The sequence below is a fragment of the Nicotiana tomentosiformis genome, chromosome 12 (assembly GCF_000390325.3).
Source record: "Nicotiana tomentosiformis chromosome 12, ASM39032v3, whole genome shotgun sequence".
NCBI lineage: Eukaryota > Viridiplantae > Streptophyta > Magnoliopsida > Solanales > Solanaceae > Nicotiana > Nicotiana tomentosiformis.
In genome coordinates, this window is record NC_090823.1 from 97,369,041 (window position 1) to 97,441,129 (window position 72,089).

The following is a 72,089-nucleotide window of genomic DNA, read 5'->3' on the forward strand; positions in this document are numbered from 1 at the left end:
AAAGTGACAGACTTCAAGGATGGGAACCATGATTTGCCTTATGGGTTCTTGCTCACTAGAGTGTTTGAATTCTTCAAAGTCCCTTTGGGAAGAGCAGCAGTGGAAACTCGAAAGCAAACTTTCTCAAAGACAACCTAAGAAGGGGGGTGTTGGTATCAATTCAACTAGTTCTCAGTTAATTGATGCTCAGAATGCTGCTAACAAGGAAATAAGGAGGCTGAAGGCCAGGAATGCCATTCTTGAGGGATAGCTCAGTCAAGCCAATGAGGAAACTAGTTCTAGCAGTGCAAAAGGCGCAGAGGTTACTCGCTTGACTACTAAAAATGCAGACCTGAGAAAACAGGTTGAGGACTTGAAAGAGCAGCTGATAAATAAGCTGTGGTCTGCAAATGCTCGAGTGGATATTCTTCTCAAAGCCCTTACCTCCTCATCCTTCCCTCCCTCTTCTAGTGCCCCTTAAACAGTTCCCTTCTCAATGTCTAGTTTAAACAATGTTTGTCTTAACCTAGTGTCTCTTTTGGCTTGTTGTTGTTATGACTAGTATTTTAAGTTTGTTTTTATGTGGATGTTTGTCACAATGGTAATACTGCCTCTGTTTTCTTCTCTTATTATTTAATGAGCATCTCATTCTTTTGTTATGCATGTTATACTCTTGTGCTCTATTTTTAGCTATGTTGTGTGCACACATGTGGCATGAGTTAACTTTGTTGGACTTCTTTTTGCGTTTACTTGCATATATTCTTTTTATGATGCCAAAAGGAGGAAAAAAATTGAAGGGAGGACAAACAGGGGAACATGTTCTCAGGGGGAATAAAGTTATTCTACAGGTAAATTGTATGGAGATATGGTTCTCAGAGGAAACTTGAATTATAAGTTTGTCATCATCAAAAAAGGGGAAATTGATAAATTATGTGCATTTTGTATTTTGATGATTTAACAAGCTTCATATGAGAACTAGATAGGGAACCTGTTACATAGCCTCAAAATGCTCAGAACAACAAGTCACATGTCTGGTATAAGTTCCGGTGACAGTAGAAGTCAACTCCCTACAGTTGTTAAAGTCGCTGCACTATTTCTCTGTGGAGCAACAGTGCTTCATAAAGCATGTCTTGTACTGGATATTTGCATACATCATCCCAATGACCTCACTTATATATTACCAACTTGAGGAAAGGGAAAACCAACACTTGTAAACCCTAAATCGTTAAGTCTCTCTCAAGTGTGTTGCCGCCTTCATTGACTCCAAGTCTTGAAGAACAAAGGACCAGATCCCAACACTGAGTTTATTATATGTCCTTAGTATTGTTGTATTGTTTTAGTGTTATTTACTTGTAATTCCTACTCAGCTTAGTTAGAAGCATTCTGTAAGACATCATCTGTCAAACAATAAACCTTGTGTTTGTGTTTGGCTAGAGTTAGTCAAAGTGGTGAGCTTTGTAATAGAGTTATTACAAAGACGCTTGCAATAGAGTTATTGCAAGTAGGTGAGGCATTAAGAGGTTAATTCCTAGATTATAATATGTTGTAATCTAAAGTTTGCTCGGGTAGTGAATTTGAAATCTTACGAGTGTAAGTCGTGATTTTTAATCCCGTGAACTGGAGTTTTTCACGTAAAATACTGTTGTGTGTGTGTTCTATGGGAACTGATAGAGAACAGTTTGATGGACTCTTTGTTTACATCAGATTATGTTGCGAGTGCTGTGGAAATTTCACGTCGGGTACTTATCTGTCTCTACTGCTCGCTATATCAACTATTGAGCTTTACTGTTACTTGAACTTGCTTCTTTTTTGGATATTTCTATTTGCTCTTTGTTCGATTCTTGTCTCTTTTATGTTGAATGTCCCTTGTTTCTTGTATTCAGTAGAGTAATAACTAGTAGAAAGCTTTTAGAGAACGCCTTTCAGGTATGTTTTTCATGGAGACAGCTATTTTTAGGCATATTTCAAACAGAAAAACAGTTACTTGAGAAAGCATCCCAAGTTTTGAATTTCCCCCTTCTTGATATAGTTTGTTGGATTTTCCTTAAACCTGACGGTTAGCACAATCCAGATGCTTGAGTTATCTACACTGATTGGTAGCTTGAATCTGCTGAGGTCTTATTCGTATACTGGTGTTGAAGCTACCTCGGTTCGCTAGTGTGCAGAACATGTTAATCTTAACTCTTAAATATTGGCTCAAGATCCTTGGATAGGGCCTGAGGCATAGCATGCTTGAAGAGCAGGGATTAGCTTATTTTAGATTTTGTTGGTATTCGCTTTCCTTTTTTAGCTGAGTAAGCAGTTTGGGGTTCAGCAAAAAAGTATGGAAGGGGGAAGTCACTTAGGTCGTTGAGTAGATTATTCTCTGATTAAATTCAGCATGATTGTTGGTAATCTGGTCATCTCAAGTCAATCTGACTTGCAAATGTGAAAACGTGTTTATCTCTATAAGAAAGTACGTTCCAAAGGTGTGAAGTGGGAGAGAAGGGATGTCACAACTGGAGTTTTGAATAAAACGACCTTTCGACTTTTCATTTTAGTTAGGAGAATATTCGAGAGACGTTTTCCTAAAGACTAGCCCATTTATGTATTTTTGCATATTTTCACAGTGCTTTATATTAGTTTATTTTGTAGAGTTCAGATTTAATCGAGAGAGGAATCTTGACCTTACGTTTAAACTAATCATCGAGTGAATTCGTGAGAATCATTAGAACATTAGAAGTGAATTTAAACAGAGTTAAATCCCGAATAACAATCTTGCACCTATACAGTCATGGTCCTTATTTCTCATATTGATTACAATTCGTTTTAGTTCAACTCTCACTCTCTATGATCAATTTCAATTAGTTGTAATCTTAATTTAGTAGTTAATTAGAAAACTTGAAGAATTATTCTTGATATTGAATTCTAATTGCTGTTGAAGATGGAGTACAACCAACCTAAGAAAAAAGTTGAGGAGTTAGCAGCTAAACATTATCACAAGTCTGCAATTTGTTTTAAATGTAGTGAAAATTATCTATGGGTTGACTGTAAAGCAGGTAAGTATTCTTCTTATGGTTCATCTTTTGAACAGTCTCACTCTGTTTCTAGTCCTTACAGATATGAGGTTTCATATGGCCACAATCTTAACTCTGGATGGAACGAATACTCTGATTATGATTGGAACGAAAGTGAAGTGAAACAAACACCTCAAGAGAAGAATGGTAATTTAGAAGAGCTTATGCATAAGTTCATGAATAGTGTGGAAGAGAGACTTGCACAAGATGATGAAGCCATTAACAATCTAACAATGCAAGTGAATCAAATAGTAAGTATATTTTCAGAAAGCTCATTGCATTGTGATTGTTAATATATGGAGGAGATACCATGTGAGAATGAGCCTACACAAGAGGATGAGCATCTACAGAGAGAACTTTTCACTCTGCAAGAGGACTCTGATTTAACTGAGATGATTGAATATAAGGTGTTGGTTGAGTGTGAAGCAATTGAAGAAGAGTTCAAACCCCCATCCACCTTTCCACATTTACAACCTTTGGTGGAAGCAAATGAGAGACAAATGGTCTTGGACATACCAGAAGAATACTCACACGACATTTCTTCTTTGTTTTCTTATTCTAACATTGATTGTGGATTTTATTTTTAGGGATTTACAGGAAGATGCATGGATTGATCCTGTGAAAAAATGTAGGAACAAGTTGAGGATGAACCAACAACAACAATTCACCGCTCAAAAAGAGACCAAGCAAGAAAGAAAAAAGTGGGTCTTGCAGATATTCTCAGAAGACTTGGGCTTAATGAGCTCGATAAATAATCCCGAGCAAAAATGAGGAAGGAATTCAGAATTAGGGGTGGAGTTCATAAGTTCTCGGAAACGGAAAAAAATACAGGGAAGTTTCCTTTACCTTTTGCTTTTTATTTGTGTGTCATGGGGACAAGCGACAACTTAAAGTGTGGGGTGGGGGATGTAAATATGTATATGTGTGTTTGTTTTCTTTTCTTTTGAATGGATTTTGTTTTTTGACTTTTTCCGACGATGGATTTCCTCGACCGTCTTCTTAAGGGATAAAAGTCGAAGAAAAAAAAAGTTTTATTTTCTTAAGTAGTGTAACAATTTCCTCTTGGTTTTTCTTTGTACCGCGATTCTTTTTCAGGGGTTTTGCTTGAACTGGGTGTAGTTAGTTTTTCTTTTGTTAAGAATAGGGAATTCTTGTGCTGTGTTGTTAAATGGAGATAGTTGTTCTTGACTTTTTTATGCCTTGAGATTAGTGAGTGCCTTAGTTGTGACGCCTAGGCTCAGTTCTTGACTCATGTATAAGTGCCTATTTTGATGTTGCTTAACTGCTTTGACTAGAGAGTCGGGATAGATCCGATCCTAAGTGAGTTATGTGCCATGGTGTGAGTAAGGTTTGTAGATATTCTCCGCATGTCAGTTGATGTCTAGAACTTGCCCCGTGTATTTGCAAAGCAAAATAGCAGTCATGTTTTGTCTAGGAAGTGATATAAGCATTTTTTTGTTGAGCCAGATATATATTTTTACCCACCTAATTATGATGTATCTTAGTTAGCTCCGTTGAGCTTGTAATCCTATTTCTTTGGCAACCACACTGCAAGCCTGACCTTTGTTTGAATTAACTATCTGTTTGAACCTTCTACCTCTTTTGAGCACTTGAATTTGTTATGAGCTTGGAAAAGCTACGTTGAGGTATGGTCGGGTTTTTGAGTGGAACTACTGAAAAGGGAGAAAGCTGCATTGTTTGAAAAGTTGTGAGAGCCACTTGTAGGGAATTGAAAGAAAAAAAGTGAGTTTGCTTGGAAAACAAATCAGAACTTAGAAAAGAAAAAAATATTGATTCCTTGCTAGCTGTAGTTCTCATCTCGGTTGTGCTTAAAGATATTGGGAGCTTGAGGTTATTATGTTGTGAAGGTTGGGGTTTGGTTCAATAGAAGGGTGGGGTTTAAATTGTTAATGTATATGTATTAAAGTGCTTAGGGAGGTGTAGTCACTATATCCAAATGTATCCTACCCATCCTGCAGCCTACATTACAACCTAAATAAAGTCCTACTTGATCTTTGACTGAATGAGCTCAATTAATAGAGTATTACACTATGGGCAAGCCTATGGTACGTCTTCTGTGACACATGAATTTTGATTCTGAGAGTTGATTCTTAGATTTTGATATTGTTTTACGCATTCCGAGAGTTTGAGCGAGTCCGTTTTATGATTTCAAACTTGTTGGTATGTTCGGGCGGGGTCCCGGGGGCCCCGAGTGTCAATCGGACGAGGCTCGGACCAAGTTGGAAGTTGGGAGCCAAAACTGAAACTCCCAACTACTGTCAGAATCGCATCTGCGCTTGGCCAGTCGTAGGTACGACATTCACAGATGCGACAGAAGCTCGCAGCTGCGACACTCGCAGATGCGAGATTTCTTCGCAGAAGCGAAAAAGGAATGGGAGGCCTGCAACCGCAGGTGCGGAATATTGGGCGCACCTGCGAACGCGAAGGTGCGAGGCTAGACGCGCAGATGCGAGAATTGGCCAGTCGAGTGGAACTCGCACCTGCAAGGCTTAAAAGAACGGGAATCCACTACTTTTGCCCGTTTTCTCTCCATTTCCGGGCGATTTCAGAGCTTTTGAGAAGGGGGTTTCAACTAGCAATTTAAAGGTAAGTTAATTCCATACCCCTTGAGTCAAATACATAGATTATAAGTAGATTATAACTAGTAAATCTTAGAAATCAAAGATTTAGATGAAAAAACTATATTTTTATAAAAGTGAGATTCTAACCACGAAAATAGTTATGGAATTGGGTAGAAATTATATATTTAAGTTCTTGAGATTATGGGTAATATTTTTATCCGAAAATTTCCAGAATCTAAGCACGTGGGCCCTGGGTGAATTTTAGAAATTTTACCATTTTGGATAAGGTAATTTATTTAATAGATAAATTTTGAATCATTTAGCATATATTAATTATTGTGTATAATATTTGGATAGTTTCGGATCTTTCGGCATCGAATCAAGAATTCAATGCGACGTGGTAATCGAAAAGTGGACTTTGAGATGAGGTAAGTCTCTTGTCTAATCTTGTGAGGGAAAAATTACCCCATAGGGATTAAATTGAATAATTATTGCTAATTGCGGGGGTTACGTAGGCACGAGGAGTTGGTGTGCTCTATTTAATCCGGAGTTGTATTGGTTTTTGGTACGATACTTTTGTATACATATATGAGTATCATGGGGCCCAGTACCGTCATTTATGCAATTGTATTAGAGGTTTTTGCATATATATATATATATATATATATATATATATATATATATATATATATATATGCGCCTTTTGAGCATGTTTTCTCACGTATGTTATTCACATGATTCAGTAGTTTATTGCCAGACGTTATGCATGACCTACATTTATTTCATGTTTATATCTTAGACGTATGCTTAGGGGTGTTTGACGGGTAGGACTCGAGCACCCCTCATGGCCTATCATTTTGGGTCGTGACACCATATCCTTCACCAAAATCACCAAAACATAAGGGTATATCAGAAAAACTATGGTTTGTTTTCCCAAACCTTTCAACAACAGAGAAGATATAGTCTGAATAAAATAATGGCAATACAGATATAATAAGATAATGAGAGTGATAATTCATAAGACTTCCGTAATCAACTCATACACAGTACATGAATTTATGCTTGTTTTTGAGTTCAACAATTTAAACTCAATGCTGATAAATGTGCCAAGTACAACTAGCATGAGGAATGTCAAATCTCTATGCCTACATGTCAAATATGCATATCAAATGTAATGCATCACCCTCAATCACTCAGCACTCTCAATCACTCAGCACACTCAGTCACTCAGCACTCTGAATCACTCAGCACTTTACGGTACATATGCTCACTACTGGTATGTCAGACTCCGTAGGCGGATCCAAGCGCTAATATAAAGCCAATATGGCCTACTTTGGCGTGCATCATGATCCATAATAATAAATAAGTGAATAAGGCATGTTGCGGCGTACATCCGAATCCATAATAATAATAATAATAATAATAATAATAATAATAATAATAATAATAATAATAATAATAATAATAATAATAATAATAATAATAATAATAATAATAATAATAAAAATAATAATAATAATAGATAGGTAGATAGATAGATATAAAGCCAATATGGCGTGCTGCGGCGTGCAGTCCGATCCCATAAATAGCCAATAAGGTCTGATGTGGCGTGCAACCCGATCCATAATAGTAATAATAGATATAAAGCAATTACGGCCTACTGTGACGTGCAAATTGATCTAACAAATATCACTCACAATCCGGCTCTCAAATCCCAACTCAGTCATCAATCTCTCAAGTCTCAAGGTCTCACAATCCCGTACTACTCAGTCCAACAATGATAATGTCACGACCCAAAATTCGCATATCGTGATGGCGCCTATCTCAATACTAGGCAAGCCGACAACCTCAATAAACCATAATTTCTCTTAAGTTTGAAAATATTATATTTAAATTCAATATAAAAATCTCACAAATACTGATATAAGTACACTCCAGAAATCCGGTGTCACTAAGTACATGAGCATCTAAATGATAACAAAGCCTGACTGATAAAAACACTGTCTGAAAATATAGAACAATACAATCACTGAAAGAAAATAGAGTCAAGGTCTGCGGACGCCAAGCAACTACCTTGATAGTCTCCAACATATAAAATTTCAAAAATCTAACAGCCGCCGTATCCGGAAGTACCTGGATCTGCACACAAAGTGCAGAGTGTAGTATGAGTGCAACCAACTCAATAGGTAACAAGAGTAACCTTTAGGCTGAAAGTAGTGATGAGCTCAATAGGTGCAATCCAGTATAGTACATAAATATATGCATTGCTTTCAAGTTCAACAGTTGAACTCAGTACAAGAAAAATAGATAAATTCTGCATGATATGAGAATATGACATCTCTATATCTACGTGCCAAAATATATGTTGTGTGTGATGTACCACAATGGAAACCTCATGTGCCCACACTCTCAGAATACTCAATTACTCAGTACTATGTATGGCCAATCCAGCCCACGGAACTCCATCCCAAATATATATATATATATATATATATATATATATATATATATATATATATATATATATATATATATATATATATAATGACAGGCAGTCACTCAGTACTGTACAAAGCCGATCTGCCCCAGGGAACTCCATCCCAAATATAAATAAATAAGGCAACTTCATGCCGAGGGAATTCCATCCCAAATATAAATAAATAAGGAAACTCCATGCCTAGGGAACTCCATCCCAAATATAAAGAAACAAGGAAACTCCATGCCTAGGGAATTTCATTCCAAATACAAATAAAACTACGCTCACTGTGGGGGGACGCAGACTCCGGAGGGACTCCTTCAGCCCAAGCACTGTAATAAGCCATATCCAGACATAAATAAATAAAATATGTTGTAGCGTGCATCTAAATCCCATAAATATCACTCAAAATCTCCAGTCTCTCGGGCTCTCAATGACATGAAAATCAACCCGACATAATGATATGATGTATCAATGAATGACAACAGAGACTGAGATATGATATGCAAAATGATGGATGTGACTGGGTACAAAATTACAATTTAAACAAAAAATTCAACACTAACACGACCCATGCGGGTTCCAAAATATCGGCACGTAGCCTAAACATAATCTTTAATATGAGTCTCAGCTCAAATTCTCTAACACATGGAGAATATGTGGATAATGACATTTAATTGCTAGTTGTATAAGACCTGCCATGCATGTTCTCTCTGTGCGTGTGTGTGTGTGTGTGTGGATGACTTGTAGAAGTAGCAGTGAATTCCTGCTTCCCTCTGTATTTTCCGTCTTCTTTTTTTGTTCTTATCATCAATGTAACTTTAGGTTGCGCATAACTTTAATAAGATGTGTCTTCTTTGACTATTATTTCAACACAGATCTTGTTTCTCTTGGTTCTATTACACCATTTATCTTTTGGATTGCTTATGCAGGTTGGTTGGACTGTCCTGCATTTGGGCAGGAGATCGATCCCATTATTCCTTCAAAGGTTCCTCTCGATGAAACTTTCAACGACTGTGTTTCTTACTGGCAAAAGAAACTCGTTTAGGCAAGTCCTCCACCGACAGAGAGTTCTAAGAAGAGAGGGGAGTTTGTTAACTTGAATATGGGTCCTTATTCATCGCCATAGCGTGGATTCTATCTTGAAAATTCTGATTCCTATACCTTTTTATGAGGAGAAAGTGTATTGCTGAATGAAGCATTTCTTGTGATGTTGTTGGCAGTGCAGTTTTCTGTTATATATCTTGTAGATTCTAGTTTTAATTTAGATAACAAGTGAGGAATTTGTGGTTAATTTAGATAACAATCTGCTGCTAAATAATTGTGGTCTTAGCGATGTTTTATATCTCTGATAAAAGATACGACAGTGGAGATGTTTTATATCAAACACAGGGCGCATATTCTCTTTTGAATTGCCCTTAGTATGATAGGATCACTAGATGCTTTCTTAATTTTGATCCCTTAATTATTTTGGGCTACTTTGACATCAGAGCATCTACATAAACTACAGCTGACTCATTGCATGTTAAAATTTTCAGCTTGGTATGGTGATTGATCTCACAAATACAACTCGATACTATTCATTGTCAAAGTGGAGGAAAGAAGGCATATTCAAAGCATGTAAAGGTTGGTACGTGGTAATAAAGTCATGTAGGTGGATAGGTAGTGCCGGAGTATTTGTCACGACTCAATTTAGGAGGAAACCATGACCAGCACCGGATGCTTTGAACTCACATCGAGCGAACCAAACTAGTTTAAAAATACTACCCATATGCATGAACATGTAAGTCATAAATCAAATGGGGTTTCAAAATAACTTAACATTTGTGCAGAAGCATATATAGTGTGGCCCTTGGCCTCAAATGAAGTATATCAAAATATATATAAGTAATAAGTCATTCAACTATGCCATATAAGTGCACCTGCAGAACACTAATACTACCAACAGTGCCTCTATGCCATACAGGATGAATATATAGCACGAGACAAATACCCTTGGCTCAACAAAAGAATAAAAGTATCAAGCTTTCACTGGACACAAGGTAAGGCTCACCAAAATGATATAAGAAAGGCATAGATCCGAGTCAGTATTATCAAAGGCGCGTGTAAGCGCGGAAGGGAGGCTCAAAAGAAGTTGAGCGCTTCGCTTTGCTTAGCGGGCGCTTCAGTGTTGTCATCAAGGCTCTAACTTTTCCTTGCTAATGAGCGTAATCCTGAAGAGGCGACGCTAAACAATTAATATTTCACTTTGTTGTAAATTTTTTTCAATTTCTTTGTCCATATATTTGGTATTCATGCTTATAGATATTAGTCTTGGACTACACATACATGGTTGTAGTTTTTCTCTCTTTGCGCGTTTCTTTATTAAAGCTCACGCTTTATTTACACTTTTATCTTAAAGCCCCAACAAACCTTAGAGTTTTTTTTCTTTTCGCCTTTGATAACACTGATCCTAGTTCGCACGAACGTGCCTGTCAACACTTGTATCTGTAGATGACAACACAAAAATGAAGTCTGAGTACAACAGGTAGTCAGTATACATTCTGACCTACCTGTATAGGTCGAAATCTACCATGGAACATTTAGGGCGAGGAAGTATTGAGGAAAAATCAGTCGAGGTCGATCAGGAAATGGCGAAACTCGTGGTCAGGATGCCTATGATGGTCGAGGATGACGTCCGCAGAAAGAATCATGACGACTAGTTTTTAGAATAGGATAATAGAAGGGGTATTCTAAAGAATATTTTTTGCACATGTATTATTAGGGTTTACTGGGGATATGTCCCATATAAAGAGGACAAAAGAGAAGGAAAAAAAGGTATGTAATATTCGGGTGATAAGAAAAGATTTTTGAAAAAGATTCCCTCTCTCTAGCAAAGACACAAATATTATATTTTCATCAAGATTCTTATTCGTATTATTCCATACTTTTCCATCAGATACGAGAATAGTTCGAACATTCTAGGATTTATCTGTCACTCATCATTGTCAGGAGGAACAATCATCTAGCTCATTCTTCATTGGGTGAATCACTGCCATTTATTGTTATTTGTTGCTAGTTACTCCTCCATTATTGCTCATACTTTTTGGAATATTTAATGCTTGTTATATTCAATCTCCCACTAGATCTGTCTCACATTATCCACACTTTCCAGATCCGCATTTAGAGATATTATCATTAACTAGGTTTAACCCTTCATTATATAAATACAATAGTTTTAACCGAAAGTTATACTTTTTGGTCAAATAATTTGGCGTCGTCTGTGGGAATTTCCTAGTTAAATTTTTAGTTTCCTCAACATCTATAGCTAACACGGATCACTAGCGTAAAAAAAAGGAACAAGCAAGAACAAGATCCCTTTTCTTTGTATGCACAGATCTAATATGGCAGGTAAAAGAGAAGAAAGAACGAGAATAATGAGTGACCTTCTAACCAACCTCATGAATATCATCAATGGGAGCTCTGAGGCAGTGGACGAGGACGCAACGCCCAATGCCTCCCCTAGGCGAGGTGGGTCACCCCCTCCTCACTATAGCATCACAAAATATCTTGGTAAGGGAGCCTCCACATCCATGGCGGAGGAGACGCCACCAGCAGTAAAAAAGCTCCTTGAGGCTTGGCTAACTGACACACTAACCCGCGTCCTCCAAAAGCTCGTTCGGGACACGGCTAGAGAAAATGCGAGGACTTGCATTATACCACTAGCGGACGAGCAGCATGATCAAATTTTTCCCCCTCCAACAACACATATTACTCACAATGTCGTTAATAGTGCAGGTAACGAGCTCTCGCAGCCATCCTGAAAAGGATGGAGGATGAGAATGAGAACAAAGCAATTCAGGGCCAAATGAGAGAACACCAAGAAAGGGTCGATAAGATACCGGGCGCCCCTAAGCTCTTGCCGAAGAGGGATGCCGGTCGGTTCGTCGAGCAGCCATATATTAAAATGCCGCCCTATCTGAAAATATACGATGGAATAACCGACCACGAAGACCATGTGACTCATTAAACGTTACACAATGCGCTGATCAGAAATGGTTCAAGGGCAACAAAAAAGTTATTAAGTCAGCATATGAAGTACCCCCAACTACTTAGGATGAAATACATAACGCGTATTGTGCCGAGGTTCGAGCAGACGAGGACGACCTCAATGAGCCGACTCATCGACTAACCTCGGTACAAGAAGAATCTAGAAAAGATTGAAGAAATGATATCAAAAGGAACCTCGAAGCTCCGCGACCCAACAAGGAACGACATCTACCATATGTCAGAACCGCCATTGCATCCTCCTCCCACCACGAAGATGGACCACCCCGATCAAGAACAGGGACTCACCGGAATGAGATAGGTATGCCCCCTTTATTATCCGCTCATAATTTTTGTGTGTCACCTATATAAATAGTCTACGCCTTGGAGAAGCTCAGACCAAAGGTGAAGTGGCCGCAAAATATGAGGCCGGACACGAATACTAGAAAGTCAGATGCCCTATGCGAGTTCCACCAAGATCGAGGGCAAAAAACTGAGGATTGCATCACCTTAAGACAGGAGGTCGTAAACATGCTACAACAGGGACACCTCAAAGAGTTGTTGAGTGACCCAGGAAGGGTCAACTTTGCCAGAGGTCGTGAACAACATCAAGGACCGCCAAAACCACCCTCGCCGACCCGCACCACCCACATTATCATCATTAGCGGTGACAATGCTTCCATCAACAGTGTGAAGTTCACCACAACCCACAAGCTCAAACGGTCAATCACCCACGAACGGTATGATGAACTCGTAGAAAGTATCATCTTCGATAAGTCAGATACCAATAGTTTGGTTTTCCCTCACTATGATGCCCTTGCTATCACTTTACGAATTTTAGATATCGATGTGAGATGCATTATGGTAGACGATGGGAGCGACGTGTGCATTATACACCCTCGAGTACTTGCACAATGAAATTTGAGGATAAGATAGTGTCACGCTGCATCACGCTAACAGATTTTAACAATGTAGTGGAGCGAACATCTTGCGAGATCACTCGATGGGAGCGGTGCGTGCATTATCCACCCTTGAGTACTTGCACAAATGAAACTTGAGGATAAGATAGTGCCGCGCTTCATCACTCTAAAAGGTTTTAACAATGCAGTAGAGCGAACATCTGGTGAGATCACACTCCCAGTCTTGGCCGGTGGCGTCACTCTGGAAACCACATTCCATATCATAGACCAAGACACAACATACAATGCCATAATAGGGCAACCATGGATACATACCATAAGAGCAATCCCCTCCAGCTTGTACCAGGTCATCAAATTCCCGACTCCAGGGGGAATATTAAGTATACGAGGGGCACATCCCGGGAATGCTACCGCATCGCTCTAGACTGCACGGTCACTCAACAAATGAAGGACAAAGAAAAAGAGGCATAGCAATCAACAGGGTCGAGATCGATATGCGATGATAGCGAAAATGTCATCAGGGACCCCGGTACAGTCGAAGCCGCGGAATCGACTGTAGAAGACCTCGACCCCATTCAATTACATAGCGACGACCATAACAATAAAGCTTACATCGGCTTCAAGCTTCAAGAACCAGGTAAATTTTGTCAATTCTTAACTGATAACGCGGACTTGTTTGCTTTTAGCCATGCAGATTTTCCAGTTATCCCGAAAGAAATCGCCATGCACAAGATGAATGTCGATCCATTCCATTCCCCAGTGAGACAGGTTAGGTGTAAGTTCAACTCCGCAATTAATGATGCGATACAGAAGAGGTGGAAAAACTATTGGAAAATGGCTCCATCAGGGAGTCGAAATACCACCAATGGGTCGCCAACATAGTCATGGTAAAAAAGAAGAATGGGAAATGGAGGATATGCGTAGACTTTATAGATTTGAACAAAGCATGCCCCAAAGATTCATTTCCGTTACCCCATATTGACCAACTCATAGACGCAACGACCGGGCATGAATTACTGAGCTTTTTGGACGCCTACTCGGGCTATAATCAAATCCTCATGGAATAAGAGGACCAGGAGAAAACCACTTTCATCACCCATCAGGGGGCGTACTGCTACAGGGTCATGCCCTTCGGGTTGAAAAACACAAGAGCAACTTACCAAAGGTTAGTGACGAGGATGTTCAAAGACCAACTCGGCAAAACGATGGAAGTCTATATAGATGACATGCTGGTCAAGTCCAAAAGGAAAAAGGATCACATCGATCACCTAAGAGAAACCTTCGACATACTCAAACGGTATAGAATGAAACTGAATCCCGAAAAGTGTGCATTCGGCGTCGCCTCGGGAAAATTCCTAGGTTTCCTGGTATCGCAGCGAGGGATCGAGGTCAACCCTGATCAAATCAGATCCATCGAAGGAATACCAGAACACCTAACCACCAAAAAATAGGTTCAGAGGTTAACTGGCCATATTGCCGCCCTTTCAAGATTCATTTCGCGATCATCGGATAGGTCACAGATTCTTCGGCGTACTCAAGAAGGATAACGGCCTCCAATGGACTTCTGAGTGCATCCAAGCCCTGAAGGAATTAAAAGCATATTTGTCATCGCCACCATTACTTTCAAAACCTGAGTCGGGGGAACGTCTCCTCAGCTACCTCTCTCTATCCGAAGTAGCTATGAACGCAGTCTTGATCCGAGAAAATAAAGGAACGCAGTCTCCCATCTATTACATTAGCAAAACACTAGTCGACGCCGAGACGCGATATCCTCACCTCGAAAAACCAGCTCTAGCCTTAGTCGTAGCTTCACAAAATCTTAGACCATATTTCCAATGCCACTCCATCTTGGTCGTCTCGACTTTTCCCCTAAGGAGAATTTTGCATAAACCCGAGCTATCGGGCAGGTTGGCCAAATGGGCCATCGAACTGAGCGAGAACGATATCACATATCAGCCGCGAACAACGATAAAGTCACAAGTCCTTGCAAACTCCGTCGCCCACTTCAGCGCAAAAATAATGCTCGAAGTCAAAAAAGAAGCCTCCACGCTTCTCCCCAAACACAAGACCTCTGGGTACTGTACACTAACGGCGCGTCCAACGCGTCAGGGTCCGGACTGGGACTTGTACTCGAAGTCTCAACCGGCGAAGTGATTCGCCAGTCCCTAAGGTGCCCGGACATGACTAACAATGAGGCCGAGTACGAGGTCGTAATTGTAGGGCTGAGACTAGGACTCAAATACGGGGGACGACTAAGACTACGATGTGATTCTCAATTCGTTGTCAATCAATTAATAGGAACTTTCCAAATCTAGGAACACAGGTTGCAAAAGTACAAGACCAAAATTTGCAAGCTATTGCCCGAGTTCGACGAATGTAAACTCGACCAAATTCCCCGAACACAGAATATCGAGGCAGACAGCCTCGCCAAATTAGCCGCATCCACCAAAAACATTGCAACCGGGTACAGAAGTGTAGTCCACCTTCTCAACTCATCGATAGACCTAATCGAGGTAAGAACCATAAACCTGACTTGGCATTGGCGTAACCTTATTGTCACATATTTGTAGGACGGCGTACTCCCAAGTGAAAAAAAAAAACCCAAGAAACTGAGAATGCAAGTAGCCAGGTATAGCATCATCCACAACGACCTGTATAAGAGAACGTATGACGGTCCTCTTGAGAAATGCTTCAGCCCAAATCAAATGCGGCGCGTTCTTAAAGAGGTCCACGAAAGCCATTGCAGAGCTCATTCCAGCAATCGAGCTTTGGTCAGATGCCTCATAGGAGCAGGGTATTATTGGCCCACCATGAAAAAAAAAAGACCGCGGATTTCGTGAAAAAATGTGAGAAATGCCAAAAGTATGCCCCAATGATTCACCAAGCAGGAAAATACCTCCACTCAATCACTTCCCCTTGGCCGTTCATCAAATAGGGAATGGACATCATAGGCCGCCTCCCGGCAAGACGAGGTAACGTACGATTCCTTTTGGTTTTGATTGACTATTTCTCTAAATGGGTAGAAGCAGGAGTATTCGCCCAAATACGCGAACAGGAAGTGATCGCCTTCATATGGGAAAACATCGAATGCCGATTTGGCCTCCCCAAAAAGATCAACCGCGATAGCAGACCCCAATTTATAGGAAAGAATGTCGCTGAATTTTTTGAAAAATGGCATATCAAAAGAATACTCTCAACACTATATCATCCCGCGGGCAACAGACAAGCGAAGTCCTCCAACAAGTTGATACTGAACATCATGAAGAAAAAACTTGAAGATGCCAAAGGGCTGTGACCGGAAATATTACCAGAAGTACTCTGGGCCTACCGAATAACACCGAAGACGAGCATAAGAGAGACACCTTACTCATTAGTCTATGGGACTGATGCAGTAATACCAGTCGAAGTCGGGGAGCCCAGCCTAAGATACTCCCACGAGAGCGGACCAAGGAACGATGAAAGGAGAAGATAGGAGCTCGACGAAGTTAAAGAACGAAGAGATATGGCCTACGTAAGGATGATCGCCCAAAAACAACAAGAAGAACTCTATTATAACAAAAAGGCAAAGGTTAGGCCACTCAAAGTCGGGGACTACGTGCTTAAAGCTAAAACACAAGCAAGCAAAGACCCACGAGAAGGTAAACTGGGAATAAATTAGAACGGCCAGTACAAAATCACGGCAACAGTAAACAAAAGGTCATTCCAACTAGAAACAATGCAAGGAAAGCTACTGCCAAACAACTAGAATATTACCCACCTCAAGTACTTCAACTTTTAAGAGATAAAGCGTCCCCCAAGTCATACTCTTTTTCCCCTCACTTGAGTTTTTTCCTAATTGGATTTTCTCAAGGAGGTTTTTAACGAGTCGACAAAGGGGATACTTCAGGTTAAAGTGCGCACAGACGGAGGCATAGGACGACTAGTTCATTGATCAAACTCTTAAGACTTCTCTATGTCAACCAATGAAGGGACTAGATAGACTGGGACTGGAACGCCAGCCAACGCCCGGGAAAAGATGTAAACTTTTCCAAATGTATGAATAAATCACAAATGCATGAAGTTTATTTCTATTTCTCCGAATATACAACCAAGGAAATGTTGCCTTAAAGTTCACAACGCCGACAAATGCCGCACCTAGAGGCTTATCTTTCTAAACATAGGTTATATTCGACCTTTTTCGAATTAACACCTAACTAGACCTCGACCATAACTAAACATAGGTTACATTCGACCTCGTTCAAATTAACACCTAACTGGCCCATGGCCATAAATAAACATAGGTTACATTCAACCTCATTCGAATTAACACCTAACTGGCCCTCAACCATAACTCAACATAGGTTATATTTGACCTCGCTTTAATTAACACCTAACTGTCCCTTGGCCATAACTCACCATAGGTTATATTCAACCTCGCTCGAATTAACAACTAACTGGACCTCGGATATAACTCAACATAGGTTATATTCGACCTCGTTCGAGTTAACACCTAACTGGCCCTAGTCCATAATTAAATATAGGACATGTTCGACCTCGTTCGAACTAACATCTGCTGGCCCTCAGCCATAATCAAACTTAGGTTTTGGTTCGACCCCGTTCGAACTAACACCTACTGATCCTCGGCCGTAATTAAACTTGGGATAATGTTCAACCTTATTCAAGCTAAATGATTACGGCTAAGAAAATCAAAAAGAATACAAGCACAAACCAGAGAAAAAAAGTCAGGTACGAGTAACAAAGTCGGCATTTCATACTTAGAATATTTTTACAAAGGCTTGTAAAGACGCCTACAAAAAATGCACAAGTCTGCAACAAAATAAATGAAGGAAAAAAAACTATTGGTCTCCATCAGGACCATTAGTGCCATCGGCTTGACCAGCCTCCCCCTCACCATCACAACCTCCCTCAGGGAGCGCGTCCTCGTACCAGGCATCCTCTTCAATCTGATCCACATCCATGTCTCTCTAATCGTCACCGGCCTCCGACATAGCAGGATCATATCCACGAGCAATTCGAGCTTCACGGGCCTTAACATGAACATCTTCAAGGGCGTCCCCAGGAACAGACCCCGCCGCATGCAAATCTCGCAACATGTCCAACTAGGTCTCATCGGGAATCCATTCCTCATATAAGCCCTGGGGAACGTTTGGGAAATCTAAAGTATGAGAAGATGACGGTCGTGCAAGCATTTGATACTTCTCGGCCTCTAAGGCGGCCACCTGGTCCTTAAGGAGGGAGTTGTATTTCTCCAACTCCCCAATCCTCTCATGAAGCCGCTCTTATTTAAGCCTGGCCGTCTTCAAGTCATTTTCTCGCTCAGAGCGAAGAATACAGATCATTACCTCCAAAGCTTTCTCCTTCCTCAGAGCCCCTGACCGAGCAAACTCATCTTTCTCAAGGTCCTCCGCCTTCTCGGCGACCTCACCGCTTAGAGCATCCGCTATGAATTACCACTCCTTAAGTTGGGCGCGCACAGAAACCACCTGGGCTTGGAGGTCGCCGCACTGGGCTTCAACTCCCCTACTAACCTCAAGCTCTTACTCTTTATTTCTTAGCGTCCCCTCGAGGACGCTGCACTTTTCGATGACCCTCACCAGCTCATCATCGTTCTCCTTCAGTTCATCTCGAAGAGCCTGGAAATTTCCGCTCTCACCAAACCGCCTACAAATTTCCCGGTGCTTGCCACGGTACTCGCGGTATTTTCATTGCAACTTCATAAAAATAGCTTTAAGCTGCTCCTCTCTTCGGGCACTTTTAATTTCCAAGATCACGGTCTATAAAAGAAAGAAAAAGGAAATCGACAGAGTAAGAACAAAGCCTAAACATTGAGCATAACGAATAGAAGCTTCGAAAAACTTACCCTGAGAGCGAGGCCAGCTATGCTCTTCGATAAGGTAACATCTTTCAGCTCTTAGAGAGTTCGTCTCTCCACGTCGGAGCAAAGGGGACCGATGGCAGGAACCACATTCTCAGTATCTTTTAATAAATCCCGATCCATGGGGATCTATCTACAGTCTCACCTCCAGCTGGGTAAATCCCTCATCCATTATCCTTATCTCGTCAGCATCGAGATCAGAACCCATCTCGTAGCCATCCTTGGCAACGCCTTTGCCTCTCCCCTCGGCCGGCATATAAGTATCGTTAGCCGGCTGGGAAGTTGATGGCCCCTCCGGCCGCAAATTATTAGAAGTCATAACGGCCGGCCCTTCAGCCCCTACCGCAAAAAAAGGAAGAGGTATATCCTCAATGGCCTCCACCGATATCAGAACATCAGATGCCAATTTGACGGCGTCCCCAAGTATTATGGTCACCGTTTCATGGATGACAAAATCATCCTTGGCCGAATCCACAGCCGAGGTGACCCCATCACTAACATCTATCAATCTTCTCTTACTGGGGACCAAATTCTCGCCGCTCGACGATGACTCCCCCTCCTCATCAACTAGATGGTGTGATATAATATAAGGGTCCACCAAACTCTATAGAGAACCAGGTTCTCTATCAGTTCTACTAGAACACACGCACACTGCAGTAAGTAAATGACAAGCGAATATTTACGTGGAAAATTCCCAGCTCAACGGGATTAAAAACCACGACCTACCCTTGTAGGATTTCAACTTCACTACTGAGAAACTTTTAGATTACAACCTTTTCAACCTAGGAATTAACCTCTTAATCCCTCACTAACTTGTAATACTCTATTACAAGCCACTTTGTAATAACTCTATTACAAAGACTTTACAACTCGACTAACTCTAGCGAAGACTCAAACAAAAAGGTTTAAGGTTTACAAAGGGTTTCCTACATAATACTTCTAAATAAGCTAAGTAGGAATTACAATTGAAGAACTATTATAAAGTTACAACTCAACTAAGGACATACAATGACTTGCTGTGGGGGTTTGGTCTGTAGTAGTGTTGTTCTTTGTTCTTGATGCACTTGAGAATTAATTGCTTGATGATCAATGACTGTGTGGGAGCTTGAATTAATTCTCTAAGTGAACAAGTGATTTGTTTTACCTTTCTTGATGTTAATAATGCATTTGTGGCATCACTAGGATGATATAAGAAAGGTAGGTAAAAGACACTCCCCATAAAGTTGACTGTTGCACTATTTCTGCACTGTAGCGTGTACAGGCAGCAACTTTACAGCTGGGGTAGTTGACTTGTGCAGTTTCCTCGGGAAACGGTAGCTATTTGTTCCCTCTGTTGTTCCTTTGACTCTGAAGAGTTGAACCATATCCCAAGCTAGAACCTTTTGATCTTAAGGTTTTGAGAATGTGTAACAGGTTCCTTATCTGGTTCTTGACAGTAAGTTTGTTAGATCATCAAAATATAATAGAGATATACATATAGCCTATCAATTTTTCCCTTTTTGATGATGACAAACTTATAATTCAAGTTCCCCTTAAGCTGAAAATTCCCCCTGAATCTGTTTCCCATCCTGTTCCCCCTAAATTTTTCCCCCCTTTTGGCATCATAAAAAGATTAGTAACAGGCTTATAGCAGAAAGAAGTCAAGCTTGAGTTAACTCATACCATTTGTGTGCACAAAACATGACTAAAAACAGAGCATAAAGACAAGGCATAATTAGCAAAAAGGGAAAAGCTTGCATTAGCATTAATTTGGATTTTTCAACAAGAACAGAGTCAATGTTACTACCACCATCCACAATTTTGAACAAACAAAAAACAAATACCACAGACTGGACACTGAAGGGACGCTGCTTAGGGAGTGCTGGAGGGAGATGGCTTAGAAAGGGCTTGGAGGACTAAATCCATTCGAGCATTTGCAGACATTTGCTCGTTGAGCAGTCTCTCTTTCAGGTCCTTCGCTTCTTTCCTGAGCTCAACATTCTCTTTTGTTAGACGAGCAACCTCTTCTCCTTGAGAACTACTGGAACCAGGTGCCTCATGCAGCTGACTTAACTGAGTCTCAAGGATAGCTTTCCTTGATTTCAATTGCCTTATCTCCGAGGTAGCACTGTTCTGAGCAATGATCAGCTGAGATATGGTAGAAGTGCTTCCAACCCCTCCAATTTTCTCGATACACTCACATTCTTCAAGAGTAGCTTTGGAGAAAGTTTGCTTCTTTGTGCCCACTTTAGCTTGTCCTAGAGGAACCTTGAAGTGCTTATAGACCTTGGTGAGAAGGAACTCATACGGCAACCCATGATTACGATATTTAAAGTCAGCCACTTTGTTCATGTGCTCTATCATAATCCCAGGCAGATTGATGGTAGTGAAGGTGTCCAGTGCTTCCATGAGGAATAGGTCTGTACGAGAGGTGATAGATCTTCTCTCAGCTCGAGGCAGCAGTACCTTGTTCACCATCTCAAACAGCAGTTGGTATATAGGAATGAGGGCCTTCTTCTGAACCCGTTCCCCCTGCTGAACTGCTATGTCCTTTAATATGGCATTTCTGAAGTTTTGAGAACAGGATCCATGAAAATTACACAACCCTTTAGCAGGCAAACCCAGAATAGATCCCAACAAAGCAGAGTCCATTACCATATCAACTCCATTCACCAGCACGTAGATGTGATCATCCTCAACTGTGAACAGGTCAGTATAGAAACTTTGAACTTCCTCTTCATACACCATTGGGGCGTCATTTGTGAACAAATGTGTCCACTGTTGGAACTCATAGATCTCAACCAGCTGTCTCATACTAGCTTCCTCCAAGATATCAGGAGCAAATGTGCGGCCCCAAAGCACCTTCTGACTTCTCAACCTCTCTTTTCCAGCATTCTTTGGATCACCCACTCTGGCCTTCTTTGAGAAACCATGTTCCTCATCAGTATCAGCTTTTCTCTTAGTAGACTTGCGGACATTCTTCCCCTTTTCAGCAGACTTCACAGACTTTTCACCCAATTCTTCCATCACATCATCACCAGACTCTTTCATAGACTTATCACCAGATTCTTTCACTACATTTTCACTAGACATAAAAATGTCAAACTTGTTCATATTTTTAGCAGACACAGAAGATCCCCCTTTTGGCTTGGGGAGACCATGCTTCTGTGAGAGCTTTCTAGTCAAGGAACCAGGTTCCTCTGCTTCTTCCTCATCCACATTCACCACATGCACTGACTTCTCACTCACTGCTTTCCCATTTTTCACCATCTTTCTTCTCCTTGACTTAGCTTGGCTATTCTTAAGAGTAGACTCAAGAGCCTCCTTCCTTTGCAACCTAGTGTGGGTCGCTTAGGAGTAGACTCTTGAGCAACCATTGATCTACGCTTAGTCAAGCTTCCTATTGGCAAATCATCAGAATCCTCTTCACTATCACCCTTTTCTTCTATGGACACAGATCTTTCCTCAGGCACCACCACATACAAAGGCTCAACATCAAAATGAGGAGAGGGAGCAGGGTCAATACTGACCCGGGGCTCTGGAGAGGACCCTTGAGTTGGATCCTCCTGGGAGGGATCAGGTCCCTCATTTGGTACCCCAGTAGTATTGTCCTGTGCTGATTGTTCAATAGTCACAAGCTCTCTACTCTCTTCCACGGTCTTAGACTCTTCCCCCTGAGTCCCAAAACCATCCTCACCTCCTTCTACAAAAACCCCTTCATTAGCTATGGACAACATGTTCTCTATTGCCTTTTTTTCTTGTACATCCATGGAAAACTCAGTAGAAGTAGGAGTATTACCTGTGGACACAAGATCAGGAGCAGTCTTTGTTGAGTCAAACTTCTCGGAACCATCAATTTGATCTACTTTTGACCCTTTTTCCATAGGCGAACTTGAAATTTCCTGATGTACTTCTTTGTCAGCAGTACTTTGATCATCCCCTTTTTCCGGCGAAGTAGGAGAAAGGCTCTGGGCTATAAATCTTTTGGGAGTCAAGATTTTGCGACTCTTATGAGAACCAGAACTCGAGTGGATAGGAGAGGAGACGGAGTGTGGGGGTGACTCTATCCTAGGGTTTTGGTTAGCAGTGGTGTGGGTGAGGAGTATAATATCGGTGTTTGAATTACTGAGGACTCAATAGGGGTGTCACTGGGGACACTTGAGGTTTCAAAATTTTCAGCCATAGAGAGGAGTGATGAGTTGAGAAGAAGAGATGGGTAGTTCGAAGGAGAGAAATAAGAAGAAAATTTTTAGCGTTTAATGTGAGGAGATTTGACAGTGATGGATGTATTTGAGATTGATGAGGGACCGGTTAGGAAAAGGCGCTAGTTTTGGGAGTCGGGTTGATTTCTAACAGGTGAGGCGTTTGGGTCCAAGAGACGCAAAGAAAATAAACTGACATGCTAATGATGTGGCACTTGTTTTAATCGTTAAAAATTGTGCATGAGAGAATACAGAAACTACTAACCTGTGTCAGGAGAACCAGGTTCCCTGACTAATCTTGCATCTGTAAGCTTTGCCCTTTTTACCAGGGCGTACTGCATCAACTGCCTCTTTGCTCTGTAATCATCATGCATGTCTACCTGTAATGGTATATAGGTGAGTTAGACTTTGCTAGAAAACACTTTTTAGCTAAATTTACCTGAACATTTCTTTTATAGCCAATCATTGAGGGACCAGGTTCTTAATTGGGTTTTATCAACCCTAGTGCCAGGAGATTTTTCTTAAAGTGTTCTCTGCTCAGGGCTTTGGTGAATATATCTCAATTTGATCTTTAGTGTTGCAGAATTTCATGCATATAAGCCCTTTTTTAACATTGTCTCTGAGAAAATGATGACGTACATCAATGTGCTTGGTCCTATTATGTTGAACTGGATTTTTTGCCATATTGAGTGTACTTGTGTTATCACAAAAGAGAGGCACACAATCTGAGAACACTCCAAAGTCTTCCAACTACTGCTTGATCCACAGTAGTTGAGCACAGCAAGAGGTAGCTGCTACATATTCTACTTTTGCAGTTGATAGTGCCACTGAGTTCTGCTTCCGCGTACCCCATGAGATTAGGCAAGAACCTAGGAAATGTGCCATTCCTAACGTGCTTTTCCTGTCTACCAGATATCCTGCATAATCAGCACCAGCATACCCAATAAGATCAAAGTTATCACCTGAGGGATAGTAGAGAATCAGGTCCTGCATTCCCTTGAGATATCTCAATATTCTCATGGCAGCCTTCATATGAGATTCCTTTGGATTGGATTGAAATCTTGCACAAATACCTACGCTGTAAATAATGTCTGGTCTACTTGCAGTGAGATACAGGAGTGATCCTATGATCCCTCTATACATGGTCTGATTTACAGGGGAACCAGGTTCATCCATGTCTAGACGAGTAGATGTGGCAATATGAGTGTCAATGACTTTTGATGATTCCATATCGAACCTTTTCAGCAACTCCTTGATGTACTTCTGCTGACTTATCAGTGTTCCCTTCTGAGATTGCTTCACTTGAAGTCCTAGGAAGAAATTTAATTCTCCCATCATACTCATCTCAAATTCACTCCCCATGAGTTTTGCAAATTATTCACAAAGAGAGTCAGTTGTAGCTCCAAAAATAATATCATCAACATATACCTGAACAATGAGCAGCTTCCTCCCTCGTTTCTTCAGAAAAAGAGTGTTGTCAATTTTTTCCTCTTGTAAATCCATTTTCAAAAAGGAATTTTGACAACCTCTCATGCCATGCCCAGGGAGCATGCTTTAGCCCGTACAACGCCTTGTCCAGTTTGAACACATGCTCAGGGTACTCATGACATTCAAAACCAGGAGGATGCTTGACATAAACTTCTTCTTTCGGGTAGCCATTTAGAAATGCACTTTTGACATCCATTTGGAACTATGTGAACTCCATATGAGATGCAAAGGCAATAAGAATTCTAATAGCTTCCATTCGAGAAATTGGAGCAAATGTTTCATCATAATCAATCCATTCTTCTTGATTGTAGCCTTGAACTACAAGCCTTGCCTTCTTTCCTGTTGTATTTCCAAACTCATCAAGTTAGTTCCTGAATACCCACCTGGTCCCTATGATAGTTCTATCTGCAGGTCGAGGGACCAGGTGCCATACCTTGTTTCTTTCAAATTGATGCAGCTCCTCTTGCATGGCTGTGATCCAGTCTGCATCTTTCAACGCTTCTTTGATATTTTTGAGCTCTATTTGAGAAAGAAAGGCTGAAAAGGCAAGTGAGTTTCTTGCTTTTGATATGGTTTGAACTCCTGAGTCAAGAGGGGTGATTATGTTGTCAAGAGGATGTGAGCTTTTGTGCTTCCAATTTGGTACCTGAATCTCATTGTTATGGGACCCTTGCATGTCTGACTGAGGTTCTTGGGCGCTTCTTACTTCAGCAAGTGGAGTACCTTGGACTGCATCAATAACTCTATTTTCAGCTTCAGTTGGTGTGATCAAGGGACCAAGTTCCTCTTCAATAGATGGAGGTGTACTCGCATCATCTTCACTGGATTCCTTTACATGACTCATCATGTCTGCTTTTCCATTTGCCATGTCAATAACTTCTCCTGGAATAGATAAAGGTTCTCCATCTTGATTAGCATGTCTGTCCTTCTCACAGGAGAGGTGAGATTCATCAAATATCACATGTATACTTTCCTCAATATATTGAGTCCTTTTGTTTCATTCTTTGTAAGATTTGCTTTGAGATGAGTATCCCAGAAAGATTCCTTCATCACTTTTGGCATCGAATTTTCCAAGATCTTCCTTTCCATTGTTGAGAACAAAGCATTTACACCCAAAAGTCCTTAGATGTGTCAATTTGGGCTTCCTTCCGTTCAGCAGTTCATATGGAGTCTTGTTCACAAGGGACCTGATCATGCACCTGTTCACCAAGTAGCAAGTAGTGTTGACAGCTTCTGCCCAGAAATTCTTTGCAATCCCACTGTCAATCAGCATTGTCCTTGCCATCTCTTCAAGAGTTCTATTCTTCCTCTCCACAACACCATTTTGTTGAGGTGTTCCGGGAGCTGAGAAATTGTGAGTGATACCATTTTCAGTACAGAACTCATCAAATTTGGCATTGTCAAACTCTGTCCCATGATCAGACCTGATGCTGACTACCTTATTACCCATCTTCACGTGGATCGTCTTGACAAAATCAACGAGCACTTCAAAGGTTTCATCCTTGGTCCTGAGAAACAGAGTCCGGGTGAATCTGGAGTAGTCATCAACCATCACAAAGATGTATTTCTTTACTCCTCTGCTTGGCACCCTCAAAGGTCCACATAGATCTATGTGAAGGAGATCAAGTGGCCTTGAGGTACTGACTTCCTTTTTTGGGCTTCAATGAGGATCTGGCTTGCTTGCCTTTTACGCATGCATCACACACTTTGTGATCCTTGAAGCTTGACTTGGGCAGACCACGAACCAGGTCCTTCCTGACTAATTTATTCAGCAACGTGAAGCTTGCATGACCCAGCCTCCTATGCCATAATTCAGCATCATCATCAACAACACTTAGACATCTGAGATTACCATTCTGCATAGACTCAAAATCAGCAACATAGATATTTTTGTATCTTCTTTCCACTAGCACCACCTCACCAGTCACTAGGTTTGTGACTGTACATATTTTTTACACAAATTCCACCTTGTTTCCCTTGTCATAGATCTGGAAAATACTTAGCAAGCTATACTTCAACACCTTCACGTAGTACACATTTTTGATTGAGTATGAGAGAGACTTCCCAATCCTTCCAACTCCCAGAACGTATCCTTTCTTGCCATTTTCAAAGGATACACTCCCTCCTTGCAGGGCCTTAAGTGAAATAAAATCATTTGTACTTCTAGTCATATGCTTTGAGCAGCCACTATCCATGTACCATTGTAGGTTGCTTCCTTTCACTGTTCCCTGCACAAGAAAATCAGGAGTTAGACTTAGGAACTCAAATGAGTTTGGGTCCCTTGTAATGAGGAAAAGGGGTGAATGAGTGATTTTTTGGTCCAAGCAAAAATGATGCATTTTTTATATGAGGGACCAGGTTCTCTACCAGTAGTTACTTTTTCAGCAAAAACTTTATTTTTCTACTGTGACTAAAATCTGTCCATACAGTTTTCTTTAAAGTGCCCAGTGTTACCGCAGTGAGTGCAAAGCCAATTGTTAGGTACAGTAACGTACTTGCTATGAGGGTTGTAGGGAATCTTTTCACTTTGGAACCCAAATACCCTGCCTGTTTTCCCCATTATTGGTGTACATGACAGTGATAGCATCAGAGGACCAGGTCCATTTGAGTGATTTTTCAATATCACTCTTCACTCGACCTAGTTCTTCCTGAAGTTGTTTGTTTTTCTCAAGCTCAGCACACATACTAGACTTCACTGAATTTAAATCACTTTCAAGCTTAATGTATGCCTCACTTGCAACTTCCTTTCCCTTTTGAGAATTTTCAGGCCTACTCTCCATTTTAAGTTCCCCAATTATTTCCTTCAAGTCCACTACCACCACTAATAGGTCATCTCTCTCATGCTCAATGTTAGCAACTCTCTCAGCTAAGGCTTCTTTTTTCTTTCTTACACACTTAAAGGTCTCTTTTAGGTCTGCCACAACGACTATTAGATCATCTCTTTCATGTTCTATATTTGCAATTTTTTCATCTAAGGCATTCTTCTCTTTCTTCGGGTTCTTAATTGTTTCCTTTAAATCAACAAAAATGACTACTAAGTCATCTCAGGTTTGTTCTGTTTCTCCTAACTCCAAAGTTAAAGCATATTTATTATTTATAAGACTGTGATAAGCATCAATTAACACATTTGCTAAAGACATGAGTTTTTTAGGAGAATAAGATTTAAGATTTCTCTGAAGATCCAGAAAATTTATCTCATCTTCATCATCATCAGACTGAGCCATCAAGGCAAAGATTGAGTCATACTCAGTTCCTTAACTTACCACTGCTATCATTTAACTATCACCATGATAATTTTCTTCTTCAGATTCACTGGAGGAGTCTTCCCATGCATCAAGAGCTTGCTTTACAACATTGTCAGCGGTATTCTTTCTCTTGGAGCATTTATCAGGAACCGGGTTCCTCCTGGCTACTTTGTCAAAGTTATTTTTGTACTAATCTTGCTTTAGGAGATGGCAATCCTTGATGAAGTGTCCAGGCTTGCCACATTTATGACATAGGCCATAATATTTTGGCTTGCTAGAACTTCCCCTTTTTTGAATGTCTCCATTCCTGCGAACCATCTTCTGGAATCTTCTTGTCAAGTAAGCCATATCACCATCCTCACCACCCAAATCATTGTTGTCTGTCTTGAGGACCAGGTTCTTCTCCCTTTTGGGTTCTCTTCTTTCATTGTCCTTCTTCTTCTTCATTTCATATGTTTTCAGATTGCCAACAAGTTCATCTATGGTCAGTGTCTGCAAGTCCTTCGACTTTGTAATGGCGTTCACTTTGCTTTCCCAAGAACTGGGCAGAACACTAAGGATTTTTCTGACAAGCTTGTTTCTTGGAATAGTTTCACCAAGAGAGTGAAGCTCATTAATGATGGAGGTGAAGCGAGTGTGCATATCTTGGATGGATTCATCATCTTTCATCCTGAAGAGCTCGTAATCAGTTGTGAGCATGTCGATCTTGGATTTCTTAACCTATGTTGTTCCTTCGTGAGCTGTCTGAAGAGCCTCCCAGATTTCTTTTGCTGATTGGCATGCCGATATCTAGTTATATTCATCAGGACCTATACCACAAACAAGAATTTTCTTTGTACGAAAGTTCTTTTCTATGGCCTTTCGATCAGCGTTATTGAATTCCTTCCTCGTCTTGGGAATGGCTATAGCTGGGTCGCCAAGATTCTTGGTGGGAACAAAGGGTCCGTCACATATGACATCCTATAGCTCAGAATCTTCAGCCATGATGAAGTCGTGCATCCTAGTTTTCCACCATCCGTAATACTGTCCATTGAACCTAGGTGGTCTGTAAGTAGACTGGCCTTCTTCGAAGTTTGGAGGAGGAGCCATGGGGATCCTTTCTAGGTGTTAACCTGATAGAAAGAACCCGCTCTGATACCAATTGAAAGAATATTAGGGTCCACAAAACTCTATAGAGAACCAGGTTCTCTATAAGTTCCACTAGAACACACGTACACTGCAGTAAGTAGATGACAAGAGGATTTTTACGTGGAAAATTTCCAGCTCAACGGGATTAAAAACCATGACCTACCCTTATAGGATTTCAACTTCATTACTGTACAACTTTTAGATTACAACCTCTGTAACCTAGGAATTAACCTCTTAATCCCTCGCTAACTTGTAATACTCTATTACAAGCCACTTTGTAATAACTCTATTACAAAGACTTTACAACTCGACTAACTCTAGCCAAGACTCAAATACAAAGATTTAAGGTTTACAAAGGGTTTCCTACATAATACTTCTAAACAAGCTAAGTAGGAATTACAATTGAAGAACTATTACAAAGTTACAACTCAACTAAGGACATACAATGACTTGCTGTAGGGAATTGGTCCGCAGTAGTGTTGTTCTTTGTTCTTGATGTACTTAAGAATTAATTGTTTGATGATCAATGACCGTGTGGGAGCTTGAATTATTTCTCTAAGTGAACAAGTGATTTGTTTTACCTTCCTTGATGTTAATAATGCATTTGTGACATCACTCGGATGATGTAAGCAAGGTAGGTAAAAGACACTCCCCATAAAGTTGATTGATGCACTGTTTCTGCACTGTAGCGTGTGCAGGCAGCAACTTTACAGCTGGGGCAGTTGACTTGTGCAGTTTCCTCGGGAAACGGTAGCTATATGATCCCTCTGTTGTTCCTTTGACTCTGGAGAGTTGAACCATATCCCAAGCTGGAACCTTTTGATCTTAAGGTCTTGAGAATGTTTAACAGGTTCCTTATCTGGTTCTTGACACTAAGTTTGTTAAATCATCAAAACATAATAGGGACATACATATAGCCTATCACGGTGCAAACAAGAAGTGGGAAGCTCCACTATCGAAATATCCGCAGTCGGAGAAGAAACTGATGCAAAGGTAGTAGTAGATGGGGCCGACGATCGAGTAGACCTGGCCGCGGTTGAGGAAGGAACAAAAGTCGATGATCGAGAAGGTCTAGCCACGGTCACAGCGAGAATAGACACCGAAGATGAGGCCTCCTTCCTCTTACGAAACACAGGAGGAGGAGCCCTCGGCCTCCTCGAAGATCCTCAAGTTGAAAAAGAAAAAATCAAAGCAAGGTTATCATCACCACCAAGAGCAAACTATAATAAATAGGCGACCATGAGGCCAAAATAACAAAAACATATATAGATAAACTCACCGGCCAAGGAAGGAGCAGGCCCGAACTTCTTGAAAAAGCCTGGTCACTCGCGAATTCCCACTATGTGAGGTAGAATCCGGCCAACCCAGTCAGAAATGTCCCCAATTAAAGGAGGGGGCATAGTCTTGGCTACCCAAAGAAGGGATAAAATTTCATGGCCCACGAATAAAACAAACAGATCAAATGTTTTAACAAAAGAAGAATAGATACTCATAAGTGTAGTTCCAAATCTCACGGAAGTCGTCCGCGTTGGCCACCACGTCTTCGGTTCTAACAAAGAAGAAGTTGTGCCGCAACTAACGATTTGCCTTGTCATCTATCTTTACCATAAGGCATTTGCCTCCTCGATGCCGAAGGTTCAATATTGTCCCCCTATAGAAACTAGGGGCGAAGAGATGCGTCAGATGACGGAGTGTGATCTCGACCCCGGCTAACTCTGCAAATTTAGTAAGCATCCTAATGAGCTTATAGATATATGGGGCGAGTTGAGCCGGGCACACGCCATAGTAGCGACAAAATTCCTCTGCCAATGGTAGAAGAGGAAGAGTGTAGCCGACCTGGAAGGGATATGCATAGAACACGCAACACCCGGGGTAGTGGATTTGTAACACATCACGCCCTGCTGGGACCAAATCAATGCGGGCAGGAATGTTGATTTTTGCCCTAAGCTCTGCTAGATCGGCCTCTTTTATCGCCGACTCAGAAACCTCGTGCTCGTCTTCAGGCGCCTTCAAAAAATAAGACCTAACTTTCTCGTTGCAAGGAATTATTTCCTCCACCGAAGGAAAGTTCTCATCTTTAATGGCGACAGAGACGCGATCAGCGTGAGGAGGCATAAGCACCGCTAAAGGGACATGGTCAGTTCCCACACCGGAACCAGAGGATACGTTAGCCATATTTTCGATGAGAGAAAGGATATTCAGGCAAAGAAGGATTAGAAGCAACAGGAAGCACTAAGACTAGGAAAAAAACTCATAGCAAGGGAGGAAGGAGAAGAAGTCACAAGGTTTGATGAGAAAAACACATAAAGAACAAATGGATGTCATCACATCTCTATTTATAAGAGTTCGGGCATCAAAACCAAGAGATCATTCATCATTACCCAGCACTGGATTCGAAACGGTAGCTCCAGTTGACAATCGCACGAGAAACGATGCAAAGCATCGGGAAAATGCATCATCATGATGCATGATGTCATGATGTCATTATAGCGCAGAAACGACGCTACCCTAAAAATTATGACTCATGAAAGGCCACGTTGCCAGCTCGTCCCAAACTTAACTGCCCGACCCACTCGTCCACTCTCCTGGACCATAATCAACAAAGTCCGCTCATTGTGGTCATCGGAGGACGACCTCAATAAGCAGAGGGACTAACTGTATAGCTCAAAATCTACCACGGAACATTTAGGGCGAGGAAGTATTGAGGAAAAATCAGTCAAGGTCAATCAGGAAATGGCGAAACTCGTGGTCAGGATGCCTATGATGGTCGAGGGCGAGGTCCGCGGAAAGAATCATGACGGCTAATTTTTAGAATAGGATAATAGAGGGGATATTCTAAAGAATATTCTTTGCACATGTACTATTAGGGTTTACTGGGGATATGTCCCATATAAAGAGGACAAAAGAGAAGGAAAAAGGGTATGTAATATTCAGGTGATAAGAACAGATTTCTGAAAAAGATTCTCTCTCTCTAGCAAAGATACAAACATTACCTTTTCATCAAGATTGTTATTCGTATTATTCCATACTTTTCCATCAGATCCGAGAATAGTTCGAACATTCTAGGATTTATCTATCACTCATCATTGTCAATCATCATTGTCAGGAGGAACAATCATCTAGTTCATTCTTCATTGGGTGAATCACTCCTCCTATTTACTTAAACGCCATTTATTGCTAGTTACTCCTCCATGCTCATACTTTTTGGAATATTTAATGCATGTTATTGTCAATGTCCCACTAGAACTGTCCCACATTATCCACACTTTCAGGATCCGCATTTAGAGATATTATCATTAACTAGGTTTAACCCTTCATTAAATACAATAGTTTTAACCCAAAGTTATACTTTTTGGTCCAACACTACCGTCACTAATGGTGGGACAAGTCTTGACAAAATCATGCAGATGTACAGTACGAAAAATCAAGTGTACAAGAGTGCAATGTTCGATAACATCTCATAATGTAGAAATCATTTAAAAACTTCAAGTGTTGGCTCCATAGGCCCATAGTAAGCAAATAACATATGCAAACATTTATCTGGAATACATCAATTCTAGACATTGATTAGTTGAAATTATTGTTATTATTTCTCTTTGAATTATGGTTGTTGTCCTGATATTTAAACTCTTCATGTGTATTAGATTCAATGCAAAGGCCGTGATTCTCTACCTGATAATGAGTCCGTAAATTTATTTGTCTATGAGGTAATTTTATCTTTTAGTTGCAGTTTTACTTGATTTTTTGTGTGTGAATGAGCTTGCATAACTTAACATGTAGAAGCACTGCAAATTTTTATTTATATGCCTTTATCATCCCTGGTTAGATCTGCTCTTACTCTCTCTGTTATGTATCTATTGTAACATGTTACACTTGGTGCAATAATAATGTCTGTTGTTAGTTAATCTAATGGAAAGCAGATGTCTTTGTTTGTTTGTAATCTTTTAGGAATAGAAAGAAGAAAAAGCTATTTTGTGAAAGATAAGTTAGATGTCATGTAAATGTCTATGTTGTATTACATATGTACTCTATTTTTTTAAATTGGAGCATTGGGCGTAATAGTAAGAGTTGTCATCGTGTGACCAGGAGGTCACAAATCAAGCCGTGAAAATAGTTGTTGCAGAAATGCAATGAAATGCTACACATAGTAGACTGAATGCGATCCGGCCCTTTCCGGACCTCACATATAGCGAAAGTTTAGTGCACCAAGGATATTTTCTCCTTCTAATAGGAAAAGGAACATTGTTTGATGCCTGCATCTCCTCTTTGGCTCAGCTGTCCGCCGCTTCTGCCCTGAACCACCCAACACCCCCCTCCCCCCCCCAAAAAAAAGGGAAGAGAGAATGATCAACGCTTTATGAACTTGTTTATCCTTGAGATAAGAGTTTGTCCGATTTTTAGAGCTAAATTTGTGGGATACTGTATTTGCAATGAGAACTGTATTTTGTCAGAATTTGTCTCAGTTAAAAAAAAGGAATACTACAAAAAATATATAGGAACCCATGCATTGATGAGAAGCAGGCGGTAATTATTTCACATCCTCTTTGAATGATATTTGCTAGCTACTGAAAGAAATTAACATTTATGTCTTACTATCAGGTTTCACAATTTCTTCAGAGATATGCGAAGAAGTATATTCTTGTCCATTGCACACATGGGTACAATCGCACTGGGTTTATAATTATTCATTATCTTATGCGTACACTATCGATATCTGTCACTCAGGTCAGAAATTTTGCTATGCTATATCATTCTTGCCTCTAATTACACCACACATCTCTGAATAATCAGAGTTTTTTTTAAATGCAGGCAATCAAAAAAAATTCTGATGCTTATTGATGCCTTTTATCATGAGGAAAAACCTGAAATGGCTGTTTGCCCTCCAACGCTTGATTGGTAAAGGTCTTGTGAATATATAAATGAACTTGGGAAGAGTATTGACACATTATGTGAAACAAAATATTATTTAATTTGATGCTCTTTAATTTAGTTAAGATGATAAATATATGAATGAAGTTGGGACTTTTTTGGAGGGGTTAAGCAAAATCTATCGATTTTTGGATGTAAATTTGTAAAATGAAATTAATTATGTTAATAAATATCAAATATTGTAGGAGATTGGTTTTGCGCACCAAAATTAGAGAGTGCTTTTAAAATTTATTATTTTATACATGATTAAGATGCTTGTTAAATTAATCTAATTTATACCTTTAAAAATGACATTGAACATGTGTCACTCATCTAAATGTGTATTTGAAAAAATGGAGAGAAATTATAATGGAGAGGAGCCGTATCCCAAATCAGCTAAATCAAAGTTTTATATATTCTCCAGGTTTTTCATTCTCATGATTTTTAACTTTCACAATCATTTGTTTCTCAAGCAACGTAAATGCTAACAAACTTCCCTAGGATTATCGGACTAGTACAAATTACTAGTGGACGTTTTGAGAATAGACTGATCCTTTGTTGGAGGGATTACATCCGTTTACTCATGATGTTGGAACTGGTGATGGTGAATAGACTCTTTGGGTCTTTTGGTAGCGGACTATTGCCAGGTTTTGAGACAACTGCCAACTCCTGCGAAATCAGTTCCAGTGAAAACATTCAATATAAGGCTAGGTAAGCCTAACAATTATGCGAAATAACTGAATATAAAACTGAAACTCAAACCTCATCATCTGAAATAAATAAAAATTACGATTCAAATAGTTACAACTTTCAAAACCCGGTAGAAATAAGTCACAAGCTATAAAGAGAAATGCTAAATATCTCTATACATTAGAGTCTAAAGAGAATAAGGAAGACAACATAATAAGGATAGAGGGGGACTTCGAGGTCTGCGGACGCTGACAGATATACCTTGAAGTCTTCACATACGGGCTAGCTCACTGATATGTGGTCTGGTAGGAAGAACCTGGATTTGTACAAAAAGATGTGCAGAAGAGTAGTATGAGTACACCACAACGGTACCCAGTAAGTGTCAAGCCTAACCTCGTTAGAGTAGTGACGAGGGCATGTCAGGGCTCTACTGGGAATAATAGGAAAAACAAGGCAGGAGATATAATAATGTAATTAGATGACAGAGAAGTATAACAATACAAATTCACAGAAGATAACAACCCGGAATTCAAGAAGACAACTACAACACGTAAGGAAACAAGAATCTTACAAGTTAAGAAAACAACAACAACAACAACAATAACAACAATACAGCAAATAGCAGTAAACAACAGGGGCGCTCCCGACGTACCACCTCGTAGTCCCAAAAGTAAATAGCTCACAACGGCATGACAGAAACCTCGTGCCACAATAACACTCCGCACGGCAGAAACCTTGTGCCATAATAACACTCCGTACGGCAGAAATCTCGTGCCATAATAACACTCCACACGTTAGAAACCTCGTGCCACAATAACACTCCGCACGGCAGAAATCTCGTTCCACAATAACACTTCGCACAGCAGAAACCTCGTGTCACAACCAATAAGTTATCTCAACAAAAATCACGAAAACAATACATGACAAACGGAACAATGAAATCAGAACAAGGAATATTACAGTTAAATAATGAATATGAAATCAAAGGAAGCGGGTAATTCAACTAAGCATGTTGCACAAATTGCAAGTAAGAGATAAGACACGTAGACATGTGACATTAGGCTAAATATGATGAATACATGTGCTAGAGTAACTCAATTAAGGGAATAAAAAGGAACTACTCAAGCAAAAACTGGATTTTCAACATTTAGCCCGAGTACGGACTCGTCACCCCGCATACACGGCCTTCACGTATTACAATTTACCATAACAGTACCAAATCCTAAGGGGAATTTCCCCCACACAAGGTTAGACAAGTCACTTACCTCAAACCTCGCTCAATCAATCAATAAGAAGGTTTTTCCCTCGATTTTCCAACTCGGATTGGTTTGAATCTAGCCAATACAATTACATACTATAAATATAACTATACGAAATTAATTTAAATAATGAAACTACGACTTTAGCAAATAATTAAAAAATTGCTCCAAAAAGTCGACTGAGGCCCACGTCTCGGAACCCGACCAAAATTATAAAATCCGAACACCCATTCGATATCGAGTCCAACCATACAAGAATTATCCAATTCCGACCTCATTTAGCCTTTCAAAACTCAAGAATTTGGTCTAAGAACCTTACACCTTTTCCCCCAAATATTTCAACCCAAAACCTTAATTAAATGGAGGAATCGAAGATAAATTAGTGGGAATTAATCAAAAACAAGTCAAGAATCCTTACCCAAATATTTCCTCTGAAAATCTCTCAAAATCTCGCCTAAATTCGAGCTCCTAAAGTCCCAAAGTAAAAATGAGAGCAGACCCTCGATTTTGAAATTTAAGTTTTGTTGCCTAGGTGTTTACACTACGCGATCGCGGAACTTCACATGCGATCGTGTAGAACGTTGTAAGCTGCCCCAACAAAAAGACCTACATGAACCCGGTTGGCACCACGTGAATGCGGAGAGGACTTCACCCAGGGCCACGCGATCGCATGCACCACTACGCGGCTGCATAAAGCCAAGCGCCCACGGCCCAGGTCCTCCCTTTCTACACTGTGAACGCGGCAAAGGCCACGCGTTCGCGATTCACGGGCACATGTAAGCTTCGCGATCGTAGATGCATTCGTACGATCGCATAGAACAAAAACCATGACTGCCAAACTCAGACCTTCATGATCGCGTCCACTCTTCCGCGATCGCATAAGAGGAAACCAGAACTGGAAGAACCAGAGTTTTTGCAACTCTAAAAATGTTTTGAATACTCCGAACATGGTCTGAATCGCACCTGAAGCCCCCAGGACCTCAACCAATTATATAAACAAGTCCTAAAAATTCACACGAACTTAGTCGATCCTTCAAATCAAATCAAACAATGCTAAAAACACGAATTGCACATCGATTCAAGGCTAATGAACTTTAGAACTTCAAACTTCTACATCCGATGCCGAAATCTATCAAATCAAGTCCGTTTGACCTCAAATTTTGCACACACATCAAAATTGACATTACGGATCTACTCCAACTTCCGAAAGCAGAATCCGAACCGATATCAAAAAGTTCACTCCCGGTCAAACTTTCCAAAAGTAATCCAACTTTTCAACTTTCGCCAATTGACGCCGAAATGACCTACGAACCTCCAAATCAACATCCGGACACGCTCCTAAGACCAAAATCACCCTATGGAGTTGTGTGGACCATCAAAATTCCATTCCTTTGTCGTCTTCACAAAATTCAAAGTACAGTAAATTCCTAGAACTTAAACTTCCAATTTAGGGACTATGTGTCCCATTTCACTCTGAAACCAAAACCAAACCTTCAGGCAAGTCTCGTAACCACAGAATAAAATAGATAGAGCAATAAATAGGGGTTTTGGTCTAATACACTCAAAACGACCGGCCGGATCGTTACATCCTTCCCTCTTAAAACAACGTTCGTCCTCGAACGAGTATAGAGACATACCTGAAGTGGTGAAAAAATGAGAATAAAGGTTGCGCATATCATGCTCGGTCTCCCAAGTCGCCTCCTCGACCGGATGACCACTCCAATAAACCTTCACTGAAGCAATGTTCTTTGACCTCAACTTTCAAACCTGCATGTCTAAAATGGCCACCGGCTCCTCAATATAAGATATATCCTTGTCCAACTGGACTGAGCTGAAGTCTAACACATGAGACATGTTACATCTCGTGTTTCGTACGTTAAAGTTTCGTCTTCAGTTAATCGACGTAGACTCGGGGATGAGATTATCTTGAGGTTATACACATTCATGCTATTTATAACGAGCGATAAGTAAGTACCATGAAGGATAAAGGGTAAACGAATCAAAGAAAATGAGTTTCATTGAAGGTTGTCGATTTGGAATAAAAATACGGTCCGAGATATAATTTCCGGCATTTATGGACTAATGCCATACAAGTACCCCACGACAAGGATAGTAGGATACGTAAAGTGTATTAAAAGTGAGTAGTATTTTAAGTAAGTTGATATAATTCTTAATTATATGGGTAATGGGTTGATTATTGGTTAATGGAGAATTAATTAGTTAAATAAGTCATTAGTGAGTAATTAAGACTTTGGGATAAAGCCTAAGAGGCCAAAAATGTGGCAGCCCCCCCCTCCTGTGGAAATTAAGATGACTCTTAAAAGTCTTGCAAGATGTCATATTTTGGAAAATTAAAGTGGCTTAGTCACCACTTGAAGTGGGCCCACCTAAAAGTTAAGAATAACCTTCCTAGTTCAAAACCATTTTCTAATCATTGCATAGCAACGTTAAATCATTTTCCAGGATCTCCTTGCATAGCAACGTTCTTGCTAATTTCTTTAAAAGCTTCGTCCAAGATTATCTTTGCATAGCAACGCTATTGCTTTGGGCATTTCATACGAATTGTTCCCTATTTCGATCTTGCCATCATATGTTTTGTCGCAATTAACGTGTGTTAGAGGGATTGTCAAGAAAATAGAATCTTGTATGTTAAGGCTATCACCTTCTTTCTTTTTGGCATGATCTATATGACACGAACAAAACGAGCAAATACACAACTTTCATAAATGACTCTATTCATAAAACTACTTGGGGTGTATATATTCTTGGTATCCCATGTGAATTATTATTATATCTTCTGTTCATAGGTCTTAGAAAAATATGTATTTGATAAAGTTTATCCGACAAGCATATTATTTTTATGACATTTCGAGAAATCTTATTATCGTATTTCTTTTGCATATCATTCATTTATACATATACATTGACCCATGACCAGATGGCGTTATATACGCATATAGTATACGTATATGGGATATGGAAAAAGGTTACGGTGTTATATACGCACCACCACCGATCAGCTAGTATATGTTGATAATTTTGCCCACAGTGGCAGAGATGATATGATGGGATGTCCTCAGAGGCTTGATGATATTATGTACACCTATACCCATGCATGACACGACATTTATACGTACGTGTATGACATTGTAAATGTTTCAAGATTTACAAAGTGATTTAGACTTACAGTCGGAATTCCTTATTCAATGTTTGATCTCTGTCTGTTATATACTGATTTTTAGGCCTTACATACTCAGTACATTATTCGTACTGACGCCCTATTTTTCGGGGCATGCGTTTCATGCCCGCAGGTGCAGGTAGACAAGATGACAGTCCCCCTTCTTAGGATCCTTGATCAGCGAGAGTTGGCGTGCTTTATTTGATCCGGAGCTGCTTTTGATTTTGGTACGATATACTTGTATACATATATGGGTATGACGTGGCCAAGTCCCGTCCTTGTACACTTGTATATTCTATTAGATGTTTGTATACAGTATGTATAGTTGGATAGTATGTGGCCTTGCCGGCTTCCAGTTTTGGGTATATAGTTTTCTATAGCAGCCTTATCGGCTCGCCCTATATATTTGGCACTTATATGTACATATGTCTTTTGAGAAAATTTACCCGAAGTATGTTATTCTCATAATTCAGCAGATGTTATTCATGTTTATATCTTATACGCATGCTACAGGTAGGACTCGGGCACCCATCGCGGCCCATCGGTTTGGGTCGTGACAAAAGTGGTATCAGAGCAGTTCTATCGTAGGGTTGTCTACAGACCGTGTCTAGTAGGGTCTTGTTTATGGGTGTGTTGTGCACCACACTTATAGACAGGAGGCTACAGGACATATATGATGTTATCCTCTCTTCTTATCTTAGATCGTGCGATATAAGAATTCATGTTCTTAACGATATGTTACGTTTTCAGCGATGCCTCCGAAGACTACAGCTGCCCAGAAGGGAAAGTCCGTGGCTGGTGAGACTACTGGTAATATGAGTGTTCGAGAGTACAGTCTTCAGTTTGATTCGTTGGCTAGGTATGCTTCCACTATTGTATCTAAGATGGAGGACCGGGTTCACCAGTTCGTGATGGGGTTAGAGCCACACTTGCTTAATGATTGTATGTCGGTCTTACTTCAGCTAGACATGGATATTTATCGTATTCAAGCATACGCTCAGGGTGTAGAGGAGCGTAAGCAGAAGTAGAGGGCCGATCGTGAGCATCATAGGGCCCAGATTAAGAGAGTGAGTTCTTCAGGTCCTTCTGGTGAGTTTCGAGGTGGTGAGAGACAACAATACCCAAGGCATCCAGCCCAGCCATTAGCTAGCGCACCCCCTCAGTTGAGCGGTAAGAGATATGATCGTTCCTTAAATTCAGGGCTTGGTTATAATTACAGGGCCTCAAGTTCTCAGTATAGGGGTGAGTCAAGTCAGATAAGGCCGACCTTGCCATGATGTGCCCAGTGTGGTAAGCAGCATGCCGGGCAGTGTCGTATGGGGTTGGGTGTTTATTATACTTGTGGTTATCCGGGCCACATTATGAGGGATTGTACGAAGAGAGGTGATGCAAGCATAGCTCAGCCAGCAAGATCTGTAGCTGGTTCGTCATCATCAGTACGCCCCCCTCACTCGGGCAAGGTTCACAAGCACCAATGGGTTATGGTAGAGGCAGAGATGGAGCATCTATCTCGAGCGGTCCTCAGAACTGCATTTATGCGTTAGCAGGAAGACAGGATCAGGAGTCATCACCTGATGTTGTTACAGGTATATTATCAGTCTCCTCATATGATGTATATGCACTAATTGACCCAGGTTCCACCTTATCATATGTTACTCCATTGGTTGCTAGTAAGTTTGGAATAAAATTTGAATTAGTTAAACCTTTTGAGGTGTCTACACATGTTGGGGACTCAATGATAGCTAAGCGAGTATATAGAGGTTGTATAATAGTAGTTCATAGTCGATATGTGGTAGAGAGCCTAATTGAGTTAGATATGGTAGAATTTGATGTTATAATGGGTATGGATTGGTTGGCTTCTTGTCATGCCAATGTTGATTGTAGATCAAAGATGGTCCGATTTCAATTTCCAGGGGATCCTATTTTGGAGTGAAAAGGTAATACGGCATCGCCAAGAGGTAGATTTATTTCCTATCTCAAGGCAAGGAAGATGATCAGAAAGGGCTATATTTATCACTTAGTTCGGGTTCAGGATGTGAAAGTAGAGTCACCAACCATTCAATATATCCATGTGGTTAATGAGTTTCCCGATGAGCCTCCGGGTCTGCTGACAGAGCGAGAAATTGAGTTTGCTATTGACCTACTACCAGATACGCACCCAATATCTATTCCTCCCTATAGAATGGCCCCCGTAGAGCTGAAAGACTTGAAGGAACAGCTAAAGGGCTTGCTTGAAAAAGGCTTTATCAAACCTAGTACATCACTGTGGGGAGCACCTGTCTTATTTGTGAGGAATAAAGATGGTTTCTTACGGATGTGTATTGATTATAGATAGTTGAATAAGGTGACGATAAAAAATAAGTACCTGCTCATGAGGATTGATGATTTATTTGATCAGTTGCAAGGTGCCAAGTATTTCTAAAAAATAGACTTGAGGTCCGGGTACCATCAAGTAAGGGTTAAGGAGAAAGATATTCATAAGACAGCATTCAGGACCAGATACGGGCACTTTGTGTTTCGTGTTATGTCGTTCGGTTTGACCAATGACACAACAATATTCATGAATTTGATGAACCGTGTGTTCAGACCCTTTTTAGATCTGTTCGTAATTGTATTTATTGACGATATATTGGTATATTCTCGTTCAGAGGCTGAGCATGAAGATCATTTGCGTATTGTGCTCAGAGTTCTACAAAAAGGGAAGTTGTATGCAAAATTCTCTAAATGTGAATTCTAGTTGAACTCTGTAGCTTTCCTTGGGCATATCATTTCGGGTAAAGGTATTCGGTTTGATACACAAAAGATTTAGGTAGTAAAGACTTGGCCTAGACCCACGACACCGACGGAGGTTCGTAGCTTTCTCGGTTTGGCAGGTTATTACAGGAGATTTGTAGAGGGATTTTCTTCCCTTTCAGCACCTTCGACAAAGTTTACTTAGAAGGGAGCAAAGTTTCAATGGACTAATTCTTGCGAACGGAGTTTTTAGGCATTGAAGGACAGATTAACTTCAACACCGGTTTTAATGCTCCCAGAAGGAACCGATGGTTATGTTATCTATTATGATGCTTCGGGCTTTCGATTGGGTTATGTACTGATGCAGCATGGTAAGGTTGTAGCTTATGCTTCTAGACAACTAAGAAAGCACGAGAAGAATTACCCGACCCACAATTTTGAATTAGCCGTAGTGATTCAGGCACTAAAGATGTGGAGGCACTACTTGTATGGCATTCATTTTGATATCTATATGGATCATAATAGCCTCTAGTATATCTTCAAGCAAAAGGAATTGAATTTACGTCAAAGAAGATGGTTGGAGTTACTTAAAGATTATGAAATTGATAATTTATACCATTCGGGGAAGGCTAACGTGGTAGCCGACACCCTCAGTCGTAGATCTATGGGTAGCCTGTCATATTTAGAGCCATAAAAGAGGGGAATAGCCCATGAGATACATCAGCTAGCTAGTCTTGGAGTTCGGTTACTAGACTCAGGTGAGATTGGAATTACTATTCAGGATACGATAACATCCTCTTTAGTAACTGAAGTAAAGGAACGCCAGTACGAGGATCATGTGTTAGTTCATTATAAGGACACCACCCCTCAGAAGGAGAAGACACCATTTGAGATTATAGAAGATGGGGTCCTCAGATATCGAGGACGATTTTGTATCCCTAATGTTGCAGGGCTGCGTCGGCATGTTATGGGAGAAACTCATTATTCTCTGTATTCTATCCATCCAGGAGCAACAAAGATGTATCATGATATCAGGGAAGTATGTTGGTGGGACGGAATGAAAAAGGATATAGCGAAGTTTGTTGCTCAGTGCCCTAACTGTCAGCAGGTTAAGATTGAGCATCAAAAACCCGATGGATTATTGCAGGCTATGGAGATTCCGACTTGGAAATGGGAAGTAATCAATATGGATTTCATCGTAGGATTACCTCGTGCCCAGCGTAAGTTCGATTCTATATGGGTTATTGTTGATAGGCTTACAAAATTGGCCTATTTTCTACCCGTTAGGACTACATATTTCGAAGAGGATTATGCAAGGCTTTATATTAAGGAGATATTACGACTGCATGGTGTCCCTGTATCTATTATCTCGGATATAGAAGCTCAATTTACAGCTAACTTCTGGAGGTCCTTCCAAAAAGGATTGGGGACTTAGGTAAGTCTTAGTACAGCATTTCATCCCCAGACAGACGGACAGGATGAGCGTACTATTCAGACACTTGAGGATATGTTACGGGCTTGTGTGATAGACTTCAGGGGTAGATTGGATGATCATCTGCCGCTTATTGAGTGCGCATATAATAATAGCTACCATTCTAGTATCTAGATGGCTCCATAAGAAGCTATTTACGGACGGAAGTGTAGGTCTCCTATAGGGTGGTTCGATGTTGGGGAAACTACGTTAGTAGGACCAAAATTGGTACAACAGGCAATCGAGAAAATTAAGCTTATACAGGAAATGCTATTAGCATCTCAAAGCCATCAGAAGTCTTATGCAGATAATCGACGGCGAGACTTGGAGTTTCAGGTTGACGATTGGGTATTCCTAAAGGTATCACCGATGAAAGGCATTATGAGATTCGGAAAGAAAGGAAAACTTAGCCCTCGGTACATTGGACCATATAAGATCATACGCAAGGTAGGCCAGGTAGCCTATGAGTTAGACTTGCCTTCTGACTTGGAATCTGTACATCCAGTCTTTCATGTGTTTATGCTCCGTAAATGTATCAGAGATCCTTCCAGAGTTGTGTCAATTGACAACGTTCATGTCACAGAACATCTATCATATGAGGAAACTCCTATTTCTATATTAGATAGATAGGTTCGGAGATTGAGGACTAAAGACGTAGCTTTGGTGAAAGTACTTTGGAGAAACAATATTGTGGAAGAAATGACTTGGGAAGCCGAAGAAAACATGAAGTCTATATATCCTCACTTATTTCCTCTTCCAAAGAAGGGTCCAACTGAGACATCACAACCTTAAGGTACATGTATGGGTTCTTGTGTTAGTTATTGTCATTGGTCGTGTGAGGCCATTATCGTTATTGATGATTGTGGTCCTATGTGGCATTGAATTATTGAGTTTCTACAGGAAGAGTTGGTAGTAGTATTGTTACAAAGGTGACTCTGCCAAAGTTTATATAGATCCCAGGGAGTTAAACATTCGAGGACGAATGTTTCTAAGGGGGGAAGGATGGTACATCTCGCATTTTCGTACGTTAAAGTTTCATCTTCAGTTAATCGACGTAGACTCGGGGATGAGATTATCTTGAGGTTATACGCATTCATGTTATTTATAACGAGCGATAAGTAAATTCCGTGAAGGATAAATGGTAAACAAATCAAAGAAAATGAGTTTCGTTGAAGGTTATCGATTTGGGATAAAAATCCGGTCCGAGCTACAATACCCGCCAAATACGTGGCACCCCCCCCCCTAAAATTAAGATGACTCTTAAAAGTCTTGCAATATGTCATATTTTGGAAAATTAAAGTGGCTTAGTCACCACTTGAAGTGGGCCCACCTAAAAGTTAAAAATAACTTTCCTAGTTCATAACTATTTTCTAATCTTTGCATCGCAACGTTAAATCATTTTCCAGGATCTCCTTGCATAGCAACGTTATTGCTAATTTCTTTAAAAGCTTTGGCCAAGATTATCTTTGCATAGCAACGTTATTGCTTCAGGCATTTCATACGAATTGTTCCCTATTTCGATCTCGCCGTCACGTGTTTTTTCGCAATTAACGTGTGTTAGACGGATTGTCAAAAAAATCGACTCAGGCATGTTAAGGCTATCCCTTCTTTCTTTTTGGCATGATCTATACGACACGAATGAAACGAGCAAATGCACAACTTTCATAAATGACTCTATTCATAAAAATACTTGGGGTGTCTATATTCTTGATTCCCCATGTGAATTATTATTATATCTTCTGTTCATGGGTCTCAGAAAAATACGTATTTGATAAAGTTTATCCGACAGGCATATTATTTTTATGACATTCCGAGAAATCTTATTAATGTATTTCTTTTGCATATCATTAATTTATACATATACATTGACTCATGACCAGATGACGTTATATACACATATAGTATATGTATATGGGATATGGGAAAAGGTTACGGCGTTATATACGCACCGCCACCTGATCAGCTCGTATATGTTGATGATTTTACCCACAGTGGCCGAGAAGATATGATGGGATGCCCTCAGAGGCTTGATGATATTATGTACACCTATACTCATGCATGACACGACATTTATATGTACGTGCATGACATTGTAAATGTTTCAAGATTTACAAAGTGATTTAGACTTACAGTCGGAATTCCTTATTCCATGTTTGATATATGTCTGTTATGTACTGATTTTTATGCCTTACATACTCAATATATTATTCATACTGACGCACTATTTCCCGGGGCCTGCGTTTCATGCCCGCAGGTGCAGGTAAACAAGTTGACGGTCCCCCTTCTTAGGATCCTTGATCAGCGAGAGTTGGTGTGCTCGATTTGATCCGGATCTGGTTTTGATTTTGGTACGATATGCTTGTATACATATATGGTATGACATGGCCCAGTCCCATCCTTGTGCAGTTGTATATTCTATTAGAGGTCTGTAGACAGTATGTATAGTTGGATAGTATGTGGCCTTGCCGGCTTCTAGTTTTTGGTATATAGTTGTCTATAGCAGCCTTGTCGGCTCGACCTACATATTCTGCACGTATATGTACATATGTCTTTTGGGCAGATTTCCCCCATGTATGTTATTCTTGTAATTCAGAAGATGTTATTCATGTTAATATCTTATACGCATGCTCAGGGGTGTTCGACAGGTAGGACTCAAGCACCCGTCACGGCCAATCAGTTTGGGTCGTGACAAGACGGATCGCTGTGATACTTCCAGAGCATGGAAACAAGGAACACTGGATGAACTACAGAAATACTAGGTGGTAGTGCAAGTCTATAAGCCACCTCTGCAACCCTCTCAAGAATCTCAAAAGGCCCGATATACCTAGGGCTCAACTTGCCCTTCCTCCCCTACATCATAACGCCCTTCATGGGCGAAACCTGGGGCAAGACCCGGTACCCAACCATGAATGCAACAGCACGAGCCTTCTGATCTGCATAAATCTTCTGTCGAGATTGGGTTGTACGAAGTTGATCCTAAATCAATTTAACCTTTTTCGAAGCATCTTGAACCAAGTCTGTACCCAATAGTCTAGCCTCACCCGGCTCAAACCAACCCACCGGAGACCGGTACCGCCTACCATACAAAGCCTGATACGGAGCCATCTGAATGCTCGACTGGTAACTGTTGTTGTAGGCAAACTCCACAAGTGGTAAGAACCGATCATAAGAACCCCTAAAATCCATCACACACGCACAGAGCATATCCTCCAATATCTGAATAGTGTGCTCGGACTGTCCGTCCGTATGAGGGTGAAATGTCGTACTCAACTCCACCCGAGTACCCAACTCATGTTGTACGGCTCTCTAGAACAGCGATGTAAGCTGCGTACCCCGGTCAGAGATGATAGATACCGGTACGCTATGAAGCCTGACAATCTCGTGAATATAAACCTGAGCCTGCTACTTCGAAAAGTAAGTAGTAACCACGGGAATGAAATGAACTGACTTGGTCAATCTATCCACAATCACCCAAACTACATCAAACTTTCTCTGAGTCCGTGGGAGCCCAACAACAAAATCCATAGTGATCCGCTCCCATTTCCACTCCAGAATCTCTAGCTTTTAAAGCAATCCACCTGGCCATTGATGCTCATACTTCACCTGTTGATAATTTAGGCACCGAGCTACATACTCCACTATGTCCTTCTTCATTCTCCTCCACCAATAGTGCTGCCTCAAGTCCTGATACATCTTTACGGCACCTGGGTGAATGGAGTATCGCGAACTGTGAGCCTCCTAGAGAATCAACTCACGCAGACCATTTACATTGGGCACACAAAGCCTACCCTGCATCCATAATAATAGTGACTTCCTTGGCATCACCGTGCTGAACTGTGTCCTTAAGGACAAGTAGATGGGGGTCATCATACTGACGCTCTCTGATACGATCATAAAGAGAAGACTGAGAAACTACACAAGCCAAAACTCAGCTCGGCTCGAAAACATATAATATGACAAACTAGTTGGCACAAGGCCCAAACATCCAAGGCTAAAGGCCTCTCTGCTACTGGTAGATATGCTAAAAACCCCAAACTCTCCGCCTTGCGACTCAAGGCATCGACCACCACATTGACCTTCCCGGGATGATAGAGAATGGTCATGTCATAATCCTTAAGGAACTCCAGTGGCTATATTAGATCGACAAGTCCGCAAGCTGAGAACAAAGGATGTAGCTTCCGTGAAAGTATTATGGAGGAACAAGAATATAGAAGAAATGACATGGGAAGCAGAAGAGGAGATGAAGTCTAAATACCCTTACCTATTCCAGAGTGAAGATAACGAGGATGCCGGGGGAAAGAAGGACGCATTATAAGGTGAAACGGCTCTATGAGGTAAGCAATAGCTTGTGAATACTCTTTTTTTTAATACAAAATGGTAATATGCAGATAATGTACATATCCATAATGCTTTGTATAGTCTTGTAAGGCCATAGGTTAGGTTTAACTGCTTGCAAGTTTGGCTAGTGTCCATTTTATAGGGGAAACTCAGCCGGAAATCTCCGTCGGAATCCACAATGAGTTAGACACCCCATAAACCCTTACATTCGAGGACGAATGTTCCTAAGGGGGAGAGGGTGTTACAACCCAAATTCGCATACCATAGATCACGCCGTAAGTTAGTCGACGTAAATCCAAGAAGAGATTATCTTTGAGATGATAAGAAGTTAATCCTATTGGTCTTAAACGATACAAGGGTGTATAAGAGTGGTTAACAAGTATTTGAAGTTAAACGAATCAAGGATGTTGTAACCCGTATTTTCGGGTAACACTAGAGGTGATTAATTGTCCCAAGAGGTCATGTTTTAATGTATTTGAATCATATAATATCCGTATCATAAGTCTTGAAGTCAAGCGAGTTATGAAACAAAAGTCGATAAAAGTTGTCGCAACTTAGGTTTATAATTTTACTTAACCTTTAGGTCAAATGTTACTGCATTTTTCTCCCAATGTGCTTTGAATTATGGGGTGATCTACCTATCGAATTGAATATCTATGAGTCTAGTTTCCAACGCATTAAACCGTTCTTCGATACGATCTCGGAATAGAGAGATATTCGCGTTTTCGTGAGAGTGCGCCAAGCAGCTCTCTATGGGGCCCACATAGGCGGTTTAAGACATATGGATATATATAAGATACCTCAACCCCGTTTTAAGTCATTATTTTTCAGTATATTCAGACCTTAGAACTCTAAAAACACTCTCTCAAGGTTCTCTCATGATCCAAGACCCAAACAAAGGGCAAACAACACAAATCAAGTGTCGGGAATCCCGTGGCGCTAGTAAGTTTCTTGTTCTTCTTGTTGTTGCTGATTTTTGTGTTGTTTCAGCTCGTGTGGGAGGTTGTTTTAAGTGTTTTATGTTCTGTAAATACTCCTTCAAGTTTTTAATATCAACCCTAGGTGATTTCAAGTCTTCTAAAGTAATTCTAGTGCCGAAAAACCCGAATTAATTGCTAGTTTCGCTTCCTTGTTCTTGTGGCAGAATTGAAGGGATATTTCGTGGAAAATTAAGGTCAAATTGGAGTTTTTATTTCTGTTTAAAAGTAAGGAACCTCTTACTCTATATATATTTAAGATTATCCAAGTTGCGGCTAAGTCGTTGAAGCTAGAACTTGTGAAATATATATCGAAAGGCTTGGTAGTAGTGTTGTTGGTTGGTGGACTGTTTTGGGAGGCTCAATATGATTACTAATGATGTTGTTTGGGATGTTTTGTGATTGTATTGACTTGTGTGAAGTCATATAAATAGGGGAGGTGCTGTCCGTTTCATCGTAAAATAGGTTGCGGTCGACACATAATAGTTACGACGCTTAAACGATAATGATAGTGTCATTTCTCTTATTGTAGACTAAGGAGTCATGACATTTGCATAGCTTGAGGTTGGGCAGTATATACAAGATATGTGAGGCTATCCCCTTCATTCTTTTGCACGACTCCGATTGTACATAATGTAATGAACGAGCTCCCAAAGATACTCTACTCTTAGAAGCTAGCAGTACTTACATTGCTGCCCTTCTTATGAAACGATTGATATTGATGTTACTTCTCTTATTCTTATATTATCAATGTTGTTGGTAGTTCCTGATTCTTATAAGATTCTTGATGAAGAGTTAATCCTAATAACGTGTACGAAGGATACCAACCTTATGTCACTCCGAAAGGTTCAAAATGTGATTCCAATGAGTCCAGCATGCATCATATATATGTATCTATTTTACTCTACCGAGCCGCGCTATAGTCGGCCGGGTATGGCACCTATTGTGCAACCACTGATCAGTTGGGTTTTACCGAGCTCCACATGGCCGGGTATGATTCTACCGAGCCCTATGATGGCCGGGTACATTTTACCAAGCCTATTACGGCCGGGTACAATATGATGATGGTGATGCCCACAAAGGCGTATGTTTTAAAAGTTTATGTATATATATGTATCATGTGTTTCATGTCAGTAGCCCACAGAGGTACCCAGATGTCACAGGTTGTATATTCCCTATCCCTGTTTACATTACTGTTCTTACTTATACTTTCCTGCCTTACATACTCAGTACTTTATTCGTACTGACGGGCCTTTTATTTGTGGACGCTGCATGTCGTGCTGCAGGTCCTGATAGACAGGTAGACGTAGCTCCCCCACCACAGTAGGCTGTCCAGTTCAGCGGTTATTGGCGAGATCCCTTCTCCGGACTTGCCGTGGTCTTGGTATGCATTTTTGTTATAGACCTTATGGGTATGTCGGGGCCCTGTTCCGGCAATGTTGTAGCACTTATGTTCTTTTAGAGGCTCATAGACAGGTGTCGACTCATGGTAGCTCGTACCTTATATATAGTTTCTTGACAGTCTTGTCGTCCCATGTTATGTATGTTCATGACATTATCTTTCATTGTTGGATGTTCATGATCCATGTCTACCATTTATATTGATCTTGTCGGCCCTTAAAGATAATAAGGAAGGTTAGATAAAATGTACGTTGGTGCTCGGCAAGTATGGCCCGGGTGCTAGTCATGACCCTCCAGTTGGGTCGTGACAAACTTGGTATCAGAGCAAGTCTGTCCTAGGGGTTGTCTATGAGCCGTGTCTAGTAGAGTTTTGATTATGGATGTGTAGCGCGCCACATTTATAATCAGGAGGCTACGTGACATCTAGGGTTGTTACCTTCTTCCTGAATCTAGATCGTGCGTAGAGTTGAGTCGTAAGTGTTCATATCTAATATTCACCTTGTTTTCTTTTAGCGATGCCTTCGACTAGGAAGCAAGCGATTAGTAAACGGCTTGATACAGCTGTAGGAGAGGGTAACATTCAGGTGCCTCCAGCCATAGCAGGCCAAAGTGAGCCTCAGAGTGAGATGCCGTCTCATACCTCTCTGTCTCCTCCAGAGGATATTAGGAGGCACCCAGTACATCCAGTTCCTCCGTCTGGCACTACAGACCACGATATGCGCAGTGCAGTGCAGTTGTTGAGTAGCTTAGTAGCTGCTCAGGCTCAGAGGCAGAATACCGGTGCTGCTGATAAACCGGTTAGTGCAGGAGTTCGTGATTTTATTAATCTAGACCCTCCTGGGGCCATACGATAGGGTGAAATAGAAATGGGTTGAGTGCCCAGTAACAAATCAATACCAAAGTCGATATCTCTGTCGGGCGTCATGCCTGGAAGATCCACCGGAAATACGTCTGGATAATCCCTCACTACCAAAACTGACTCGACGGTAAAAGTATCAATACTAACATACCTCACATATGCCAGATACGCATCACACCCCTTCTCAACCATCTGTTGAGCCTTTAGAAATAAGACAACCCTCCTAGTAACATAATCTAAGGTGCCTCTCCACTCTAGGCATGGTAGACCTGGCATAGCCAACGTCACCATCTTGGCGTGACAATCAAGGATAGCATGATAGGGCGACAACCAGTCCATGCCAAAAATAACATTACAATCCACCATACTTAGCAGCAATAAATCAGCTCTCGTTGTTGATACCCAATTTTGCCCTCATATTTTATAAATATCATATATACTTTCAAAATATCACTGTTTGCATCATTACCAATTTACAAGAGTCATATAAGTATTTTCTATAAATTTTCATAATTTTAAGGCTTTAAAATTGATTTGCTTGCATTTAAATTGTTCAAATATTTATTAATTACCCTTTCAAATTATTTTGTGATAAATTAAGCATCAAAATTTATTATTTTACATCTACATATATATTTTATAATATTTTACATCATCTCATATAATTATCTTTGCATTTTTTGAGCCATTTACATAATTTTGCAATAATTGCCTATATTCCATGCACAATTACATTTATTATATTATTCATGCTAAAATAGCATTTTTTTCTATTTTTATAAATGTTAAGTTAATATTTTCAATTATTTTATTGCACAAGTAATATTTTATTATCTATTAATTATTTTTATAAATTATATTTTTAACAATATTTGTGTATTTAATTATTAGCCCAATACAGGGCCAATTTTCTAACCAAATCCTTAGCCCAATACCCTTTAACCCATCACCAGCAGCCCAGTATGCTATACCCATCTCTTTATCCGCTCCACCTCCTTTTTTGATCCTGGCCGTTGATCTCAAATGATCAACGACCCACAATAATTTCCCACATTTCCTTATATCCCCATGACCCAAACCCTAATCCCATTTTCCCCTATCAGCCGCCCTCAAAACCTCTCAACCCCTTTCCTTTTCTGAGAAACCCTAGCGGCCGCCTCCTGATCTCTCTCCATTCCAACCTAAAAATGGAATCAATCCATGATTTACTTACCTATTTTTGTGATACTTTGCTATTGTATACATATCTGTTGTGTTACTTAGTTCTTGCTCTTATTTTAGCAAGAACTCCTTTCAAGAGCAGGCCTGATTGACTCCGATTTTATGGAGATCTGGCGATATTTCATCTATATACTCTACAATAAATGATTCTCGTAATTCCGACCAGATTCATAGCCATTGGACTCAACTAGGATTTGAAATTTCGATTTCCCCTTTACCGGTTCTATTACTGATTGCATGTGACATTCTTTCCTTATTTTGTGATTGATTAATTATTTTCTATGTTTGCTTGTTCGATTTCCACTACTATATAAACCTCTCCCCTAAATTCCCTTTAATGGATCGGAAGAACTATTCTCTCATACTCTTACTCACTCGATACTATTCTGAATCTATTGTTCTTGGCTGGCTGAAAGCCAAGGATACCATAATTCGATCGCTTAACCTCTCTCGGTGTGAGCACTGCCCGGGGTTTATCTAAGACCCTTGGGAACTCTGACGCACTGAGAATTTTAGGGTTTCTGTCATTCTCTCTTTGCTACTGATAAGCAAGTTGTTGCTGGGATTTAATTTTCTACCTTATTTGATCTTTAGTTCTGCAAACTGGTAAGTACTGAGACTCTCGCAATTTTATTTTTGCTTGTGTTCATGCTTTGTATGCCCATGTCATTTAGGCCTTTGTGAATCAATATGCTATTTTTCGCCTCTGTTGGTATTCTTGTTTTTCTTTGGAATTAATTCTGTGCCTCTGTGTTTTTATAGCATCTGAACCTCTTTGAACTTTAAACTTTGACGCATGCCTTTTATATGTGTGCAACTTTAATAATTCTAACTATTCAGATTACCAATTATTTGTTATGAGATCCTTCTCATACCTTGCCTTGGGTTCTCCTACTGAAACTCTTAGGGGATCATCTCCTTGCTTGAATGAATTCCTTTATGCTAAGTCTTTTATGTTTAATCAACTGTTTCTTTACAAACTAACCAAGACCATGTGAATCCCATGTTACAATATTGTCTTAATGTCCAGTTAAACATGTTTTTCTGCTATTTGCAATTCTGGTGATTGTTCTCCTCGATTTGTTAATCATGTATCCTTTAGCACTTCCAAAACTCTCTAGGGTAGATTTCAATGTTTAGCTTCTTCTCTTATGTATAGTCAACTAGCAAGAATCCTGGTGTTTGTTTCCCCTGTTAGCTTAAAATTAATGTATGCTTTTAGTCTTTTACCTAACATGAGCTTTTAGGGTCTTTGTGCTATAGTCTATGCTCAGTATGTTAAGCCTCATGATTCCATTAAGTGATATGTCTGCCAAACTATGCCCACTAGCATGTTGTTATGCTGTCACATTCTCATTAGATTCTCATGTCAAAGCCTCCATGTTAATATTGTACTTCACTTGCTCTTATCTATAACACTGCTAGATTTTCATGTTTAAACCCCTGACTAAGGCTTTTAGGATAATTCTGGACCATGCTTTTCTTGAAACTTTGTCTGAAATAGTATACTATCCTACGATGGTTAATCTTGTTGCTCTAAATCTCTGTTTTGGAATGACAAGCATAAACTTGCCTTATATGTATCTTGTATGCCTTCCAATTTAGCATGATCTTGTTTATATACCTTGACTAGATCTGCTGCTAGTTACATTTTTAAGAACTGGGTGTTTGAGTTGTTCAATTAATTCTATGAGTCCTTTGTTACTCGTTTGGTCAAATTAGGTATCCATTTGGGTAAATAAAGTATTTGTTGGGCCTAGGAGGGGGCCATATGTGTTGTTGGATTTGGTCACAGGATTTAGGGGGCACTCTAGTTATTTTCTTGTGAGCATGTCCTTTGGGCCTGCTGCTTTGTCCGGGAGTAAGGCTATTGAAGGCCTGGGATATCCCTGGGCTACTTTGTATTGGGTTTGTGATTGCCTTAGCGGACTTGTACTTGTTTCAGTCTATAGTTTGTCATCTTTAAGTATGTATTATTTCATTCTGGGCCTATAATAATTTGTAAACAGACGATGAGGAGATTAGTGAAAAAGGGATTGGGGTATCCTAATTCTTGCATAAACGGGTAGAGAACATACCTAAAAGACCTACTTGCTTTGCTTGTTACTTTGCTTCGATATGCTTTATTTCTGTGCACACATAGAAAACTATGCCTATAGGAATCATGCACACACTTCACTTAACTTATCAAAATATGTTGGCTTAAGTAATTGCCACACTTGTGTCACAACCCCAAATCCACTAGTCGTGATGGTACCTAACCCAACCTGCTAGGTAAGCCAACTATTAACTATCCAATTCCAATGATATTAACAAGACAAATAAACAATAGTAAATTTTCTGAATTTTATACATTTCCCAAGGACTGGTAGTACAAATCATGAGCTTCTAAGAATAGATTTTACAAAGCTGAAACGAAATAATACATCGTCTGTTTGAAAAGTACATAAATAGAGTTTTATAGATCTAAAGCTACCATGAACAAGGGGAAGCTTCAACCGGAACGCAGGCACATCTCCAGCTACCATCGAACGTAGCAACATCAGCAGCCAACATCTGCACGCAAGGTGGAGAAGTGTAGTATGAGTACAACTGACCACATGTACTCAGTAAGTAACAAACCTAACCTTGGGTTGAAAGTACTGACGAGCTACCACAAGGTCGGGTACAATACCAATATTCCACAACAGTTCATAACAGCATAATACAGGTAATAAAAGAGGTATCTAAGAAGTAAGATGCTCAGGTCGTTCACAGTTCTAGAAAAAAAATGGGCATGCTTTTCAAGTATCTAAGTGAAAACCTAAATCTTTTACCAAAAATGCCAAAACAATACGAGTAAGTTTGAAAATTGTAATTTTCCCAAATATTCTTTCCACAATAAAGAAGATGTTTCATTTTCTTTCCAGATAACAAGTGAAAAATACCTCTCTATGCCCACATATCAATGCGTAAAAAAAAGTATGAATGACGTGATACTATATAGCATGAGGAAAAGTGCATCTCTATACATGTATGTCATGTGTGCATGCCAATGCTATGTATCTCAGATATGAATCATGTACTTACACTCTCAGAGTACTCAATCTCACTGTCTCGCATCCTCTCTCACTATGCTCAATGCTCGGCACACTCAATCACTCAGCGTTGTCGAATAGCCGTTGCGGCGTGCAGCCCGATCCACATATATATATATAGTCGACTGCGCTCACTGGGGTGTGAAGACTCCGGAGGGGCTCCTTCAGCCCAAGCATTAAATCATGGTTTCAATATTTGGAAATGTGCAGATTTTTAAATATGAAGTCAGTGACAATTTCGTAATTAATCTGAAAAATTTGGCAACCTAATACTTAGTAAAATGACCATATAATCCTCATATGATGTCTGAATTAGACGATTCTTTTTGCTATGGGTCTGTAATTATGATATGGATCTAATGGTTCAATCAAAATAAAAATCGGAGCTCATTTGTTCAATATGATATCATTTATGCTTGAAGAAACGATGTCGAAACATAAGAAAAACGAGTGCAACACAACCCAAACCTATCCGAAACTCACTCGAGCCCCTCGGGACCCTATACTAACATACCGAAAAGTCACATAACATAACACGGACTTACTCAAGGCCTCAAATCGCGCACAACAACATCGAAATGGCGAAACACACCTCAAATCAAACTTAATGAACTTTCGACTCCCAAAAACTCATGCGAAACATATCAAATCAACTCGAAATGAACTCAAATTTTGCACACAAGTCCTAATACATTATACGGAGTTACTCGTGCCCCCAAACAACCGAGCGAAATTCAAATTCTCAAAACGACCGATCGGATCGTTACATTATCCCCCACTTAAACATGCGTTCGTCCTCGAACGTGCCAAGAGTTGTTCCCAAAACCATCAAACCGCCGTATAACCTTACCATGCACATACCCTGGGGTGATCCCACGTCACCCTATCCCTTACAGGTTCGATAACACAACATAACTGAAATTTCTCAATTCAACCTAGCCCACAAGCCTTAGAATCCAATTTCCAACACCAGGAATTTCTTATAAGATCTGAATTTCGCAGCCTGCACATCGTATGAGTCTGAACAAGTTGTACCAAACCGCAACCATGACCCAAGCTACAATCACAGGATATACCACATAACTCAAATACCCATACCAAAATATTTGATCATAGTAGTTGCTCAAAACAACCCAGTTACGGTAATAAACCGCATACCTAACAAAACCTCATCCTAAAACCTTCGTACACTGCCGATAATGAAAGAACACGCAGAAACTCATAACTATTCATCAAATCAACAAGCCATGGAGCTCCCTCTACTTCAACAAGAACTATAGACAATTCCTAAGATGACTTCCGATATTATCCTTCCAAATTTACCGCAATAAAATCCGATAGCACCCATCCTAGATCCAACGACTCCATCTTTTCGAATACCCACTACTCTACTGACATGCAACACCAATACTATTTAGAGCCACAAACCGTGCAATCCATGCACCAATAAGGAACAATCCAAATGTATTCAATCACAAAAATGACTCAATCAAGAGAATTGTCCAGCAAGCTCAACGGGTACCACCACAACGAAATGCAAAGAACTTATCACACACCGTAGAACCCTCACCTGACTCTAACACAAAGGTTCATACCTCAATATAACTCCGATGCAATGTGTGACTCCATCCAAATGCTTGTCCCTATCATATACCTCGAGCCACCATGCTCAAAATCAATAACCACACGAAATACGACATTAAGTACCCAAAGTGCATTACCATAACCACGGAGAATCAGATGACACAATGCCACACCACACCCTAAAGAACATAACCAATACGCCCTTAATCATGTAATACCCAATTACTCATCTCGCTCAATTTCTGTTATAAGACCACAATAGAACTGCACCATGTGTTCCAAAAACCTACGAATCACAACTCCTCGTAGCATAGAAGAGTAACTCACATAAAATTTTAGAACACGAATAAGCTTAGCAACAACCGAATGGCACATCCCTCAATAATAGCACTACAGAGCCAACCAATCCGACTCGGTGTAGAATACACATCCTAATTGGGCCTTCCAATGGACCCCCAATCATCTCCGGGCACCCACAAATAGATAAATAAACCTCCAAAAGCCCGCAATGACTGAATCATAACACATACTATCATATGGCTAGCTTCGGCCATGACTTCACAGTCCATAATCATGAAACAATCCGCTCCTGAGAACTCCCAGTCTCCAAATTCATAGAACACACAAATCACCCTATCTGATCCCAACTCCACCACAAAAATGCCTAACACATCTCTCATACACGATCATCCCACGAGGAATACTTCTAAAAATTTTCCGTGCCATATAGCAAAATTTGAATATCAACAGTCGATCAACCAGGAGAGTGTCGCAGTACAGTAAGGTATCCATACATTAAAACACATTATCCGTTCAGAAATGTATACTCTCATCAAGCCATACCAAATAGTAATATAATTGACCTAGTCATCTGAAACCGTCCATGCTGCCTACGAATTTATGTCCTTCCCTTCCAAACTAACCCGTGACCTTGCACTTGCAAATCTCGATCCCACAAAACGCACCGCATCTACCATGACATCCTGTGAAGAGTACAAGATTCTCATAATCAACTCTGAGTCACAAGCAGAATACACATCCGATCAGTCATAAATCTTCCATTTAATCCTATCCCGGAGAGAATCCCAATACGCACATATTCTTCACGCCGGTAGGAAATATACCCCTCGAACTGTGGTAGAAACCATTGAAAACACTTTAAAGCCCATTCGCACATCACCAAGCTATATGAACCGAATCTCGCTAACTCCACCCAGCCTCGCAGGCTACCATAACCCAAGAGCATTGCCACGAAATACCTGTAGAGACTAGCCACGTCATAAGTACCCAAAGAACCGATCATACCCATTACTGTGCTGATCCACCCTACTACCAGTTGTCCTATTTCTCCAAGGCCTTTTCCAAATTGCCTTCTAATTGATAATTCTCCTTGCTAGAACACCACGATCCCTAACAAAAATTTCACTACAAAATAGACCCTAGTATAAAACCACAACGCCCTAAGGCCCCTAAGCCGCTGACTTCCCTCTTAAGCACCCCGAAGCACCACAACCGAGACACCCACTCTAAAGAGACCTTATGTGACCCTAAAACTGTTTCCTTCACCTTTTTTATATTGAAATGCATAATCCACAATGATATAAAAATGTCACGAATCTCGATACCGTCCAATGAAACTCCCAGTTTCTAGCCATATACAATTCTTGAAAATTCCAAATCGCTACATATAAATATTGAATTCATTAGAACTATTCTCCAGAGTCATCCACTCTTCTCAAATATCAATTAAACCGACCAAACAGACCGAACGACCTGTGCCACATTAGCACACCAACACCCAAGGGAGTAACCCACACTCCTAAGAAACCGAGAAATTCCTACTCCATGTACACTACATCCTTTACGAATAACAACTCAATCATTCAATGATTCCCATATACCCATAGAGTATAACAAAACCAGTATCAGAAATTTCCATTACTCAAGTCATTCTCAAACTCCACCTTTGCAAATCATAACTGATTCACCAATATACCTCGAACTGAAACCAATTCAACGCATAATCGTGCAATCAACTTATCAATAGCAGACTCCCCTACTTGGCTCAAAGCCATAGATTAAAAGACACAATAACTCACAATGCCCATTCTCTATTACTGTCACAATACCGCAGTGAAATTCAACTGAATCCTCCATAAGCTCACGTACACACCCACATAGTATCTCAAATCATCTGTAATCTCGCATTCACCATTGTAATAGTCAAGCCAACATTCCACTAACGATCCAAACCCAAATTGCAACATATATCATTCACTAGTAAAAGAGAACTCTCTACAAAACATCATAGGGATCACCCAACCTCAGTACACCTCGCAGGAGATAACCCACCTGCTTAGCCTCAACTGACATCTCTTATACCCTTTCACAGCCACAACTACTAAGAAATCACTTAATCATCCGGAGTCTGAACGCATAACATGACATGAAAATTTACTTCACTCCACAACTAAACAGCATGAGAGGTCCTTCAACACACCCATAACTCGAGGCCATATGCCAAATCAAGGTAGAAATCAAACACCCAATAGTCCTTGCTACATCTCAAGTAAACTCTTCTCGTCAAATTCAAACAATCTGAACATGTCTCGCAGTCACATCATACTCACCACATAGACATCCATCCACCCATCGAACTATGAAGCCCATTCATAGGGACAGTACCAGACGTATAAGTCCAAAAGCACGTGCTCACACAATTGAAATATTCGTGCTCAAGCTACCGTCAAAACCCGGCCTCAAGTCCTCCAGACTGACCCATCATCAGCATGCCAAATCACATCTCGCACCCCAACCATGGAATCACAAGTCGTCGATGCACAACTGATACCGAGCGCTCATGTGCGCATACGAATGCGTGGAAGGAAGTCAAAGAGTTATGCTTCAAGATGAATCAATGTCGCGCGATAAGGAAAAGAAAGATGGGAAGTATATCCTAAATGTCCTGCAGCCTCTCGAAGATAGGTATGGATGTCATCATACCTATCCGCAAGACTCTACTAGACACTTGCTTGTAGAACCTATGAACCAAGAGCTCTGATACCAACTTGTCACGACCCCAAATCCACTAGTCGTGATGGCACCTAACCCAACCCGCTAGGTAAGCCAACTAGTAACTATCCAATTCCAAAGATATTAACAAGACAAATAAACAATAGAAAATTTTCTAAATTTTATACATTTTCCAAGGACTGGTAGTACAAATCATGAGCTTCTAAGAATAGAATTTACAAAGCTGAAACGAAATAATATATCATATGTTTGAAAAGTACATAAACAGATCTAAAGCTACCACAAACAAGGGGCAACTTCAACCGGAACGCAGGCACATCTCCAGCTACCATCGAACGTAGCAACATCAGCAGCCAACATCTGCACGCAAGGTGGATAAGTGTAGTATGAGTACAACCGACCTCATATACTCAGTAAGTAACAAACCTAACCTTGGGTTGAAAGTAGTGACGAGCTAACACAAGGTCGGGTACAATACCAATATTCCACAACAGTTCATAACAGCATAATACAGGTAATAAATGAGGTATCTCAGAAGTAAGATGCTCAGCTCGTTCACAGTTCTAGAAAGAAAAAATGGGCATGCTTTTCAAGTAACTCAGTGAAAACCCAAATCCTTTATCAAAAATGCCAAAAAGTACAAGTTTGAAAACTGTAATTTTCCCAAATATTCTTTCCAGATATGAATATTCTTTCTAGATAACAAGTGAAAAATACCTCTCTATGCCCACATATCAATGTGTAAAAAAAAAGTCATGAATGACGTGATACTATATAACATGAGGAAAAGTGCATCTCTCTGTATGTATGTCATGTGAATGCCAATGCCATATATCTCAGATATGAATCATGTACTCACACTCTCAGCGTACTCAATCTCAATGTCTCGCATCCTCTCTCACTATGCTCAATGGTCAGCACACTCAATCACTCAGCGTTGTACAATAACCGATGCGGCGTGCAGCCCGATCCACATATATACATAGTCGACTGCGCTCACTAGGGGTGTGCAGACTCCGGAGGGGCTCCTTCTGCCCAAGCGCTATATCGTGGTTTCAATATTTGGAAATGTGCAGATATTTAAATATGAAGTCAGTGATAATTTCGTAATTAATCTGAAAAATCTAGCAACCCAATACTTAGTAAAATGACCATATAATCCTCATACGATGTCCTAATTCGACGATTCTTTTTGCTATGGGTCTGTAATAGTGATACGGATCTAATGGTTCAATCAAAACAAAAATCGGAGCTCATTTGTTCAATATGATATCATTTATGCTTGAAGAAACGACGTCGAAACATAAGAAAAACGAGTGCAACACAACCCAAACCTATCAGAAACTCACCCAAGCCCCTCGGGACCCTATACTAACATACCGAAAAGTCACATAACATAACACGGACTTACTCGAGGCCTTAAATCGCGCACAACAACATCGAAACGGTGAAACACACCTCAAATCAAACTTAATGAACTTTCGACTCCCAAAAACTCATGCGAAACATATCAAATCAACTCGGAATGAACTCAAATTTTGCACACAAGTCCTAATACATTATATGGGGTTACTCGTGCCCCCAAACAACCTAGCGAAATGCAAATTCTCAAAATGACCGGTCGGATCGTTACATTATTCCCCACTTAAACATACGTTCGTCCTCGAACGTGCCAAGAGTTATTCCCAAAACCATCAAACCGCCGTATAACCTTACCATGCACATACCCTGGGGTGATCCCACGTCACCCTATCCCTTACAGGTTCGATAACACAACATAACTGAAATTTCTCAATTCAACCTAGCACACAAGCCTTAGAATCCAATTTCCAACACCAGGAATTTCTTATAAGATCTGAATTTCGCAGCCTGCACATCGTATAAGTCTGAACAAGTTGTACCAAACCGCAACAATGACCCAAGCTACAATCACAAGATATACCACATAACTCAAATACCTATACCAAAATCTCTGATCACAGTAGTTGCTCAAAACAACCCAGTTACGGTAATAAACTGCATACCTAACAAAACCTCATCCTAAAACCTTCGTACACTGCCGATAATGAAAGAACACGCAGAAACTCATAACTATTGATCAAATCAACAAGCCATGGAGCTCCCTCTCCTTCAACAAGAACTATAGACAATTCCTAAGCCGACTTCCGATATTATCCTTCCAAATTTACCGCAATAAAATCCGATAGTACCCATCCTAGATCCAACGACTCCATCTTTTCGAATACCCACTACTCTACTGACATGCAACACCAATACTATTTAGAGCCACAAACCGTGCAATCCATGCACCAATAAGGAACAATCCAAATGTATTCAATCACAAAAATGACTCAATCAAGAGAACCGTCCTGCAAGCTCAACGGGTAGCACCACAACGAAATGCAAAGAACTTATCACACCATAGAACCCTCACCCGACTCTAACACAAAGGTTCATACCTCAATATAACTCCGATGCAATGTGTGACTCCATCCAAACGCTTGTCCATATCATATACCTCGAGCCACCCTGCTCAAAATCAATAACCACGCGAAATACGACATTAAGTACCCAAAGTGCATTACCATAACCACGGAGAATCAGATGACACAATGCCACACCACACCCTAAAGAACATAACCAATACGCCCTCAATCATGCAATACCCAATTACTCATCTCGCTCAATTTCTGTCATAAGACCACAATAGAACTGCACCATGTGTGCCTCAAACCTACGAATCACAACTCCTCATAGCATATAAGAGTAACTCACATAAAATTTTAGAACACGAATAAGCTCATCAACAATCGAATGGCACATCCTTCAATAATAGCACTACGGAGCCAACCAATCCGACTCGGTGTAGAATACACATCCTAATTGGGCCTTCAAATGGACCCCCAATCATCTCCGGGCACCCATAAATAGATAAATAAACCTCCAAAAGCCCGCAATGACTGAATCATAACACATACTATCATCTGGCTAGCTTCGGCCATGACTTCACAGTCCATAATCATGAAACAATCCGCTCCTGAGAACTCCCAGTCTCCAAATTCATAGAACACACAAATCACCCTATCTGATCCCAACTCCACCACAAAAATGCCTAACACATCTCTCATACACGATCATCCCACGAGGAATACTTCTAAAAATTTTCCGTGCCATATAGCAAAATTTGAATATCAACAGTCGATCAACCAGGAGAGTGTCGCAGTACAGTAAGGTATCCATACATCAAAACACATTGTCCCTTCAGAAATGTATACTCTCATCAAGCCATACCAAATAGTAATATCATTTACCTAGTCATCTGAAACCGTCCATGCTTCCTACGAATTTATGTCCTTCCCTTCCAAACTAACCCGTGACCTTGCACTTGCAAATCTCGATCCCACACAACGCACCGCATCTACCATGACATCCTGTGAAGAGTACAAGATTCACATAATAAACTCTGAGTCACAAGCAGAATACACATCCGATCAGTCATAAACCTTCCATTTGATCCTATCCCGGAGAGAATCCCAATACGCACATATTTTTCACGCCGGTAGGAAATATACTCCTCGAACTGTGGTAGAAACCATTGAAAACACTTTGAAGCCCATTCGCACATCACCAAGCTATCAAAACCGAATCTCTCTAACTCCACCCAGCCTCGCAGGCTACCATAACCCAAGAGCATTGCCACAAAACACCTGTAGAGACTAGCCATGTCATAAGTACCCAAAGAACCGATCATACCCATTACTGTGCTGATCCACCCTACTACCAGTTGTCCTATTTCTCCAAGCCCTTTTCCAAATCGCCTTCTAATTGATACTTCTCCTTGCTAGAACACCACGATCCCTAACCAAAATTTCACCACACAATAGACCCTAGTATAAAACCACAATGCCCTAAGGCCCCTAAGCCACTGACTTCCCTCTTAAGCACCCCGAAGCACCACAACCAAGACACCCACTCTAAAGAGACCTTATGTCACCCTAAAACTGTTTCTTTCACCTTCTTGATCCTGAAATGCATAATCCACAATGATATAAAAATATCACAAATCTCGACATCGTCCAATGAAACTCTCAGTTTCTAGCCATATACAATTCTTGAAAATTCCAAATCGCTATATATAAATCTTGAATTCATTAGAATTATTCTCGAGAGTCATCCACTCTTCTCAAATATCATATAAACCGACCAAACAGACCAAACGACCTGTGCCACATTAGCACACCAACACCCAAGGGAGTAACCCACACTCCTAAGAAACCGAGAAATTCCTACTCCATGTACACTACATCCTTTACGAATAACAACTCAATCATTCAATGATTCCCATATACCCATAGAGTATAACAAAACCAGTATCAGAAATTTCCATTACTCGAGTCATTCTCAAACTCCACCTTTACAAATCATAACTGATTCACCAATATACCTAGAACTGAAACAAATTCAACGCATAATCGTGCAATCAACTTATCAATAGCATACTCCCCACTTGGCTCAAAGCCATAGATTAAAAAATACAATAACTCACAATGCCCATTCTCTATTACTGTCACAATACCGCAGTGAAATTCAACTGAATCCTCCATAAGCTCACGTACACACCCACATAGTACCTCAAATCATCTGCAATCTCGCATTCACCTTTGTAATAGTCAAGCCAACATTCCACTAACGATCCAAACCCAAATTGCAACATATATCATTCACTAGTAAAAGAGAACTCTCTACAAAACATCATAGGGATCACCCAACCTTAGGACACCTCACAGGAGATAACCCACCTGCTTAGCCTTAACTGACATCTTTTATACCCTTTCCCAACCATAACTACTAAGCAATCACTTAATCTTCCTGAGTCTGAACGCATAACACGACATGAAAATTTACTTCACTCCACAACTAAACAGCATGAGAGGTTCTTCAACACATCCATAACTCGAGGCCATATGCCAAATCAAGGTAGAAATCAAACACCCAATAGTCCTTGCTACATCTCAAGTAAACTCTTCTCGTCATTTCAAACAATCTAAACACGTCTCGCAGTCACATCATACTCACCACATAGCCATCCATCCACCCATCGAACCATGAAGCCCATTCATAGGGACACTACCGAACGTATAAGTCCAAAAGCACGTGCTCACACAATTGAAATATTCATGCTCAAGCTACCGTCAAAACCCGGCCTCAAGTCCTCCAGACTGACCCATCATCAGTATGCCAAAATCACATCTCGCACCCCAACCATGGAATCACAAGTCATCGATGCACAACTGATACCGAGCGCTCATGTGTGCATAAGAATGCGTGGAAGGAATTCAAAGAGTTATGCTTCAAGCTGAATCAATGTCGCGCAATAAGGAAAAGAAAGATGGGAAGTATATCCTAAATGTCATGTAGCCTCTCGAAGATAGGTATGGACATCATCATACCTATCCGCAAGACTCTACTAGACACTTGCTTGTAGAACCTATGAACCAAGAGCTCTGATACCAACTTGTCATGACCCCAAATCCACTAGTCGTGATGGCACCTAACCCAACCCGCTAGGTAAGCCAACTAGTAACTATCCAATTCCAATGATATTAACAAGACAAATAAACAATAGTAAATTTTCTGAATTTTATACATTTTCCAAGGACTGGTAGTATAAATCATGAGCTTCTAAGAATAGAATTTATAAAGCTGAAACGAAATAATACCTCATCTGTTTGAAAAGTACATAAACAGATCTAAAGCTACCACAAACAAGGGGCAGCTTCAACCGGAACGTAGGCACATCTCCAGCTATCATCGAACGTAGCAACACCAGCAGCCAACATCTGCACGCAAGGTGGAGAAGTATAGTATAAGTATAACCGACCCCATGTACTCAGTAAGTAAGAAACTTAACCTTGGGTTGAAAGTAGTGACGAGCTAACACACTGTCGGGTACAATACCAATATTCCATAACAGTTCATAACAGCATAATACAGGTAATAAATGAGGTATCTCAGAAGTAAGATGCTCAGCTCGTTTACAGTTCTAGAAAGAAAAAATGGGCATGTTTTTCAAGTACCTTAGTGAAAACCCAAATCCTTTACCAAAAATTCCAAAAAATACAAGTTTGAAAACTGTAATTTTCCCAAATATTCTTTCCACAATAAACAAGATGTTTCATTTTTTTTCTAGATAACAAGTGAAAAATACCTCTCTATGCCCACATATCAATGTGTAAAAAAAAAAGTCATGACGTGATACTATATAATATGAGGAAAAGTGCATCTCTATGCCTGTATGTCATGTGAATGCCAATGCCATGTATCTCAGAGATGAATCATGTACTCACACTCTCAGAGTACTTAATCTTAATGTATCGCATCCTCTCCCACTATGCTCAATGGTCAGCACACTCAATCACTCAGCATTGTACAATAACCGCTGCAGCGTGTAGCCCGATCCACATATATATAGTCGACTGCGCTCACTGGGGGTGTGTAGACTCTGTAGGGGTTCCTTCAGCCCAAGCGCTATATCGTTGTGGCGTTCAGCCCGATCTCATAAAATATCATTATATTGCTCCAGCGTGCACCTCGATCCCATAAGGTACAATATAATATGATGCGGCGTGCAGCCTGATCATAAAATGTATAATATAATATGCTACGGCGTGCATCCCGATCCCAAAATGTATAATATAATATGTTGCGGCGTGCAGCCCGATCCCAAAATATCACTCTCACTCAAGCCCTCGTCCTCACTCAGTAATCACTCTCTCCAGTCTCACTCACGGGCTCCCAATGTCATCAAAACTAGCCCGACAACAATGATATGATGTATCAAAAACAACAACTGAGACTGAGATATGATATGAATGCATGAATATAACTGACTACGAAATATCAATGAAATCAGTGAGATGACAACAAGAAACAACCATTATGGGTCCTAACAACATCTACATGAAGCCTAAACATGATTTTTAGCATGATTGACAGCTCAATTACTTTATCGCATGGTGAAAACATAAATATCAACAAACTAGAGCCACTATACAGTGCCATGGAAGCAACAGAGTCCCAATTCACATGGTGCACTCCCTCACATAACACGTATTGCGGGGTTTCATACCCTCAGCACTAAGTTTAGAGAGTTACTTACCTCGAACAAGCCAAATCCAATACCCAGCAAGCCAAATAGGTAACGAACATCCTAACGGCTCGAAACTAGCCAAAAGCAACTCAAATACATCAAATAATTCCAAAGGAAACAAACTCATTCGATAAAGGTCGAATCTTTAATCAAAATCCCAAAATCGACAAAAACGTCAAACCCGGATTCGCACCTCAAAACCCGACAAAACTCATAAAATCCGACAAACCATTCAATTACGAGTCCAGCCATGCTACTTTCACTCGAATCTGACTCCGAATCAATGTTCAAAACTCAAAAAATTACTTTATGAAATTTTAGACAAAACTCCCAAATTTTACTTTGAAATCATCAATCAAATGCCAAAAACGAAGATGGATTCATGAAATATAACCAAAATAGAGTATAGAACACTTACCCCAATCCATATGGTGAAAATCGCCTCCAACAAATTTCCAAATCCGAGCTCCCCAACTCAAAATATGATCAAATGAACAAACCTTTGATATTAAGTATTGTTTCCCAGCTGTTCTGCCTCATTTGCATGCCAAATGATCCCAACACTTGCATTTGATGCCTCCAATGGATCCCGTGTGAACTTTCAGTCAAGATAAGCTTTTGAATCACACCATTTATACCTTATAATGAAGGAGATATGTTGGTTTCAATATTTGGAAATGTGTAAATTTTTAAATACGAAGTCAGTCGCAATTCCGTAATTAATCTGAAAAATCTGGCAACCCAATTCTTAGTAAAATGACCATACAATTCTCATACGATGTCCAGATTCGATAATTTTTTTTGGATTCGCGTCCGTAATTACGATACGGATCTAATGCTTCAATCAAAATAGAAATCAGAGCTTATTCATTCAATATGATATCATTTATGCTTGAAGAAATGACGTCGAAACATAAGAAAAACGAGCGCAACACAACCCAAACCTATTCGAAACTCACCCGAGCCCCTTGGGACCCCGTACGAATATACCAAAAAGTCCCATAACATAATACGGACTTAATCAAGGCCTCAAATCGCGCATAACAATATTTAAACGACAAAACGCACCTCAAATCAAACTTGATGAACTTTTGACTTCCAAAACCTCACGCCGAAACATATCAAATCAACTCGGAATGAACTCAAATTTTGCACACAAGTCCTAATACATTATAAGGAGCTACTCGTGCCCCTAAACTACCGAGCGAAGTGCAAATTCTCAAAACGACTAATCGGATCGTTACAACTTATTTCTAGGTGTACTACTAAACGCTTTAGATTGCATGCCTATAAGCTATAATAACACATGTTTTGCTAATGTCCATATATATACCATGTCTATAGGGTTTTAATTAATCAATCAATTGCTTCTATTACTCTTGGTACGTTTCTCCTTTAGATATCATGACTATAGGATCTTAATCAACTAATCAATTACTTTGTTACTTCATCGCATTGCCACACTTAGACGACCTGCCTATATGGATAAAGTATATAAAATCAATTTCAATTATTAACTACTAGAAATTCTGCCTATAGGACACTGTCACCTACCTAAGAAACATGTTTGTAAAATCAATACTGGTAGTTCAGGATTCTGGGATCGTTTCACTGCCTCATTACGCAGATAACTAGAGACCATGCCTATAGGTTTGTAATACCTTCAATCTGCGAATCTGCTAGCCTAAAGTTGCAACGCTTCCTGTACGATACTGGAATCCAGAATCACCTATAAACCATGCCTATAGGACGTTAAGTCTTGATCCTGAAAACTGTCTATTACTGAATCGGTCCGCGTGCAATTTGATGTTTATATGTAGAGGTTAACTTGAGACCTTTCTTGCATTTATGTATAGTTCTATATGTTTTGAATGTGCGCTAGTTTTATCATTTTAGGACTATCCTAAGTGAAGTCTAGAACCACCCAAATAGAGGTCCAAAGCCTTCTGGACCATAGGCATGGGACGGGTAGTGCACGCATAGGGAACGACCTAAAATTGAATTAGACCGCATTTAGGTAAATAAATTTAATATAGTAATCGGGTAGCAGGAGATGATAATCTGTGCCCGCTGAATAATATGAGCAAACCCTACCTCAAGGGAGTTGTGAAGTATTATTTACGTTGCACGAGGTAATCATTTAGGCTAAAAAACTTAAGACCACCCTTTCTTTATGTACTTATTATTTACACTTAGCCATTTAACATAGATCAATATAGTTGCATCCTTGGAGTCATTAAGATTTGTACCGATTCTTATGTGTTATAATAAAACTCTTTTCGACTTCTGAATTTCCCTTGATTTGATCACCTAGTCTAATTACATAATCCACATAGTTTAAAGTTCGGCCGGGACCCACAGTTGTGGACCTTGAAGAGTGCCTAACACCTTCTCTTTGAGGTAATTTGTACCCTTACCCGATCTTTGGTGACACAGACTAGTCGAACAGAGTTACTTGCAAATAGGTGCCCTAACGCACCTTAAAAAATTGTTAGGTGGTGACTCTTCTCTTTTAATACCTCCTTTAAAAGAGTTGTCACACATCAAAACTCGCTTTCATGAGAAAAAGGGGCGTGACAGCATGGCGACTCTGCTTGGGATATACTTAGGATCTTACCATAACGAACTTGACTTATGTGGATTACTTTCCTTGTTTTAAAATGCTATGACATGCACATCCCTTTCCCTATTCACCTTTATTTGTTTTAAACTACTACGACATGCGCATCCCTTCCCTTTTTCTCCTTTATTCGCTATTACATGTGTGACCTCTCTCCATCTCCTTAATCTTGTCTAAGACTGCTATATTATGATCCTCCCACCCCTATTTCCCTACCTGCTTCATTACGTTCTCGCATATTTTCATGAGCTAAACTGACTTCTCTCTTTTGTCTTTCCTTTCTTTTCTTTTCTTCTCATGTTTGCCTTTACTATGTTATTTATTGCTTTTTCATACTTTTATCATTCAAATACTTGGCAATGTGTTATTATTTATGCATAAATCATGCTCTGTATTATACTCCACTCGTGCCAATTATCAACATAGCGGCCTTAATGAGTGTTCACGCTTTCCTAAAATCACCCTTTTTAAATCGAAAAGGCTTATTTGTGGTAGACTAGTCGATCAGCTGTGCAGTTGATGGTATCATGCCTTTCCCTCTCAAGTTGTCCACTTGGGAGTACCAGTCTAGACCCCTCTAGAAACCCTACTCCAATTCAAAATGTACATGCATCATGCTAAACTTAGTACGGGTTGAAGCGTTATTAACGTAACAACCCGCTTAGATAAACCTTGTCCAAAGTCCAATGGGATTTCCATAATCCCAGAGGATACTATCATTTTATGTGCATTACTTGGAGAAAATATGCCAACATATTGATCATTATTGCGTAAATAGTCGAATCTGGAGGGAGAAAGGGCTAACTTTTATTTGTTTGCAGAAAATGAAGCATGAAATCCCAGGTTTGGTATGGTCCAGAAGATCCCACCTTTACTGCTTGACTAGTGGAAAGACCTTACACCTTGTGACAAGAATCATGTGAGGAGAGTACTTGGTGACCTGCCATCTTTGCTGAACATTCAACCAAATAGGGAATTGATCGAGGTCGCTACCATATTCTGGGATGAGAAACGAGCTGTGTTTCGGTTCGGCAATATAGAAATGACTCATCTCCTAGAAGAAATAGGGGGTTTTTCCAAGTTACCATGGGATAGTACGGGATTGCTAGTACCAGAGAATTGCATTCCCCGCGGTTTTCTAAAAATGTTGGGTTTTAAGAAGAATGATGAACTGCTCTGTCTGAAGAAATCATACATCCCTTTTGATTTTCTTTACGAGCGTTATGGGCATAGTAAGTGATATCGTCTTCATCATGATAAACTAGACATTACTTCTTTGGGGTTGGTGCATCGCCAGGTTTATGTTTTCATTGTTTGCTTCCTGGGGTTGTTGATCTTTCCAATGAAAGGGGGAGAATTCATACTCGCTTAGCCATGGTCGTCAGGACCTTAATGGATGGTATCGAAGGACAAACTTATACTATCATCCCAATGACCTTAGCTGAGATGTACCGTGCTCTAGATCGGTGCAAGCGTGGGTTTGGACACTTTGAGGGTTGCAATCTATTACTACAAGTCTGGGTACTGGAACACTTTCAGAGGGGTGAGTATCGTCAACAGCTTCTGCGAAGGCCACTAAATGACTACATAGCCAACCATCACCCAAAGAAAATGATGTTTATTCCAGACAAGTTTGCAAAGCCTGGAAATGCTGCAAGTTGGGTGCATTTCTTCAGTAATCTAACAGACGAGCAAGTGCATTGGATGTTTGAATAGTTTCCTAGTAGTGAGTTCATCATCATGTCAAAGGAGACTATTCATTTGGTACCAATCGGGTTGTGAGGTATCTATCCTTATGCTCCTATAAGGGTAATGAGACAAGTTGGAAGAAAACAAGTCATACCTCGGGTCTCCAACATGGTCCAGTACAAGGCAGATTTCAAGGGAGATATCACCCCGTTCAAGTTTGAAGTGCAACACATATGGAATCAAAAAATCATTGTGAAAGGAGAAACTATTGATCCAGACAGGTATCATGCCGGTCATATGTACTACTATCTATCATGGTTGGAAGACTAGCTAGGGATATCAAACTAGGAGTCAACACGAAGGATAGGATCATACATAAAGTGGTTGAGTCACAGGTGAAGTATAAGAGGCTATGCAAAAGGGTGTTTGAATCCGAAGCTAAACATCTGGAGCAGCACAAAGTGAACATGGAGGCGATAAGGGAATGGAAGGATATTGCCACTAAGTAAACGAAAATATTGGAATACCTGGAACAAGGACTGATGGAGCTAGAAGGGAAGATTAGAAAGAGACTTTCGGATTGTTAAGGCATAGATGACGATGAAGGAGGAAAGTTGTCAAAAGCTTACTTATTGTTGGATATGCACGATCTGGGAAACGTGATTGATGGGGTCAAGAGAACCAAGCATGGAGAAGGTCCTTCAGGGACCAAGTAGATTAGGAGATGATATTCTTTATTTCTTCTAGTTTAAATTAGGTTACGATGTAATAAGGCTAAATGCCATTAGTAACATTATTTTACTATTGTCGATTTAGTAAAAGATTGTTTTGGCTCATTTTCGCATTAATGAAAAGAAGCAAACGTTGGCACCAATTTTATCCAAGTCTATGTGTCGCTTAGGCCTATCTCAGGCACAATGAGGTCCCCAAATTAGGACACAAATT

At 40.3% G+C, this 72,089-nt stretch overlaps 2 protein-coding genes across 2 annotated transcripts; both read right to left on the bottom strand.

Moving 5' to 3' along the window:
• Positions 1 to 23,845: 23,845 nt before the first annotated feature.
• On the bottom strand, positions 23,846 to 24,457 carry LOC138903090 (secreted RxLR effector protein 161-like). The gene has a single exon (XM_070191005.1). The coding sequence runs from the start codon at positions 24,455 to 24,457 to the stop codon at positions 23,846 to 23,848; it is 612 nt and encodes a 203-aa protein (XP_070047106.1).
• A 1,748-nt stretch (positions 24,458 to 26,205) lies between these two features.
• Positions 26,206 to 28,527, bottom strand: LOC138903091 (intracellular protein transport protein USO1-like). Its single transcript, XM_070191006.1, has 5 exons — positions 28,144 to 28,527; positions 27,709 to 27,798; positions 27,118 to 27,594; positions 26,551 to 26,811; positions 26,206 to 26,439 (listed from the first exon to the last, which is right to left on the bottom strand). The coding sequence occupies exons 1-5, from the start codon at positions 28,525 to 28,527 to the stop codon at positions 26,206 to 26,208; spliced, it is 1,446 nt and encodes a 481-aa protein (XP_070047107.1).
• Between the last annotated feature and the right edge of the window lie 43,562 nt (positions 28,528 to 72,089).

Bases quoted from the DNA above. Each gene is read 5' to 3' on its own strand.
- LOC138903090 (XM_070191005.1), bottom strand. From the start codon at position 24,457: ATGGGGAGTGAATTTGAGATGAGTATGATGGGAGAATTAAATTTCTTC.
- LOC138903091 (XM_070191006.1), bottom strand. From the start codon at position 28,527: ATGCTCACAACTGATTACGAGCTCTTCAGGATGAAAGATGATGAATCC. The intron at 27,799-28,143 runs GTTCGCAGGAAT...TTGATGGCTCAG, and splicing joins CAAGAAGATTCCAGAAGATG to TCTGATGATGATGAAGATGA. The intron at 26,440-26,550 runs GTGGAATTTGTG...GAGTCTATGCAG, and splicing joins TCTATGACAAGGGAAACAAG to AATGGTAATCTCAGATGTCT.